Source organism: Nicotiana sylvestris, chromosome 4, assembly GCF_000393655.2.
Source record: "Nicotiana sylvestris chromosome 4, ASM39365v2, whole genome shotgun sequence".
In the NCBI taxonomy this organism is placed as follows: Eukaryota; Viridiplantae; Streptophyta; class Magnoliopsida; order Solanales; family Solanaceae; genus Nicotiana; species Nicotiana sylvestris.
The window spans coordinates 83728535-83797668 of record NC_091060.1 but is presented as its reverse complement, the minus strand read 5'-3'; the positions used below and the strand labels follow the sequence as shown (position 1 = coordinate 83797668).

The window sequence follows — 69134 nt, the reverse complement described above, 5'->3', positions numbered from 1 at the left end:
TTAAGATTACACACCGTAATTCCACCCCGTATTGGCCCAAGGCGAATGGAGCGGTTGAGGCAGCCAACAAAAACATAAAGAAGATATTGAGGAAAATGGTTGAAGGATCGAGACAATGGCATGAAAAGCTACCATTTTCATTGTTGGGATACCACACTACTGTTCGAACTTCAATAGGTGCAACTCCTTATTTGTTGGTATACGGAACTGAGGCAGTAATACCAGCAGAAGTTGAAATTCTATCCCTTCGAATTGTCGCTGAGGCCGGGATTGATGATGATGAATGGGTCAAAGCCCGACTAGAGCAGTTGAGCTTAATTGATGAAAAATGATTGGCAGCAGTATGACATAGCCAGTTATATCAGAAGAGAATGGCAAGAGCATACAATAAGAAGGTGCGCCCCAGGAAATTTGAAGTAGGGCAGCAAGTATTGAAACAGATCTCCCACATCAGATTGAGGCAAAAGGCAAGTTCGCCCCGAATTGGCAAGGGCCGTATGTTGTGACCAAAGTATTATCCAACAGCGCTTTATGTCTGACAGATGTCGAAGGAAGATGCATCGACATGGCTATCAATTCTGATGCAGTCAAGAGATATTACGTGTAATTTCTTTTGTTGTTTATTTGTTTGTTTGTATTTGGTGCTTATCGGATAATGAAATGACGGAGGCAATTCTTTCTTTCATCCAAACACTTTTAACCTTTGCTTTACCCCTTTGTGCCTTACTTATTCTTTCATACCCCTCTCTTGGAATCGTTAATGAAAACGAAAAATGAAAAAAAAGAGAAAAGAAGGAAAATAATAACAAAAACAAAAAGGGAAGGTCGCAAGAAAAACAAAGGAATCGAGTGAACTACGTTCGACCTGATTCCTCAAATAGGATACGTAGGCGCCTCACGGCTCGATCATAATGTAACAAACAAAAAAAAAAAAATCCCCAAGCAAGAAAACTGGGGCAGAAGTTATGTTTTTAAATTTTGAAAAAAAGGAGTTTGATTCCAAGAGTTGTAATATTTTACCCATCAAAGTTATTTTGAATTTTATATCCTTTTCTTCTAAAACCCATATTGATGTCCAAAAAAGACCTCCCGATCAGTATCCGAGGGGTGCCAAGACAGGAAAGTGAAAGCCGAGCATAACACGCCGGTCCCCGACTGAATGAGGATCATGAGATGAAAGAATTGACAGCCATAAGAATTCCCAGCAGAGAGGATCTTACCGGCAACACTCCAATCCCCAGCTGAGAAAAGCAAAATGAGAGAGTCTTATCGGTGAAAACCTTCACAGGCACCATAAGGCGACGTAAGCTGAGAGAAGCAAAATGAGAGAGTCTTATCGGTGAAAACCTTCACAGGCACCATAAGGCGATGGGAGTTGAGAGAAATGAGAGAGTCTTGTTAGTGAAAACCCCTCAAAGGGCACTATGAGGCGACAAGATAGATTGGCGGAAAGGATCCGCATTTTTGCAAAGAGATGGGCACCTATTTATCCCCAGCAAGTGAAGACATCAGAAAGATTGATCGACACAAATAGACTAGGTTGATTAATCCGGAATGCACAACATGATCGTTGGAATCGGTTATACCACACAGATAAGTTCATTTCTTTTCTTTTTCCCATCATTTGTTCAGAAAGATTTTCTCTTTTCCTATCTTTTCATTTCTTTGTTTAAAAGACTTTTTCCAGAAATTTATTTTTGAGAAAGGTCTTTCAGAGCTTACTACCAATTGCCAAAATGGTACAACGTAAAATATGAAGAAGGCATGCCAGAGACAAGGCAATAAGACAAAAGACATTGGTTGCCAGGCCGAATAATATTGGTCTAAAATGGCAAGGAAAGTACGGGGAAGAACCGGAAAAAAACATGTTGAGGAAATTGTGGGCAAAGTTCCAAGAAGATCCCCAGCAGGACTCCGACCGAATATCGAAACAAGTTCCGAGGTGGTCGGACAACGCAGAGTGGTAAAGGAAGAAAGGAAAATCCATCTTCAGCAAAATAACCCCCAGCAAGTTTTGAGATACAGAACGGGGAAGGGATAAATGGAAAACCATCCCTAGCAGAATGTTATCCCCAGCGAATAACATCATTACCAACAAGTTTTGGGAACGCCAAGCAGGAATAAGGGGAAGGGACCAATCATCCCCATCAGGAGTGACATGACCACTCGCCATATTGGTAAAAAAAACTAACTAAATTTTCTTTGATTTGAACAGGAAAATAAAGTGTTGATGATGGCCAAAAGACACGCCATAAGAAAGATCCCCAGAACTGGGTCAGAAAATTTTCCGCCACAAGTGAAAATTTTCTCGGAGAATCGAGGAAACAAATTCAAGTAATTCTTTACCATTAGGCGCCCACCTATATATTAACAAGGGAATACATTTCATGTCTTTACCATTAGGCGCCCACCTGTATAACAAGGGAATACATTTTTGTTTTCATTTCATGTCTTAGGCGCCCACCTGTATAACAAGGGAATACATTTCTGTTTTCAGTTTTTCATTTCTAGGTCGCCCACCAGTATAATGCGGGTATACATTTCAGTTTTTCATTTCTAGGCGCCCACCAGTATAATGCAGGAATACATTTATGTTTTTCATTTCATGTCCTAGGTCTCTCACCAGTATAATGCGGGTATACATTTCTGTTTTTCATTTCATGTCCTAGGTCGCCCACCAGTATAATGCGGGTATACATTTCAGTTTTTCATTTCTAGGTCGCCCACCAGTATAATGCGGGTATACATTTCTGTTTTTCATTTCATGTCCTAGGTCGCCCACCAGTATAATGCGGGTATACATTTCTGTTTTTCATTTCATGTCCTAGGCGCCCACCAGTATAATGCGGGAATACATTTCTGTTCTTTCATTTCCTAGGTCGCCCACCAGTATAATGCGGGTATACATTTCAGTTTTTCATTTCTAGGTCGCCCACCAGTATAATGCGGGTATACATTTCAGTTTTTCATTTCTAGGTCGCCCACCAGTATAATGCGGGTATACATTTCTGTTTTTCATTTCATGTCCTAGGTCGCCCACCAGTATAATGCGGGTATACATTTCTGTTTTTCATTTCATGTCCTAGGCGCCCACCAGTATAATGCGGGAATACATTTCTGTTCTTTCATTTTCTAGATCGCCCACCAGTATAATGCGGGTATACATTTCTGTTCTTTCATTTTCTAAGTCGCCCACCAGTATAATGCGGGCATACATTTCTGTTTTTTATTTCATGTCCTAGGTGGCCCACCAGTATAACGAGGGAATACATTTCATATTTTTTCATTCAGGCGCCCACCTGTATAACGAGAGGAATACTTTTCAGTCTTATATTGCAGATCTTGAAATCAGCAACCCACTGGAAAGTAGAAGGTTGCAACAAGAGGTCCCAGCACAAATTCAAGCGCATGAGTCAAAAGGAAGAAAAGACGCGTCTTGAAAGAAGAAGCCTGTGAACATTAAATTATGCCCAGCATAACAAAGCTTGATGAATGAAGCCATATCCCCAGCGGACCGAACAAAATAATGCAAACTGGTGATTTAGGAAAGCAAGAGGCCGGTTTCATCCCCGTCAATTCTCGGAAGAAAGAAGCACCGGAATCGATGCAAGCAGACAAGAAAACAAGGCATCAAGAACAAATGAAGAGATCTTGTAATCCGTAGTCTAGCCTAACTTCTTGATTTTTCTTTTAAGCATGGTGTAATAAGGAGGTCAGCAAGCAATAAAAGTAACATGCAACAACAGTAACATTGCAGTCCCATGGTAGTCCCAGCTACCAAAACTTCCCGAACTACATTGACCTGATTCCTGTTTAGCCCAGGATATGTAGGAAACCTCTGAAGCAAAGGTTCGGTCAAATCTTTTTCAAAAAAAAATGCTTCACACGGAGTACTCGAACGGGCAAAAATCGCTCGTATCCGCTCACTTTTTCTTTGCACGAAAACCCTTCGTGTTTTCGGACAAAGAGGGGCAGCTGTGAGCACGTGATTTTTGCCCTATATGAGAATCACTCCCAAAATTTCAAAATAAAATAATTTTCCTTTGTGTGCAATGTTTTTATTTTTGTGGTATTTTTGTATAATTATTTGTATTTTTGTCTATGCATGTTTATTCGTTTAAATTAATAAAAATATAAAATATGTCGCATTTTCATTTAGTATTTATTTAAGTTTGTTTTACAAAAATGAGAAAATCATAAAAAATAATGTACGTTGCATTTTTAGCATTTAACGTCTAAATTGTGCGATTTTATCGTTAATTGCTATTTAAATGTGCGATAATAGTTATTTGAAATTAATTAGTATTTTTTATAAGTTAATTTAGTTTATAAGTTAATTTAGAATTTTAGTTTTATTAATTAGGAAGTAAAAAAAAAAGAGCAAGAATATAAAAGAAAATCGGAATTAGGCCTTTTCTTCAATTGTGAACCACAAGCCCAAATATACCCAACCTTCCTCTACGACCCAGTCCATTCCAAACCGGGCCGACCCAGTCCATAACCCAACACCCCTATTTCCCTATCTTTCAAAAAAAAAACCTAAAATTGTATTTTCTCTTTCACGGTTGAAAATACCATCCGCCACCCCCTTACCTTCACCTTCTTCTTCTCCCTCACGACCACACACACACACACAACCATGGCTGCTTCTTCTTCTTCGCATAGCTACACAGCCATGTCAAGCTCCACAACCATCCACACTCGTCGACCACCAACAACCCCACCTCGTCGTCGAAACCATGAACGACCAACAACCCCGCTTCGACGAGCTCCAGCCATGGACGACGTGAAGCAGCCCCAAACAGCCCCGTCGCAACACAGCACCACCCCGCTACTTCATCTTCTTCGTCGACCACCATAAACGACCAGCCATGTCCGCCTATCGCAGCAGCACCCCACTGCTTCATCTTCTTCATCGCACCATGAACACCCAGCTCCAAACGACCATCGTCGTCATGCCCAAACCACCACAACTGCTGCCCGCTGCGTCCACCTGCTGCTGCTCCGACGTACCACTGCTTCCATGTCGGACGACCACTAGAACTTCCAGTTCATGCTGCTGTTAACTGCTTCGTTGCTGCTGCTGCTTCGCCCTTCATCGTTGTCAGTTTTCTTCGAGCTCGAGCTCGAGCTCTCATGGCTGCTGCCTTGTTGTTCTTCAGTTTCAATCCGTCGAGGTCGTCGTTTGTCGTTTTGAGTTCATCGAGTTTAAAAGGAAGGTGAGTTTCGTTGAAGTCGAGATCCGTTAGGTCATTGGCAGACTTGACTCGAGTTCATCGTCGTTCCGATCCGGTTAGTTGGTTTAAATTTCATTTCTGTCCGTATTTTGTTTTTATATTCTCGGATCTAAAATCGGTAAATGTTTGATTCTTGTTTTGTTCGTGTTCATCGTTTAATTAAATAGTTTTTTAGTTTGTTCATGTGTTTTTATTAAAAAAAATTGTTAGTTTAATTTTAATGTTATTAGATTCAAATTGAAATTTAATTAATTATTTTTTCAGTGTGTTTCATGTGTTTTTTTTTTAAAAAAATTTAGTTTAATTTTAATATTGTTAGATTCAAATTGAAATTTGATCAATTATTCCTTCAGTTTGTTTCATGTGTTTTTATGTATTTTTTTAGAAATTTAATGTTGTTAGATTCAAGTTAAAATTCAATTAATTATTTCTTCTTCGGTTTGTTTTTATTTCGTTTAAAAGAATTTAGTTGTAATATAGAAATATGTTTGTTTAATCGCTTGGATCATCCATCTTTGTTGATTAGCTTAGATTTAATTCGTGTTCATCTTTTGTTTGAAGTTCGTTCTTAATACGGTGATTTAATGTGAGTTTATGTTTTAATTCTTGATTTAATATGAATATTTATCTTGGTTGTAATGTTGTTGGATTTAGTTTAAAGTTCAAATGATTATTGAATTTAGAAATTCAAATCTACTTGTTTGTTATGTTCAATTTGTTAATGTTATTGAATCTGAAAATATATGTGTTGTTAAAAGATATTGTTCAGTCAAAATAATTCAAGTTTTCTTTGTTGTTCATCATTTAGTTTGAGTTTGTTCATAAAATCTGATTAGGAATTGGTTATAGCTGCTATATTTTGGTTAGAATTGATTAGTTGAACTTGTTATAGCTGACGGGGTAGATTGGTAAATTACAATATTTTCAGGGTCAAAAGGATAATTTCAGTAAGGTCAGAGGGGTATTTTTGAAATTAAAATTCTGAATAAATATTTATTTTGAGTGTTCTGTCCATTAAGATTAAGATAATATTAAAATAATCAATAATGGGGGGGCAAGATATAATGGTGGAGAATAATGCAATTGTTTAATATAAGCATGGAGGACAAGATATAATGGGGTATTTGTTTAATGTAGTGGGGGACAAGACATTAGGTAGTAGGATTAAAAGGGGGATGAGTGGGAAGTTAACGAGTTTTTATGTTTAAAAAATGTTGAAAGATGGGGATAAATAGAGGAACTTGATCAGATTTTTAAAAAAAAAAAAGGAGGAAGAAGAGAAAAGAGAGAGAGAAAAAAGGGCTGAAGATTGAAGAGAGAGAAAGAAAAATTACGAAAAATATTAAAATTTTCAAAAAAAAAGAAAGAAAAAGAAAAAATACAAATAAAAAAGGAGCTGGAAATTAAAAGAGAGAGTAGTATACACCTGATAAATATTCTGATATACGGGTTTAGAAATTAAGGATTAAACATTAATTAGTCTTTCAAATCTGAAAAGATTCCATTGGCTTCTGTCTGTCGTTTGTTGTCGGTGTTTCTGGATTTTATTTTGATTTTCAAATCTGTCACTGGATTTCTGTTGACTGGATTGCTGGTTATTATTGTTGTTGCTGTGTTACGTACTACGTGGCTGACTTTCTTCTTCTTATATTGACAATATCAGGTACACAACTGTAATTTTGGCATTTTCTAAGCTGAAATGAAGAATGAAATTTTAAAATTTTAATTTAGATTTTTCTTTTTTTATTAATTGTATTTAGGTTATTTCATGTATTATTATTCTGTAAATCTCCGTCGTTTTGCATAATTAGGCATATTGTAGCGATGTATTAAATAATGCTTTGCTTTAACCTGATTATTAGGTAGTATATATTTAAGCATGTTCATTACTGATTAAACTGTCTAATAATTAGAATAAGAATAAAATAACGAAAAAATGACTTTATTAAATCAGTTTCGGCAAAATTGACTAAGTTCACTATTTATAAGGGTTTTAGTATCGCCAACATTAAGTTAATTGAAATCATGTAGTTAAATTTAGTTAAAACATGAATTTAATTTAATTTTGCGAATCAAGTATTAGGACATGATTTGGATTAAAACAAGGTTAGTTAAGGTTAAATTAATTAAATTTTAAGAATACGCATTAGTAATCAAGATTGTTTCTAATTTTCAGTGGATGTAAATAATTAATTTCAATAGCTCAAGTCATCTAACAATATGATTTTAATCCGGTTATGGGATAATTAGTTTCTTTTAAAAAATTATTTGACAATTCCATATTGTATTTATAATTACAATTTTAGTAATATTTCTTTCCACTAATATTTGTTTTAAACTAGTATTTAATATGTTATTTTTAAGTATGTAAAGATTGATTTTATATTTATAGACAAAAAATAATAATAAAAAAATAAAAAAAATATAGTCATTTTAAGATATTCATAAAATAAGAGAGGATTTCGCTAAAAAAAATAATATAAACAATACAAAAAACAATTTGCCGGGTCCTCCAATCTTATTTATTTTTATTTTTTTTAAAAAAATACTTAGATTCTGGGATGGATCGTTTAGTAAATTTCACGGTCCTACCAAAAAGTATAACAACGCGTAGTCTTTAGGCGCGTATTTAATAAGGGTATTTTCTTAAACATGGGTGTGCATTTATGTAACCCAAATCCCAATCTTGGCGGAGTCAAAATGCGTCAACAAATCACGTGTACACTGGTTGTGATGTGATTCGAGATGCGTTTTCACGATGTTGCAATTCTTGTATAAAATAATAATAATAACAATAATGATAAAAGCGGGTCAAAGTTAAATCTGCACATAAGCTCATAATTGTATAAAAAAAATCAGATAAACAAGCCGAATATGACAGTTGAGCGACCGTGCTAGAACCACGGAACTCGGGAATGCCTAACACCTTCTCCCGGGTTAACAGAATTCCTTATCCGGATTTCTGGTTCGCGGACTGTAATACAGAGTCATTCTTTCCTCGATTCGGGATTCAACCGGTGACTTGGGACACCATAAATCTCCCCAGTGGCGACTCTGAAATAAATAAACAAATCCCGTTTCGATTGTCCTTTAATTGAAAAAAACTCCTTCACCCCTCGCGGGGTGGAAAAAAGAGGTGTGACAATGCCAAATCTTCAATGCAAAAACCACCGCCGCAAGCTCTAAATCATGTGTTGGATAGTTCTTTTCATGATTCTTGAGTTGTCTAGAAGCATAAGCTATGACCTTTCCATGTTGCATCAACACACACCCAAGCCCGATCCTTGAAGCATCATAATATACCACGAACCCATCTGTACCTTCTGGTAGGGTCAACACCATCGCAATAGTCAATCTTGATTTCAACTCCTAGAAGCTCCTTTCACAAGCATCAGACCATTGGAATTTGACTGATTTTTGCGTCAATTTAGTCAACGGAGAGGCAAGAGTAGAGAACCCCTCCACAAACTTCCTGTAATACCCAGCTAAGCCCAAGCAATTGCGAATCTCTATTAGAGTTGTAGGTCTAGGCCAATTCTTCACCGCCGCAATCTTTTGAGGATCAACCTTTATTCCTTCTCTGTAGATGACATGACCCAAGAATGTAACAGATTCAAACCAAAATTCACATTTCGAGAACTTCGCATACAATTGATGTTGATGAAGAGTCTACAGAACTGCCTTGAGATGACCGACATGGTCCTCTCGACTTCGTGAATATACAAGAATGTCGTCAATGAAAACTATCACAAAGGAGTCAAGAAAAGTCTTGAAGACTCTATTCATAAAATCCATGAAAGTTGTCGGGGCATTTGTTAGCCTAAAAGACATTACCAGAAACTCAAAGTGGCCATACCGGGTCCTGAAAGCTGCTTTTGAAATATCTTTCTCTCTTATCTTCAATTGGTGATACCCGGATCGTAAGTTAATCTTGGAGACGTACTTAGCACCTATTGATCAAACAAATCATCTATCCTTGGTAGAGGGTACTTATTCTTGATTGTGACTTTATTGAGCTACCAGTAGTCAATACACATCTGTAACGACCCATATTTCTTTCTTACAAAGAGAAACGGTGTGCCCCAAGGTGACACACTCGGTCGGATGAAACCCTTTTCTAACAAATCCTTCAATTGTTCCCTTAACCCCTTCAATTCTACCAGTGCCATTCTATAAGGAGGAATAAATATGGGATGTGTACCTGGCATCATGTCAATCCCAAAATCAATCTCCCTGTCTGGTGGAATCCCAGGGAGCTCATTTGGAAAGACATCCAAAAATTCATTGATCACTAGCACAGACTCAAGTGAAGGTGCCTCAGCATCAGTGTCCGTAACCCGGACCAAATGGTAGATACACCCCTTGCTAATCATCTTCGCGGCCTTAAGGTAAGAATAAACCTACCTTTTGGCACAACATTATCCCCCTCCCATTCAACAGATGGCTCATTAGGAAATTCAAGCCTCATAGTTCTAGTTCGGCAGTCGAGCTTGGCAAAACATGAATAAAGCCAATCCATCCCCATAATTACATCAAAATCGACCATCCCCAATTCAATGAGATCGTCCATGGTATCGTGACCACGTACCGTGACAACACAATCTCTATAGACCTGTGTGGCCATAATAGATTCACCAACCGAAATAGATACAGAGAAAGGCTCATGAAGCTGTTCCGGTTCTATCTCGAATTCCATAGCAACATAAGGAGTAATATTGGACAAAGTGGAACCAGGATAAATAAGGGAATACACATCATGAGATTAGACAGTCAATATACCTGTGACAACATTTGGAGAAGCTCTGCACTCTGGCGACCACTCATAGCATAAAAATGGCTAGATCCTCCTGTACTCTAAGCACCTCTCCTAGCTGCACCACGCCCTGCTAGTACTGGAGAGCCTCGAGCTGGAGGGGGTGCTGGAGATGTAGCAGCTGCAGAACTGGATGGGTGTGCTGTGCCCCTGCCCACACCCTGGCGGGATACATGACACTCCATCTGAATATGACCTCTTATCCCACACCCATAACATACTAGAAGGTCCATGTAGCAGATCCCTAAATGCATCCTCCCATACTTGGGGCATGGGGGCCTCCGCTGCTGCTGGAATCTCCCTCCTGATCGGCCCTGCAGGTGGGGTCCCCTGCTACCCTGATTGGGCCTGAAACAACTAGCCTGCTGCTGACTAGCCACTACTGGTGGGGAACTAGATGAAGACCGAGCATAGGACTGAGATGGCTCTGATGATCCTCCTGAAAGATTGATCCTCCCCCACTAAATGAATCTCCAGGATGGCCCGTGGATCGGTCCTTTCTGCTACCCTCTCTTTCCATCATGTTCTTCAACTTGCAGGTATTTGTATCTCGAGCAAATGGCACCATTTTTTTATAGTTCATATCAGAATTTAGAGCAGCTGTGGCAGCCTCATTAATAACCAAAGGGCTAAGGCCCTGCACGAATCGACGAGCTCTGGCCTCCATGGTGGGAATCATGTGAATGGCATATTTTGACAGGTGCACGAACTCCATGTGATACTCCCACACACTCCTACTACCCTGTTTGAGGTTCTCAAACTCTGCGACATGGGCTGCCTTAGTCTCGGTAGGCAAGAAATGGTCCATGAAAGCATCCACAAACTCACTCCACCTCTTCAGAGGGCTCCCCTCATTACGAGAATCCTCCCACATCTCAAACCATGAATATACCACCCCTTTCAAGCGATAGGAGGCCAACTCCACTCTCTCCGTCTCGGTAGCGCGTAGAACCCGGAGAGTCTTATGCATCTCATCAATGAAATCCTGAGGGTCCACCTCGGGATCAGTACCTGTGAACACTGGAGAATCTAACTAGAGAAAGTTCACCCTAGAACTCGTAGAATCCTCTTGTTGGCTAGAAGATGTGGGTGCAACATTCGACCTTTGGGACTGAGAAGCCACTAACTGTGTCAACATCTGGATAGCTCCCCTAAGATCTCCATCTGAAATTCCAGAACCGAAAGTTGGGGCTGGAGGTGGAACATGAATATTGGTGAGAGGGATCATTGCACCCTCAGTAGATGTAGGAGCTGGTGTAGTCTGTTCTGGTATAGAAGAATCAGGCAGTGTAATAGTCGGGGGAGGATACACCATCAAGTAGAGAATCAACAGCCACTCCTAGGGTGGTATTGGCTTCTTGACCAATTCTTGCTTTCTTCTTAGGTGCCATTTACTAAAAGTTAGAACAATGCACGAGTTAGAGGAGAACAACCTCGCATTCAGTTCTATCGCACGATATAGACCAACAATGAAGGGTATTATTCCTAAATGTCCAAGTAGCCCCTAATTGTAGATATGGTCGACAACACAGTGATAAGAAGGGCTCTACCAGACACGGCTCTGAGACATCCTAGGATACTTTAAAACCTTAGGCTCTAGTACCAAGTTTGTCACACTCCAAGCTTGGGGAGCACGACCGACGCTCAACCGAGTGAACCCGACTGAGCAAACCTGTTAGACACTTTCTACCCAACTCACTTACGATCAAGAGAAGACATGATTTCATTAATTAGATAATAGAAGATCATACAAGTACATTATGAAGCCATTTCATTAGCTACATCATTGTTAAGTTTCAAAATACACACACCTTATGATTTAGTGGAACAAGAATCCAAAACACAACATAATCCATTGACCTTCCCAACACCCATATACAACCCACATAATGTCTACGGAGCCTCTAAGTAGATACAAAAGAGAGTGCTATAAAAGTGCCGGCAACAAGGCCCTAGCTATACCTCAAAATATAATAAGAAAGTGAACAAAAGATACAAAAGATATATGACCCCGAAATGATGTGGGGCACATCAAGTCAACTGGAAAGAGGGTGTGCCACTAGCTGCGATCAACACTGTCTGCTATGGAACCACCTACATCCATTTAAAGATGTAGCGCCCCGACAAAAGGGACGTTAGTACTGTCAAATAATACTAGTATGTAAAGCTAAACATCTATCTTAATAGAATCAACAATGAAACAAAGAGAAAGCAGTCATGATGTACAATAAGAGCTTCAAACAAATACAAAAAATATCAAGTAAGATCACATAGTTCTCGATTCAATTTTCATCTTTATTAGGTTGATAAGCGTAGTGCCATGTGCCATAATTCACAATACCACCGTGTTTCTACACAAAGTACGACCTCAACCCGATCGGCTAGGTCATCTCATCAGAGACATCAACCATATCCACAATTTCCAGCACAGTTACTACCATGTGTGCGGCATGGTGTCCGATCACGGCCCGATTGGCTAGGCTATCTCACTTGAGACATCATCCTGTCAACCGTTCATCACAATTCACATTTCCTTCCCATCTTTCAATACATGGCACGAGTGCCCTCATTTATTACGTCGTTCTTGGCTCTTGGCCGTATCTTACAATCCAAGTTTTCCTTTTTATACATTCAAATAACATTATCATCAACATCAATAAAGCCTATCATATAAGGCATTGCACACATAAGAGAAAAGCTTGGAAAATCCTAATCACATGGAGGCTTTTCATACAATAGTATAGCAATCTTTATTCAATTCTTGACCTTTCTCGACACATATTCCACATTTTAAACACATTCTCAAATAGCATGATGCCATGGTAAACAATCTAGAGAAATTATTGAACACGAATCTTTCAACACAACACATTATAGCAGTCAATTCTTGTTTGATCAATTTAGGGACTTACACCAATTACCCGAATACCAGGGGTTCGATTCTAAGAAGAGGGGGGTTTAGCCATACATACCTGAAATTCGTCCTTTAATAATACTACAACGATCTACTACACTAAGCAACTTCAATCTATAATATCAACATCTAATGGAACCATCATTAGTAACAAATTCCATAGTTTAGGCCGTTTAGACACTTTATCAAATATATAGTAGGCATAAACCTCTACATCTCATAGCCATAGAATTAGTTCATCCAACTATCATCATTTACCAACAATTTATCCCCTCTCGCCATCATTCTTAAATATTTTATAACTTCCAACATCACATGCATGACCATCCATCCACACCCAACCAACAAAATTTCATCAAATAATGCCTTTCAATCTCTACAATGGTTAGGTATTTAAATTGGGAAACTATGGCTTCCAATCACCATCCCATGATTCCCAATACTTAATTTATACTCATATTCCCAAAATAAATTCATGCATGTAAGCCTAAGGGTGTAGGATTACCTTTTGGAAGATATCTTGCAAAACCCTCCTTTTGAGTTCTTGAAGAAATTTCTTGAAAATCTAAGGATTTTATGGAGGATTGAGTTAGTTTTAGGGTGGAATTGATGGATTGAAACACCAATTAGTAGGGATTACTCACCTTGAAGATGAAGGGAGTTGGAGGTCCCGAGAGAGTGAAGAAGAATCCCAAGGTTCGTCCAAATGAACTGGGAAAAAATGAACCCCGTATATAACTTAATATTGTAGCACCACAGGTGGCGTAGGGCTGCCTGTGGCAGTGGTTCCAGAATTTCAAAAATTTCCAGCGGCATGGCTAGCGCCCCACGTTACCCCGGACACTAGCGATGGGAAAGACACGAAAACTGGCATAACTTTCTCATACGATGTCCGAATTCGACGATTCTTTTTGCTATGGCTCCAAAATTTCAATAAGAATATAATGCTTCAATGAAAACTGAATTTGGAGCTCATTTGCTACTGTGATACCACTTATGCTTGAAGAAACGGCGTATTAACCCCGAAGTCGCACTTTAAAATCTTAAATCATTAGGATTTTTTATTTATTTATGGGGCCTTACACCTAAACCATGGAAAAAAAATCCCCTTTACCTTTAATTCACATAAATTAGGTGTAATAATCTATAGGTAAATGGTAATCAATATCTGTAACAATAATATCAAGTCAAATGCACGTACCCCTTCAATTATGATGAAAAGCCCTTCAAAAATCGCGTTCAACCAACTCCACAACTCCCAATTGATACAACAGACCTATCACTCCCATAACCACAATACGAACCTATATCATTAAAGTTGATTCCCGGTCAAACTTGTGAACTTTTCGAACCTTCAACTTTCTAACTTTCGCCAAGTACAACCAAATCAACCTACGGAACTCCAAATCCAAATGTAGATATACGCCTAAGTCCAAAATCACCATACAAACATATTGGAGCCACCAAAATACTATTTCGGGGTCGTCTACACAAAAGTCAAACTCCGATAAACTCTTACAACTTAAGCATCCAACCTTGAGACTAAGCGTTCCAAGTCAATCTAAAACTTCCCGAAACAAAGGCAACCACCCCCCGCAAGTCACATAACTACAAATACACACATATAAAACATCAAATAGGGAAAACGATACTAAAATACTCAAAATGACCGGTCAGATCGTTACGTCTGAAATACAAAATTTATTGCTTTGGCCGTAAAAATTATTTTTAGGGTTAAACAAATACGAATGTTAGATCTTTACACACATGCATACTCCAACTATGGCAATGTAGTATATTGTCAGATTTATATTTGAGAGACTACATAAAAGATTTTGTCTGTTCTTCCGGTTAAATTGACCCGAAAGAATGTGTCTAGAGTTTTTATTTTATTTTATCAAATTATCGGATTTTATATCTCAAAATTGTGAATATTTACAGCTCTAAATAACTACATAAGAAAATAGAAGTAGTCTGAGCATGCAAGCTCCAGAACTATCTGCCTCAAGTTCATCTAATTCCTTCAGCCTACATCAATTGAATTTCTGGTAAACACAGTCTATATAGGATAGTAATTCAACTTCCTTATGTAAGCTCCCACCTTAGTTGACAAACTTGCTGTAAAGCAGATGTCGTGCACTATCAGTCGAATTATAATCTCTGCTGGCCTCAATGTCTAGAGTTTTATATTATAAGATATTGATGAAAGCAAATGTGTCAAAGGAAAAAATTAAAAGAGAAACAAGTGATGAAAATCAAGAATAAAAAGCTGAACGCGAAGCTTTTACTACCCATTTAATTTTAAGGGTAAATTAGAACATTTTCATTTTTCATTCCCAAATGGAGAGACCACTCCTTGACTTTTACACAAAAAGTAGGTTACACATTTTTTTCATCAAGAACAATCGGCAACATTAGTGCATTGTTTCAAAGCAACACTTAGAAATTTAAACATTGCAACAAGTCAAAAATTAAAATTGCAAAGACAGCTTCATTTTTGGATGCTACAGCTCTTGCAAGATTGAAGCCTTCTTCTCAGCTGGAACCTTTGATTTCACAGTCGTAACATCATCACTAATATCGTCAACTATGGTTGACCTTTCTTTGATGTCCACAACTGGTAATTCTTGGTCTTTTCCTGTCTCATTTCCTTTACCCTCCTTACTCTTTCCCCACACCACAGAGTAAAGTCCCATGACTATGATAACTGCTCCAATGCAGCTGAAATTTTTGTCAAATGAATCAGGAAATCATTAGATTAATTAAATTGACAAAGCAACAACACTTCTTTTTTGTCCTTTAAATTTAAAAACTTCGTTTTTAATTACCTTCCAAGGTGGACTGACTCAGCCAAGATAATAGCAGCAAGAACAGAAGTGATGACCATACTCAAAGGGCTAAAGGCTGTCACGAACACTGGGCCTTTAACTTTATTAACTATACTTTGCACGTAATATGCAATTCCCGAGCAAACGATTCCCTGACCAAACACAAATTGCTTGCTCTAATTAGTCGCTAATAGTAGTAAAATTATATAATGATACTTCTTGGTGGTAAGAATTTAGTAAATAAGAGAATTGTACGTTTCACAATAATTTAGCAAATAAGGAAAAACTTACAGAATAAGCAGCAGCAAGGAGCCTAGCGTCGAAGCCAATTTTCCATGCATTCCAATCACGTTCCATTATAAGAGCAACAATTCCTCCTTCCACTATGCCCATCACACATACCCATGCTGCCAGAGATAGCTCTGCTGGGTACTCCTTCAATGTCATCGACTATGTATACATATGCAAAATTGCTCAATTATTATATAAATAAATGTAGTAATAATTTATATCAATATTTAAATGAGTAAAATATTCATTTTTCCTAATTCTGAAAATAGACAATACTAACTTACTTGAACAATAAAGAAACCGGACCAACCAACAATGCAAGAGATGAGCTCAATGGTTCCGGCGACCCAGTTCTCGGGGGTGGACGCGGCGGCTGCAGTGTGGCTGCCGCCGCGAGAGTGTGGGACCAGGTTGAACATTGGGCCTTTGTAAAGTGTCATCACCATTGCTCCCGCCACTGTTATTGCTGTTCCTATCACCTTTGCCATACTTGATTTCTTCTTCAGGTTTACTTTCTCAATTCTAGTCATAAAGAACCAGAAAAGATTATGTTAAATTAAAAGAGGAAGAAATTATGTTCATGAGTTTCTATTTCTTTTCTATAATATGGTTTTTCATTTTTTCGACAGTATTTTGTTCTATAGTAGCTATATATATATTGGACTATTAGATGATGAATTACTTTTTAGCTGTTTTTTTTTTTAAAATTTATTTATTTAATTTTTTTGGTGAAAATTATATCTCAGCCACTAATAAAAGCTAGCACAATAACAACTACGGAGTAATAATTAGGAGTTTAACTTATATGTCAATATTACAGGAGCAACCACTAACTTTTTTGAGATCATTGCTTTCCAAGTGGGAAGCAAGTCAGCAACTTTGTTTAGGTGAGATCATACTTTTATAATTTATTACTTGTGTAATGAACTAGTACTGTATCTTTTATGGGATAAAGAAAGGTGTCAAAATCCACCATGTCATTTTATTTGCTCTTTTTTGGTACTTTCTTGATTTTAATGGAGTAATAGTACTATTTTTACAAATTAAATTACGATAAAAGGAAAATAATGAGTACCTGAAAATAACTGCAAGAATAAAGGTGACGGCAGGGAGAAGATTGACAAAGGCAGATGCATAGGTTGCAGTTGTGCTCTTCAGTCCCACATAGTACAAGTTCTGATCAATAACTGGCCTGAAATTCCATATATTTAAAAGCTTTCGTTTAGAACAACAGTTATATATCATCAAACATATATAAGGATTAAAAATCTTTCGATTTAATTGTAAAACAAATAAATCTAAACTTCTTAAAATTTATTCCGTGAAATGATATCTCTTTGGAATCATTGTATGCTCCGATACTTTGATAGTACTAATATAGATGCCTTATTCTTGATCAATGTGTCGATTTCTCAAATAGAATCTATAACCCTGCACTCACTTATTTTAAAACATTTTTGTATATCTAGTAGCTTAAACTTTTCAAATAAATTAAACAGATAGAACAAATGAATTTGCTTTCTAATTTGGAATGAGGATTTTTTGACGTTCTTCATTGGATTTATTTGTCAGGTTTAACGTCAAAGAATAATATGATTAGTGATATTTCTAATATAGGAAGTTGCTTATTGTTTTCCTTCAACTAATTAAAGCTAACCTCAGAAGATGAATGAAAACTGTGGAAACACTATCATCCAAACATATTAAAATTTTAATAAAAGACGTACCTCTCTAAAGACCATAAAAACAACAGATTTTTAGAAAGGTACTTTGCAAGTGTGTATTTAATTTATTCAGTTGGATGTGATCATTAATTAATTGGTTAAATGCATCTTTTCTCTTGGCATAAAGCATGTAAGACAATATGGGCTCTAGCCAATACAGGTGGGTGAATGAAGGTAATAAAAAAGAATTAGTTTATAAAGTAGAAAACCCAGCAGGAATAGAGAAGAAGAAGTTTTTTAAGTCGGGTAGGAACATAGGTTAGGGTTTCGGTTGATATGAAGCTATAAAAGTTTTGCTACTATATGTAGTAGTATCATTTAACTAAACATTCGTTAATATTACTCTTAAAGCGTATTTCAAAGTAAATAAAGGAGGGTTTGAGAATCTTTCGGCACATGGAAAATTGAGAATCTTTTGGCACATGGAAAATATCTCAATTCCCAAAGTCATAGATTGTTAAATCTTGCATTTGTTAGAAAGAATTCAGGTAAAAATATATATAGATAATTGAGTAGGAGCTCAATATAGAGCTGCTAAATTATATTTTAAAGTTGGATTTTCATTATTTTTTTTAGTCGCCTTCCAAATGCTCTAAGGGGTCGTTTGGTACGCTTACGAAATTTATACCATATGGGAGGTGGGATAAAATAATCCCGAATTTGATGGGATAATGTGAGATAAGATGAAATATTCTGGATTAAGTCTGAGATTAAATTTATACCGTGTAAATTTATACCCGCCAGCCAAACGCGGTATAAATTTAATCCCACATTATCCCTGGTACCAAACGACTCCTAATAGTTGACAAAAATAAAAATAGTGAACATCTGACATTTAACTGTCGTATATAATCCCTTTCATGCAAGAGTAACCTTGTAGGAAAACGCCGGGCAACTTATAATGTTTCTGTATTCAGTTTTGATACATGATGTATGAAGGCTAAAACAGAAAAAGAAAACTATTAAATGAAGTAAAAGATAAATAAGAAAAAAGAGACATCAGAATCTCATACGTTTGGATGACTGAATAGACAACTAAATTTTATGAGAGAACAAACAGTTTGGAGTATATATTTATAGTAATTTGTTCACATGTAAATTGAGTAGAATATAAAAGTGTGTAAAAGAATCACATACTCTAGAAAACCAAGAGCCAATATTTTAATAAAGACCCTGAGTGTCATCTTTGGCCTTATTTTCCTGCAAAAGAAAAGAAAGCAAAAAGAAAAATATTCTGTAAGATACTTGTAGGCAACTTATATTCTATTGTGCGATTCAGATTATTCAGCAAGATGGAAAACGTCAAATTTTTTGATAAGTTCTCAAATTAGGATATAATTAGATAAACATTAGTGTACCACCCTCAAACAACTTAAGATTTTAAATTAAATTATCAAAATTTTCAACATGATACCATGGCAAAAAAGGGACAAAAATCCTGCATACCTAGAACTTAAACTTTTAAAAAAGATGGTTACACACTTCAACACTGAATATGGTTGAATATAAATGAGAACTAGGATCAAACAAGGTCATATGAAGTGATCATATATGCACTTCCAGAGGAAATGAAAGGGGGGAAAATCGTCCGATTTCTTGGTGACTGAATAAGAGAGGGTTCTACCAAGTAATTAAGGAACTACATGGAAAAGAGAATAGGAGAGAGATTTTACCTTTCAAGAACAATGGCAAAGGGTGCAACAGCAAGGGTGGCAAATGCATGGCGATAGACAACAAGAATCCAGTGACTCATTCCCCTTTTGAAGCACATCATTGTAACAATATACATCCCTGCGTAACCAAACTGCAAGGAAACCATAGCCAAGTAAGGCTTCACCTTGTTGAGGAATGGGCCAAATGCCCCACAAAACATTTGGTCTGCCATTTCTCTCCTTCTCTTCTTTCTACACACAAAGAATGAAGGGGTTAGTTTTAGGCTGGGGTATGCAAAATATAGGAAGTGTGCCCTTTTATACACAAAACAAAAGGTAAAAAGCTATACCAAGAATATTAATTAATAATAAGAGTTTAATTAAATTACATATGGAAACCAAAAAACAGTCTAGCTTATTCATGGTTGCACTAACTCTTGTTTCTCACTCAGATTCCCCTTATCCATTTTAAACAAATTATGTTATGTATATGCAATGTAGTACCTATTCTTCAAGCAACAAGAATCTTTGCTGTCATGAACTTAATAATTAAAGAGAGAGAAATAAGTGAGGGTTTTCTTTTTCTCTACGTAAAATCTTTTCTTGGAAAAAGAAAAAAACTCTTTATTTTTTATTTTTTTCATTTTGTATTTTATGGAGGTGGAGTTTGAACCATTGACCACCAAATGCTGCTAGGTTTAGTGGGAGATGATGTAGGTGTAAAAGATATGTGGTCTTTGAGAGAAAGTGGGTAATGAGTGGACACTTTTCTTGAAAATGGCTCGATTGATTATGTTGCAGTTGATTAGTATTGCCTCCGTCCCCCGTCTTCAATCTTTAACATAAAGGAGGAGATCATCAAAAACAAGCTATTACCGAGGATTAGTACAAGTGACATATTTTTTAAATGAATTACATGTACATTTGTATAATTGAATTCCATGTATGTTGATATACAAGTGGTTCTTCTTTGCTTTAGGTTTATGATAACTTACTCAAATTACTTTGTATCATAAAGTACAAGAAAATGACAACCCAATTGCCTTTCTTTAATTTTAAAGTTGAGAGCCTATTGATATTACATATGAAAATTAAAAACAATAGCAGCAAGCATCGATCGATTTGTTTAGGTGATCCTTTGATATGAAATCTCTAAACCCTAGTTAGTTTAACAAGTATGATGATATTAATATGCCACAGACCCAAAGGGTTGTTAACATACATTTAATGCATCGACCAACTTATCGAACTTATTTAATCGCAGTTATCTGGTGACAAGGTCAACGCATCACAATGACTGACCACAAGATGAACAAAAAAAAAAAAAACTTATATATTGAAAAAAATAATTAAGATAATCAACATTTGACTCTATGTTCTCAATTTATTCTTAATAAGCTAAAACTCAAATTATACTTTCAGTATTCCGTAGACACATGCCTATGTACTGCCTGTAAATTGTTAGAGGCGGATATAGGATTTGCAGTTTATAAATTACTACAATAATCTCAAGTTAATATATAATGATAATTGAGTTCATAATTAATTACTTATAGATATTTACTAAATTTCTTAAAAAATATATAGGAACTTCACAAAAACTAGTGGGTACATATTAACTCGTAACCAATGCATTAGATCCGCCTTGTACATCGTATCAAACTACTCAACATTGTATCATACAATTTGTATGCAATGAGGTTTTCAGTAAGACTGTACAGGCTCGATTATGGTACTGTAAATAAAGACTGTACAGCATATACAACTCGGTTGTAGGGCATTCGGCTTATATTAACATTGGCATGTGAAGTTTCTTTCAATTTTCTTATTCATCTTGTATTTGTTGTCCTTTAGCATATTGATAACAATCAGAGAATCTAGTTCAATGGTGAAATTTCTGTCCATTTTGAATACATTAGTTTCCTCCAAACCAGGCTGCATGAGCCTTTTTCGCAAAGTTGTTATTGACTTACTGCTATATTGAATTTGAAAGGAAAAGGTCATGATGAGATCTTTATTGTCATTTCTAAGAACTTCACCCATTCCACTATGCCAGTCTTTTCATTACCTCAGTAAAACTTCCATTTGTACCCAACTTAAATGAACCTACGTTTAATTTATGCTAATAGACGGTGATTATTATAGAAGTGATTTGTTGTACCAGCTTATGAATAGTATTAAGAGACTTCACTTGCCACCGAGTGTTAACCATGTATCTAACAAGGCTTTGCTGATATTTTATTCCCAACGGGAACCGATAAGTTTCCATATATCAGCTGCATTACCTTTCATATAAACATATTGCATGGTTTCATTTTTAGGGCTTGAGCAGCAGTTACATCTGGAAATCATATGTTTTCCAAACTTGATAATCACTTTATCAAAAGGAAGTTTCTCGTGGTGTCACGATCCAAAATTTCACGAAAGGTCGTGATGGCACCTAATCTCCAAGATTAGGTAAGTCAACATGCAAAATAGATCTAATCCAACGGAACATGATATAATATGACTGAAATGGTATAAATAGCCGAATAAATCTTCAACAACAAATAATATATGTAGAAACTAACATCAAATCCCCCAAAACCAGATAGGACCTCTAAAACTGAATACAAGAAAATATCCCAATAGTACAATATTGTCTGAATGTATAAATAATAGTATGAAAGATAGGGGAAGGGGGACTCCAAGGGTCTGCGACGATCATGCAGCACTACCTTGAATCCTCTCTGTCAGCTACGAGCCTCACTTATGAAGTCTGCTATTGCCAACAACTGGATCTGCACAAAATGTATAGAAGTGTAGTAGGAGTACGGGATAACGTGTACTCAATAAGTATCAAGATGAATTTTGGTGAAGTAATGACGGGGTTCAAGTCACGTGATACTCACTAATAAAACAAACATGTGCAATTTATAATAATTTGCAACAAGAATATAACAATAGATGCAATACCATTAAATTCCATATCAAGAGATACTCTCAACATGGATAATTAAATCTTGACTAACAACTCATCAACATATAACAACGACATCGAGCAACATGTTAGAATTCAACACAAAAACATACAGAATGCATAACAAGGCATAGAGGATTCACTTGCATGGTCAAAGCTTCCACCTTTATGCTCAAAACGCACTATCATCGGATTCTATATCAGAATTAACCAATCTATCATTTATCAGAATCCGTGTGTACGCCATCAAGAGAGAAATATGAGAGATCGACACAAGGGATGAATCCAAATTCACACACTGCACGGTATAATACTCGTGCAAATAACAGTAACAATATTATTATAACCACACTACAAAAACCCCATGCCACAACAATCACAATACCACAAAAACTGCACGGAAGAGACCTTGTGCCAATTCCAAATCAATGCTCAATATGTCCATATGTTCTATAATCATAACAATCCTAAATATTTTTGCATCATGAAAGAGACATTTGCTCACAATTAATCAATAAGCTGCACAAGGACATAATATAGAAAGTGCGGATTTGTGCTTAAGATGTGAAACATGACTACGACTATATCAGTTATAGCAACAATTTCACAAATAGCCCATCTTGTCTAATTAAGAGACAATAATCCTAAACATGATCACTAGCATGAAAAGATAAACTCGTGTAGTCATATAAATGATTAAACATGAATCATTAAAAGCGCACAATCCAAACAAGGCATAATAGAAGCCTAAAGTCTAATCCAGTCATGAATCATATATAACACTCGCATATATATATATATATATACGCTTGTCACCTCGCATATATGTCGCTTCCCACACATTCCAATTAGACATATAAGGTCAAATCCTAAGGGTTATTCCCTCACAACAAGATTAGGTAAGATACTTACCTTAACAAGCCCAATTCAACCTTCCAAAATTGTCTTTCCTTAAGAAATTACCTTCAACCGGCTCGAAACTAGCTAATAACACTTAATACCATAGGAATCAATTCCAAACAGTCTAGCTTCAATCTTTAAATAATTCTCAAAAAGTCAACCCCAAGTTCATATGGTCAAACCTGAGTCTAGGGGTAGATCCTGTTTACCCATGACCCCATGAGTCAAAATATATGTTTATTTCCCCAATTTAAGTCTAAATCATTGCTCAAAACCTCAATATTTACTCTCTTAGCTTGTAGGCAAATTCTCAAAGTTCATCTCAAAATTCTATGTTTTAGGTGTTAATAATCCATGTAGATTCTTAAATAATATCAAAAATAATTAAAAATCACTTATTCCTTGGTCTTGTATGAAAATTTTCGAGAAAAATCGCCCCTCTCCAAGTCTAGAGTTCAAAATAAGAGAGAATGGGCTAAAATCCCTAAATAATACTTAAAATAGTCTGCTTAGGGGTACTCTTTGTGAACACGATCCATGCCTCATGTTCGTAAAGCACAAAAATGCTTCTGCCAGAATTCATACTTCACGATCGCGGAAGACCCCTCGCGATCGCGATGCACTGCCGGACCAACCTACGCGAACACGACATAACACCCGCGAACGCGATGCCTTAGCTTCCAGCCTTCTCCACGAATTCGACCATGCCTTCGCAAACGCAAGGCTAAGCTCCCAGCTCCCAACTTCCTCTTTGCAAACGTGATCCCCCCAATGCGAACACGAAGTATCATTGCTAACAAGCTTTATGAACGTGACTCACCAAGCGCGAATGCGAAGAAAAAATGACCTCCAGCCTAAATCTTTCATTGCGAATGTGAGAGTGCCCTCGCGAACACGATGAAAACCAAACACATCATATTAGCCAACTCCAAACATGCTCTGGGTGGTTTGAAACTCACCCGAGCAACCCGGGACCCCGTCCAATTATACCAAAAAGTCCATAAATACTACCTGGACCTATCCAAAGTTTCCAAACACATACCAGATTATCACATCTATGAATCAAGGATCATACAACAGTTGCACTTCTCTTAAATTCAAGAACTTCTAAACTTTCAACCAAGCATCCGATTCAAGCCTAACTAATCTAGATTGCAATCAAACTTTGCACACAAGATCCATACAAAAACATAAAAATGTCTCAAGTTCCAGAATAACATTTGATTCCGATGATATCAAAGTCATCTATCGATCAAACTTAATAACTCCTCAACTCTTCAAATTGTCAACTTTAAGCAAATAGGCTCAAAATCTTCTAGGAACATTCAAAATCAAATCCCAATATCCAGCTAAGTTCAAAATTACCATGCAAACCTATTGAAACCATCTAAGCACCAATCCGAGGTCGGTTACATTCAAATCTTGGTCAACTCTTTTAACTAAAGGCTTTCAAAATGAAACTACGTGTCTTAATTCACCCCCAAACCCCATGAAAATCAAACTACTCATCCCTGCAAGTCACAAAACATCAAATACAAGTACAAAAAAATCCATTAGGTGGATGGGTTCAAATACACAAAATGATCGATTGGATCGTTACACTCTCCACCTCTTAAATATGTTTATCATCGAACATGTTTAGAAATGTACCCAAACTGCTAAAATGATATGGATATCTACTCTGTATATTTGACTCGGTCTACCAAGTAGCCTCCTCTCTCGGATTGCCTCTCCAGAGCACCTTTACCGGTACGATCTCCTTAGACTTGAGTTTCTGAACATGTCTATCTAATATCGCCACCGACTTATCTTCATATGCTGGATTCTCATCTAATTGCATTGTGATGATGTCCAAAACATGTGGCTTTCCTTTATGATACTTTCAAAGTATAAAAACATAAAACACCAGATGAACTCCCGAAAGACTAGGAGGGAAAGTATAACGACCTGATAATTGTTTTGTGTATTTGAGCTCCATTTTCCAATTTGATGCTTCTTGTATGCTTAGTTTTTGTTTTGTGACTCGGGGATGGTTGGTTTGGTTCCAGAAAGATTTTGGAGTGAACTAGAATACTTAGTTCCTTTGTTGGAAGCTTAAGTTATAAGAGTTGACCAAGGTTTGAATTTTGTGTAAACGACCTCGGATTCGTGTTTGATGGTTCCAATAGGTTTTATGGTGATTTTGGACTTAGGCATATGTTTGGAGGTTCCCAGAGTGTTTTGGCGCTATTTACCGAAATTTGGCAATTTAAAGTTATGGAGAGTTCCTAAGTTTGACCGGGGGTTTGTTGACGACCAATTTTGACCTTCCCTTTGAAATTAATTTATTTATACTTAAGAATTTGCAATAAATAATTTCAAAGTTTTTTCCAGTAATGAATATCTATTTTTCAAATTAACCAAGCATTAGTTTCAAAGTTAATTACGTAATATTGACATTATGTAGTCACAAATATATTTACTATTTTAGGTTATTAAAAATAATTTCTTTATGAAGGTTTTATAATTAATTCAACAAATTATTTCTTAAATTTTTAGTTAATTAGTTTACTATTTCAATAATTCAAAATTAATGTCATAATTAAGAATTTTTCTTACAAATAATTAATTAATTGCAGTAATTAGTAGTATTTATCAATTTTAATTTTTACTATATTTTATTGAAATATTTAAGTTTATTTAAATTAATTTTAACAGGAGAAAGACTAAAAGGCTATGAGTTCAATTTCTTAACTAATTACAAAGTGGCTATTAGTTAAATTATTTTAGTCCAAATACAAATCCCAATTCGAAATTATCCAAATCAAACACCCATCTAATATAAAGCCCAATCCGAAGAAGATATTGATGGCTTTCTTTTACCAGACAATGATGCTTTGGTAATATTGCTTAATGTTTTAGATTTTAAAATTAACCATGTGTTGGTTGATCCAGGTAGTTAAGCTAATATCATTCAATGGAGAGTGTTGGAATAAGTAAAGTTAACTGGAAGCATAGTTCTGGCAACAAAGCTTCTGGCCGAATTAACCTTAACAACTGTAACGACCCGAAGGGAGATTTTACTAACCCTGCATGCCGAAGGCTGACAAAGACTACTTTGTTCGAAGTGGTAGATGGCGATATGGGATACAACGTGATCCTTGGAAGACCATGGATTCATGAAATGAAGGTTGTGCCATTGACTTACCATCAGCTATTGATGTTCCCCACATCAGATGGAATCAAACAGATTAGAGGAGATCAACCAGCTATGAGAAAATGAATAGAGTTACCATGTCCTGTAGCAAGACATAAGGAACAAGAAAATAGCAACTATAGGGACTAGTGCACTCTTCCATCCAGATTGAAGGTAATGGGGAAGGAGTCATCAGATTTTTATCAGGTACCGAGGTCTTTCCAGGTACTAGAGAAAACATATGCAACAAAATCAATCATAGAGGAGCTCGAATAAGTTGTTTTGTTCATGGAATTCTCAAAAATAATGTTCCACTGGGAACGAGGTTGAGTCCCGAACTAAGACATACAAATTATTGATTTTCTTAAACCTAGCATTGATTATTTTGCATGGACTCACTCAGATATGACATGTGCTCCTTTGGAAGTGGCTGTCCACAAATTAAGTTTGGACCCTAACTTTCCTCCGGTAAGGCAGAAGAAACAACCGATAGCCGAGGTCAGAAACAGGTTTGTCAAAGAAGAGGGAACCCAATTACTGAATATAGGTTCAATTCTTGAGGTAAATTATCCCGATTGATTAGCTAAAGTAGTGGTTGTACCTATAAAGAATAATAAATTTAGAATGTATATAGATTATAAAGATTTGAATAGGGCATTCCCTAAGGACTCTTTCCCATTATCGAACATTGACCAAATGATTGATGTTATGACCAGGCATGAGTTAATGAGCTTCCTTGATGCGTATTCTGAGTATAATCAAATTATGATGTACCTAGAAGATCAAGGAAAAACCTCATTTATCACAAATTTGGCATATACTGCTATAATATGATACCTTTCGAGCTTAAGAATGCCGACGCCACTTATCAAAGACTCATTAATAGAATGTTTGAACAAAAAATTGGTAAAACTATGGAGGTTTATATTGATGATATGTTGGTTAAGTCTCTTAATGCATGAGACCATTTGGGCCATCTTCAAGAGATATTTACATTCTTAGAAAATATAACATGAAGCTTAATCCTGAAAAAATGTGCTTTTGGAGTTTGTTCCGGGAAGTTTCTTGGATTTTTGGTTTCACAACAAGGAATTGAAGTAAATATTGACAAGATTAAGGTCATAGAAGATATCCCTGATCAATTGACGAGTGTAAAAGAGATTCAGAGGTTGACTAGCCAGTTGGCGGCACTTAGTAGATTCATTTCGAGGTCTTCAGAGAAATGCCATCATTTCTTTTCACTCATGAAAAAGAAGAATGATTTTTCGTGGAATTCGGAATGCCAACAAGCATTGAGAGACCTAAAAAGGTACCTGTCTAGTCCTTCGCTATTGTCAAGACCGATGTAATGTGAGCAATTATTAATTTATTTAGCAGTTTCGAAAGTTACAGAAGTGTTGTTTTGATCTAAGAGGAGGAACGTACGCAATTTCATGTTTATTATGTTAGTAAAATTTTATCAGAAGCGGAGACACAATATCCGCAACTAAAAAAGTTAGCTCTAGCTCTCGTAGTCACCTCTCGAAAGCTTAGGCCTTATTTTCAGTGCTACCCAATAGCCGTTGTGACGACTTTTCCCTTCAAGAACATCCTTTATAAACCTAAAGTGTTAGGCCGATTGGCTAAATTAGCGGTAAAAAGTAGTGAATTTGATATAAGAATATAAACCTCGGACAACTATCAAGTCACAAGTTTTGGCTGACTTTATGGCTGACTTTAGTCCGAGAATGATGCCTTTAGCTACTAAAGAAGCAGTTCTAGTGTCGGAAACTATCTGTGGTGTTTGGACCTTGTTTACGGATGGAGCTTCCAACGTAAAATAGTCCAGTCTTGGGATAGTATTAATCATTCCTTTGGGAGAAAATATGATACATGCCATTAGAACTGTAACTTTAACTAATAATGAAGCCGAGTACGAGAATTTGTTTGCAGGACTTAAGTTAGCTCGAGGACTAGGCTCCGAGGTAATTGAAATACTGTGTGACACCCAGCAGGTAGTGAATTAGGTATATGGAATTTCTGACACCAACGAGGAGCGTATGCAACAATACTTGAATAAGGTTCAAGTATTGCTTTCCCGGTTCAAGGAGTGGTGATCATCCACATTCTAAGTGTCACGACCCAAACCGATGGGCCGCGACGGGTGCCTGAGTCCTACCTGTCAAATACTTCTAAGCATGCGTCTAAGATATGAACCTGAATAACATCTGCTGCATTACAAAAATAACATACGTGAAAGAAACCTGTCACCAAGGCATATGTACGTATACATACAGAATACAGTGGGCGCGCCGGCAAAACTGCTATAGACAACTATACATCCAAAACTGAAAGCCGACAATGCCACATATAACCCAACTAGACATACTATCCACAGACCTCTAACAGAAACATAACTGTTCAAAGACGGGACTGAGCACGTCATACCCATATACATATATATATATATACAAACGTATCGTACCAAAATCAAAAGCAGCTCCAGATCAAATGGAGCATGCCAACTCTCGCTAATTAGGGATCCTAAGAAGGGGGACCGTCAGCTTGCCTACCTGCAACTACGGGCATGAAACGCAGGCCCTGTGAAATAGGGCGTCAGTACGAAAAATGCACCGAGTATGTAAGGCATGAAAATTAGTACGTAAAAGACATAAATGAAACATAGAATACAGTAACACATCTTTAAATCTGAATAACTTTGTAAATTCTGAAACGTTTATAATGTCATGCACGTGCGTATAAATGTCATGCCATGCATAGGTATGGGTGTGCATAATATCATCAAGTCAGTGAGGGCATCCCATCATATTGTCTCGGCCACTGTGGGCAACATCATCAACATATACCAACTGATCAGGTGGTGGTACGTATACAACGCCGTAACCTTTTTCCGTATCCCATAGACATATATTTACATATATACACGTATATAACGCCATCTGGTCATGGGTCAATGTACATGAGTAAAATGCATGAAAAATACGTAATAATCTCAATATTTCTTCTGGATAAACTTTTCCAACTGCGTATTATTCTGAGACCCATGAACAGAAGATAATAATAATTCTCATGGGGAATCAAGAATATAGACACACCTACTATTTCTATGAGAGTAATTTATGGAAACTATGTGTTTGCTCGTTTCTTCAGTATAATTTGAACCATGCCAAAAGAAAAAAGAGAGGACATTAACATACCTGTTCCTTGAATTATTTGCATGAAATGAAGCTTCTGCTTCTTTGAACTTGAACAAAATTGACGCTTGCTACTGTTTGTATTTGGCAATGAAAGTGAAAATGGGACTTTGCTTTCAAGGTCATAAAGCAATGTTCTAAGCCTTTTAAAATGAAATGAAATGGATTTTTGGGATGCAGAAAGTAAAAGCAACGTTCTTGTTCTTCAGGCTTTAAATATAAAGTCTTCAAAATAATGATCACAAAGTCTTATTTGCTAAGACTCAAATCTTAGTCATTTTCATATTTAGCCATTTGGTAAAAGTGACTACTTAGTCACTTCCAATTTCGTAGCTTCTTGCCACGTGGGGTGGGGGTGGGATTAAATTTTTTTTATCCACTTATTAGCTAACTGGGCAATGTCCTGTTATCCGGTAATTAATCAATTACCTACATAATTTAAAAATTACAAAAAATTACTTAAATTTTTATTTTTTTAAATACTTCATATATACTTTATATATTATACTACCGTGGTCATATAGTACCTTGCATGGTACTAGTTCATAATTATCGGGTATTATTGCTCAACTCGTATTTTATTCTAAATTGTCCACTTTCAATGAAACTTGTTTTATTTAATCCATGTACCACTTTATCCTTCATAACATTTATTTATTGCTTGTTGTAAATAGCGTAAGTTCGTTAATGTCAAGATGATCTCATCCCCGAGTCCACATCGGTTAACTGAAAATGAAATTTTAACGTACGAAAATGCGAGATGTAACATCCTTCCCCTCCTAGAAACATTCGTCCTCGAATGTTCAACTCCCCGTGATCTATATAACTTCAGCAAGGTTATCTCTGTAACAACACCACTACCAACTCTCCCTATAGGATCTTAATAACCCAACGACACACAAGATCATAACTATGAATAACGACTGGCCTCACATGACCAACGACAATAACCAACACAAGAATTTATACACGTTCCTTATGATTATGACGTCTCAGTCAGACCCTTCTCTGGAGGAGAAAATAAGTAGGGATATCTAGACTTCATGTTTTCCTCGACCTCCCAAGTCATTTTTTCCATATGGTTGTTTTTCCATAGTACTTTCACAGAGGCTACCTCCTTATTCTGCAGCCTGCGGATTTGTCGGTCTAGGATGGCAACTAGAACTTCCTCGTATGATAAGTCTTCTGTAATCTATACATCATTCATGGGCACCACTCAGGTAGGATCGCCCAAATACGTGAAAAATCGGATGGACAGACTCTAATTCCGAGGCCAATTCTAACTCATAAACTACTTGGCCCACTCTCCGAATGATCCTATAAGGCCCAATATACCGCGGGATAAGTTTTCTTTTCTTGCCAAATCTCATCCCACCCTTCATCGGTGACACCTTTAAGAATACTCAGTTATCAACCTCGAACTCTAAGTCTCGCCACCGCAAGTCAGAATATGACTTCTGACGATTCTGAGCTATCAATAGTCGATCCCGAATCAACTTTACTTTTCTATGGCTCGCTGAACTAGGTCTGGCCCATGTAGTCCAGATTCTTCAACATCAAACCACCCTATAGGCAACTTACACTTCCATCCGTAAAGAGCTTCGTATAGAGCTATCCGAATACTGGAATGGTAGCTATTATTATATGCAAACTCAACAAGCGGCAGATGATCATCCTAACTACCTTTGAAGTCCATTATACAAGCTCGTAACATATCCTTCAGTGTCTGAATAGTACGCTCAGCCTGTCCATCTGTCTGGGGAAGAAATGCTGTACTAAGACTTCCTTGAGTCCACAATCCTTTTTGGAAGGACCTCTAGAAGTTAGCTGTAAATTGAGCTCGTCTATCTGAGATAATAGATACAAGGACACCATGCAGTCGTACTATTTCCTTAATATAAAGTCTTGCATAATCCTCTAAGGAATATGCAGTTCTAACGGGCAAAAAATGGGCTGACTTTGTAAGCCTATCAACAATTACCCATATCGAATCGAACTTGCATTGGGTACGAGGTAAACCTACGATGAAGTCTATATTGATCACTTCCCATTTCCAAGTCGGAATCTCCATAGCTTGTAATAACCTACCAGGTTTTTGATGCTCAATCTTAACCTGCTGACAGTTAGGACACTAGGCAACAAATTCTGCTATATCCTTTTTCATTCTGTCCCACCAATATACTTCCCTGATATCATGATACATCTTTGTTGCTCCTGGATGGGTAGAATAACGAGAATGGTGAGTTGCTACCATAACCTGCCAACATAGCCCTGCAATATTAGGGACACATAACCGTCCTTGATATATGAGGACCCTATCTTATGTAATTCCAAACGGTGTCTTCTCCTTCTGAAAGGTCGTATCCATATAATGAACTAACATAGGATCCTCGTACTGGCATTCCTTTACTTTAGTTACTAATGAGGATGTTGCCATATCCTGAAGAGTATTTCCAATATCACCAGAGTCCAGTAACTGAACTCCAAGACTAGCTAGCTGATGAGCCTAATGTGCTATTCCCCTCTTTTCTGGCTGTTAATACGACATAATACCCATAGATCTATGGCTGAGGGCGTCGGCTACTACGTTCCCCTTCCCCGGATGCTATAAAATATCAACATTATAGTCTTTAAGTAGTTCCAATCATCTCCTTTAACATAGATTCAATTCCTTTTTCTTGAAGATATACCGGAGGCTCTTATGATACGTATAGATATCAACATGAATGCCATACAAGTGGTTCCTCCACATCTTTAGTGCATAAATCACTGTAGCTAACTCTAAATCGTGGGTTGGGTAGTTCTTCTCATGATTTCTTAGTTGTCTATAAGCTACAAGCTTACCATGCTACATCAACACACAACCTAATCCAACGCCTGAAGCGTCACAGTAGATAACCTAACCATCGGTCCCTTCTGGGAGTGTTAGAACCGGTGCTGAAGTTAATCTGTCCTTTAAGGCCTGGAAACTCCGTTCGCAAGCATCGGTCCATTGAATCCTGGTTCCCTTCTGAATTAACTTACATGGCTATACTAATCTTGTACAATTCAGGAAATTTCCCTCTTCGGAGGCCCAAATTCATCTTTTATCCATCACAATTGCGCACTTATCCCACTATTAGGGCAACATTTCATCTATACTAAACGTTACTAGTCTTAGACTCCTTTGAGTTCATTCGGGCTATACTGAGCCTTCTATAACTTAGAGACACCATCAGCCCTCTTATGAACTTATTCCCAAGGACTTATCCATTCTTGTTACCTTTTTACTTATCTTTTCTTATCCTTCCTCCTGTCTTCCTTGAACCTTGTCGCTCTACCATACTTTAGCTTGCGACCTACACATATCTATTTATACTTATTTACAACCTTTCTTCAACTTACTTGCATCATAGATTTCCTTATGTTATTTCGGAATATTAAGCGAGACACCACATATCACTTTGGTCGAACATCCTTAGAAGAGAAGAAAATTCCGTTACAAGTTTCCTGTAATGACCTGCCAAACGGAGAAGCTATAAACCTTCGTCGGTGTTGTGGGTCTAAGCCAAGTCTTCAATGCCTTAACATTTTGTATATCCACCCGGGTGCCTTCACCCAAAATGATAGGCCCAAGGAAAGCTACAGAGTTCAACCAAAATTCATATTTAGAGAATTTTGCATACAACTTCCCTTTTTGTAGAACTCTGAGCACAGTACGCAAGTGATCTGCATGATCAGCCTCTGAACGAGAATGTACCAATATATATCGTCGATAAATATGATTACAAACAGGTCTAAAAAGGGCCTGAACATACGGTTTATCAAATTCATGAATACCACTGGGCATTGGTTAAACTGAATGTCATAACATGAAACTTGAAGTGCCCGTATCTGGTCCTGTATGTTGTCTTCGGAATATCTTCCTCCTTAACCCTTACCTGATGGTACCCAGACCTCAAGTATATCTTTGAAAAACACTTGGCACCTTGAAACTGATCAAATAAATTATCAATTCTCGAGAGCGGGTACTTATTCTTGATCGTCACATTATTCAGTTGCCTATAATCAATACACATTCGTAAGGAACCATCTTTCTTTCTCACAAACAACATAGGTGTTCCCCATGGTGACGTACCAGGTCTGATAAAACCTTTTTCAAGTAAGTCCCTTAGTTGTTCCTTTAACTCTTTCAGCTCTACAGGGGGCTATTCTATAGGGAGGAATAGATATTGGGTGAGTATTTTGTAGTAGGTCAATAGAAAACTCAATTTCTCGCTTGGCGGAAGACTTAGAAACTCATCGGGAAAAATATCAGGAAACTCATTAACTACAGGAAAGGATTGAATGGTTGGTAACTCTACTTCCACATCCAAACCCGAACTTAGTGATAAATATAGTCCTTTCTGATTATCTTCCTTGCCTTGAGATAGGAAATAAATTTACCTCTTGGCGATGCGGTATTACCTTTCCATTCTAAAACAGGCTCTCCTGGAAACTGAAATCAAACCACCTTTGATCTATACTTGATGTAAGCATAACAAAAGGCCAATCAATCCATACCTATTATAATATCAAGTTCTACCCAACCGAGCACCACGTACCTTATCCTTGGTTATTCTCAAATCTATCATGGGTCATTTCGGGCCACATCCATATATATAGGTATTAATATTAAAACATAACTTGCATAACTAATTTAGAAAAAGGGTTTATATATATAGGGGTCGACCAAGCCATAGAAATGTCATACCCAAAACTATATACAGGATAATGTCTACAAAACCTCTAGGTAGGCAAAACCATAATATATACAAGTCGAGACGGGGCTCCCTACATCCTCATAAAACAACCTAACACACTTAGAACCCTGATTTGGTAGTATTCCAAGAAGATTTGGAACTTACCAACCAAAACTAACACTTGGAGGAAGTCTATAGTAGAGGGTCCTTGCCTCGTCCTATATAGGAACCTCGATCGGACATACTTCGAAGCGGAATCTTCATGTCCTTATTAGTTACCTTCCTTATCTTGGCCCGACTACAATCTTCTTCCTCTGCGTATCCCATAACATACATCAATGAACCTTGATTGACGGACTCCCAAGATTGTGGACTATCCGGAACCTCAGAAGAGCTAGTGTCCTCAAATACCTTGACATAGTTTTGAGCCTGAGGGAATCCCGGCGGTGCCAACCCTGATCAACGGGTTGTAAAACTAAGGGCCTTGGTGAGCTCGTAACTCCTCTCACCCCATCTACTGTCGGAGTGGTCGAAGCAGCTCGAACGGATGACTCATATGGATCCTCGGATGGATCCTCCTCAATAGAACCCATGATCTCCGATGGGTATGAATCCATAGTATAACTTATCTCTCTTTCTAACACCTTCGTAGCCTTATGACCCGTGCTAACGGCTATAGTCTTCGGAGGCATCGCTGAAAATGTAACACATCGTTAGGAACATGAATGCTTATATCGCACGATCTAAGATAAGAAGAGATGATAACATCCTATATGTCCTGCAGCCTCCTGTCTATAAGTGTGGTGCACAACACACCCATAAACAAGACCCTACTAGACACAGTATATAGACAATACTAGGGCAGAATAGCTTTGATACCACATTTGTCATGACCCAAGCCGATGGGCCGCGACGGGTGCCTAAGTCCTACCTGTCAAATATCCCTAAGCATGCGTCTAAGATATGAACTTGAATAACATCTGTTGCATTACGAAAATAACATACGTGAAGGAAACCTGCCATCAAGGCATATGTACGTATACATGCAGAATATAGTGGGAGAGCCGGCAAGGTTGCTATAGACAACTATACATCCAAAACTGAAAGCCGACAAGGCCACATACAACCCAACTAGACATACTGTCTACAGACCTCTAACAGAAACATAACTGTACAAAGACGGGACTGAGACATGTCATACCCATATACATATATATATATATATATATATATACACACACAAATGTATCGTACCAAAATCAAAAGCAGCTCCGGATCAAATGGAGCACGCCAACTCTCGCTGATCAGGGATCCTAAGAAGGGGGACCGTCAGCTTGCCTACCTACACCTGTGGCCATGAAATGCAAGCCCCGTGAAATAGGGCGTCAGTACAAAAAATGTACTGAGTATGTAAGGCATGAAAATTAGTACGTAAAAGACATAGATGAAACATGAAATACAGAAACATATCTTTAAATCTGAATAACTTTGTAAATTCTAAAACGTTTATAATGTCATGCACGTGCGTATAAATGTCGTGCCATGCATAGGTATGGGTGTACATAATACCATCAAGCTACTGAGGGCATCCCATCATATTGTCTCGGCCACTGGGGGCAACATCATCAACATATACCAGCTGATCAGGTGGTGGTACATATATAACGCCGTAACCTTTTCCCGTATCCCATATACATATATTTACATATATACGCATATAGAACATCATCTGGTCATGGGTCAATGCACATGAGTGAAATGCATGAAAAATACGTAATAATCTCAATATTTCTTCTGGATAAACTTTTCTAACTGCGTATTATTCTGAGACCCATAAATAGAAGATAATAATAATTCTCATGAGGAGTCAAGAATATAGGCACCCCTACTATTTCTATGAATAGAGTAATTTATAAAAACTGTGTGTTTGCTCGTTTCTTCAGTATAATTTAGACCATGCCAAGAGAAAGAAGGGAGGGCCTTAACATACCTTTTCATTGAATTATTTGCACGAAACGAAGCTTCTACTTCTTTGAACTTTAACAAAATTGACGCTTGCTACTGTTTGTATTTGGCAATGGAAGTGAAAATGGGACTTTGCTTTCAAGGTCAGAAATGTCACGACCCAAACAGGAGGTCCATGACTAGCACCAGACCATACTTGCCGAGCACCAACGTATATTTTATCTAACCTTCTTTATTATCTCTTAGCGCCGACGAGATCAATATAATTGGTAGACATGGATCATGGACAACTAACAACAAAAGATGATGACATGAACATACATAACATGGGATGACTAGACAATCAAGAAACTATATATAAGGTACGAGCTACCACGCTACCGTAAAAGACTATACAAAAAAACTCAACCGACAAAGCATACAAACCTATACATGAGTCGACACCTGTCTATGAGCCTGTAAAGGAACATAAGTGCTGCAACACTGTTGGAATAGGGCCCCGACATACCCATAATGTCTATAACAAAAATGCATACCAAGACCACGACAAGTCCGAAGAAGAGATCTCGCCAATCACCGCTGAATTGGACCGCCTACTGTGGTGGGGGAGCTGTGCCTAGTTGTCTATCGGGACCTACGACATAACATACAACATCCACAAATAAAAGGACGTCAGTACAAATAAAGTACTGAGTATGTAAGGTAGGGAACCATAAGTACGAACAGTAATGTAAGCAGGGATAGAGAATATATAACCTGTAACGTCTGGGTACCTCTGAGAGCTACTGACATGCAATGCATGATACATATGTATATATGCATAAACTTTTAAAACATATGCCTCTGTGGGCATCATCATCATCATATCATACCCGGCCGTAATCGGCTCGGTAAAAACGTACCCGACCATCATAAGGCTAGGTAGAATCGTACCCGTCCATGTGGAGCTCGATAAAACCCAACCGATCTGTGGTTGCACAATAGGTGCCGTACCCAGCCGACTATAGCGCGTCTCGGTAGAGTAAAATAAATACATATATAATACTGCATGCTCGACTCATGGAATCACGTTCCAAACCTTTCGGAGTGACGTAAGGTTGGTATCCTCTGTACACGTTATTAGGACTAACTCTTCACTATGAACCTTATAAGAATTAGGAAGTACCAAAAGCCTTGATAATATAAGAATAAGAGAAGCAACATCAACATTAATCATTCCATAAGAGGGGAAACAATGTAAGTACTGCTAGCTTCTAAGAGTAGAGTATCTTTGGAAGCTCGTTCATTACATTATGTATAATCGGAGTCGTGCAAAAGAAGGAAAGGGATAGCCTCACTTATCTTTTATATACTTCCCAACCTCAAGCTATACAAATATCAAAGACTCCTTAGTCAACAATAGGAGAAATGACACTATCGTTAACGTTTAAGCGTCGTAACTATTATGTACCGACCACAACCTATTTTATGATGAAACAGACAGTACCTCCCCTATTTATATGACTTCCACCAGTGAAACAATCACCAAACAGCCCAAACAACATCAATGTTAATCATATTGAACCTCCCAAAATAGTCCACCAACCGATAACATTACTACCAAGCCTTTCGATATATATTCCACAAGTTCTAGCTTCAATGACTTAGCCACGACTTGGATAATCTTAAATACATATAGAGTAAGAGGTTTCTTATCTTTATACAGAAAGAACAACTCCAATTTGACCTTAATTTTCCATGAATATCCCTCCAATGCTGCCACAACAACAAGAAAGCGAAATAGCGCCACGGGATTCCCGACACTTGATTTGTATTGTTTGCCCTTTGTTTGGATGTCGAATATTGAGAGAACCTTGAGAGGGTGTTCCTAGGGTTCTAAGGTCTGAATATCGTGAAAAAATGACTTAAAACGGGTTGGAGGGATCATATATATACCCAAATGTCTTAAACCGCCTAAGTGGGCCCCATAGAGAGGTGCTTGGCGCGGTCTCACAAAAACACGAATATCTCTCTACTCCGAGATTGTATCGATGAACGGTTTAATGAATTGGAAACTAGACTCATAGATCTTCAAGTTTTTGGGTATATTACCCCATAATTCTAAGTAAATTAGGATAAAAACTTAGTAACATTTGATCTAATGTTTAAGTAAAATTATGAACCTAAGTTGTGACAACTTTTGTCTCATAACTCGTTTGACTTCAAGTCTTATAATACGGATATTATATGATTCAAATACCTTAAAACACTACCTCTTGAGTGTATTAAGCACCTCTAGGTTTATCCGAAAATACGGCTGACAACATCTTTGATTCGTTTAACTTCTAATACTTGTTAACCACCCTCATACACCTTTGTATCATTTAAGACCAATAGGATTAACTTCTTATCATCTCAAAGATAATCTCTTCATGGGTTTACGTTGACTACCTTATGGAATGATCTAACATATGTGAATATGTGTTGTAATACCCTCCCCCCCTTAGTAACATTCGTCCTCGAATGTAAGGGTCTATGGGGAGTCCAAATCATCGTGGATTCCAATGGAAATTTTTGATTAATTTTCCCCTATAAAATGGTTACTAGCAAAACTTGCAAGCAGTTAAACCCAACTTATGGCCTCACAAGGCTACACAAAGCATTATGGATATTTACTTTATCTGCATATCACCATTTTGTATTAAGGAGGAGTATTCTCAAGTTATTGCTTACCTAATAGAGCCATTTCACCTTCCAATGTATCCTCTGTTCCACCAACATCCTTTTTATCTTCATTCTGGAATAGGTACGGGTATTTAGACTTCATCTCCTCTTCTGCTTCCCATGTCATTTCTTCCATATTCTTGTTCCTCCACAATACTTTGACGGTAGCTACATCTTTTGTTCTCAGCTTGCGGACTTGTCGATCTAATATAGCCACTGACACTTCTTTATATGATAGGTCATCTGTAACTTGTACATCTTTGATAGGGATGACTCGAGAAGGGTCTCCAATACATTTCCTCAACATAGATACATGGAATACCGGGTGGACAAATTCCAATTCGGATGGCAATTCTAACTCATAAGCAACCTGTCCAATCCGTCGAAGAATTTTATACGGCCCGATATACCTTGGACTCAGCTTACCTTTCTTCCCAAAACGCATAATACCCTTCATTGGTGAGATCCTCAGGAAAACCCAATCACCAACCTCAAACTCTAGATCACGACGTCGGACATCAGAATAAGATTTTTGCCTGCTTTGTGCCGTCCTCAATCGCTCCTGTATCACTTTCACCTTCTCAATAGCTTGGTGAATCAAATCTGGCCCATATAATTCTGTTTCACCGACTTCGAACCATCCAACTGGTGATCTACATCTCCTCCCGTATAGTGCCTCGTATGGGGCCATTTTAATACTGGAATGGTAGCTATTGTTATAGGCGAATTCTATGAGTGGAAGATGATCATCCCAATTCCCCTTAAAATCTAGAACACATGCTCGTAGCATATCTTCCAGTGTCTGAATGGTACGTTCAACTTGTCCATCAGTCTACGCATGAAATGCAGTGCTAAGATTCACTTGTGTGCCTAAACCCTTTTGAAAAGACCTCCAAAAGTTAGCCGTAAGTTGAGCTCCTCGGTATGATATAATAGATACCGGCACACCATGAAGCCTAACAATCTCCTTGATATACAACTTCACATAATCTTCAGCCGTGTAAGTTGTCTTAACTGGCAGAAAATGGGCACATTTTGTAAGTCGATCAATTATCACCCAGATGGAGTCAAACTTATGATAAGAGCGAGGTAATCCAATAATGAAGTCCATATTAATCACCTCCCACTTCCAGGTTGGAATCTCTATATTTTGAAGCAATCCACCGGGTTTCTGATGTTCTATCTTTACTTGTTGACAATTGGGACACTGGGCTACAAATTCTGCAATAGACTTCTTCATGTTATCCCACCAATACTGCTCCTTGACATCATGATACATCTTTGTCGAACCGGGATAGATGGAATATTGGGATTGATGAATCTCATTCATAATCTTCTCTCGCAACCCTGCCACATTAGGCACACATAATTGGCCCTGATATCTCAGTGCCCCATCTCTTCCGATCTCAAAAGCCGTACTTTTACACTGTTGAATGCTCTCTCTTAATCGTACTAAGATAGGATCTTCATATTGCCGTGCTTTTACCTCGGCTACCAAAGATGATTCTGATGTATTCTGTACAGTAACACTTCCGTCATCAGAGTCTAACAATCTGATTCTCATATTGGCTAGCTGATGAAGCTCTTTAGTCAACTCCTATCTACCTGTCTCAATATGTACTAAGCTTCCCATTGACTTACGACTGAGAGCGTCTACCACAACATTGGCTTTACCGGGATGATACAATATCTCGACATCGTAGTCTTTCAGTAATTCAAGCCACCTATGCTACCTCAAATTCAACTCTTTCTGCTTGAAGATGTATTGTAAACTCTTGTGATCTGTGTAGATGTCAACATGGATGCTGTATAAGTAGTGCCGCCATATCTTCAAAGCATATATTACTGCAGCCAATTCCAAATCATGGGTTGGATAATTCTTTTCATGTTTCTTCAATTGTCTTGATGCATAAGCAATCACCTTACCACACTGCATCAATACGCACCCCAAACTTATACCTGAGGCATCACAATATACCATATAACCTTCTGTTCCTTCAGGGAGAGTGAGCACTGGTGCGGATGTCAATCGATTCTTCAGCTCCTAAAAACTACGCTCACAAGTTTCAGACCACTGGAACTTGGTAACTTTCTCTATTAACTTAATCAATGGTGCTGATATAGAGGAAAACCTTTCTACAAACCGCCTATAATATCCTGCTAGCCCTAGGAAGCTGGGGACTTCTGATGGTATTGTAGGTCACAACCAATTCCTTACTGCATCGATCTTCTGAGTGTCGACACTAATACCCTCGTCAGATATCACATGGCCAAGGAACGCTACTGAGTTCAGCCAAAATTCACATTTGGAGAGCTTAGCATATTACGTACGATCCTGAAGCATCTGTAATACTATCCGCAAGTGGCCCGCATGTCCCCCCTCCGAATGAGAATACACTAGAATGTCATCAATGAATAGAATCACGAACACATCAAGATAGGGCCTAAATACAGTATTCATGAGATCCATAAAAGCTGCTGGGGCATTTGTTAGCCCGAACGACATCACCAAGAACTCAAAGTGCCCATATCTTTTTCGGAAGGCTGTCTTTGGAATATCCTTCTCCTTAACCCTCACCTAATGATACCCTGAACATAAATCAATCTTGAAGAAATACTTGGCACCCTGGAGTTGGTCAAACAGGTCATCAATTTTTGGAAGTGGATACTTGTTCTTTATAGTAAACTTATTCAACTGTCGATAGTCGATACACATCCATAACGACCCGTTTTTCTTCCGCACGAATAGGACTGGTGCACCCCAAGGTGAAGTGCTAGGCTTAATGAAGCCCTTATCCAGCAAGTCCTTCAACTGCACCTTTAACTCTCGCAACTCTGCTAGTGCCATTCTATATGGAGGGATAGAGATCGGTTGAGCGTCAGGAAACACATCAATGCTAAACTCAATCTCCCCTTCAAGAGGAAGGCCTGGGAGTTCATCTGGGAAAACATCTGGAAATTCGTTGACCATGGGGATTGATTGTAGAGTAGGCGGCTTCGCCTCCGCATCCCTAACGCGAACGAGATGATAAATGTAACCTTTTGAGATCATTTTCCTTGCCTTAAGATAGGAAATAAACCTATCTTTCAGTGTAGCAATGTTCCCCTTCCATTCAATGACGGGTTCACCAGGAAATTGAAACCTAACCATCTTCGTACGACAATTAACATTTGCATAGCATGAGGCCAACTAGTCCATTCCCATTATCACATCAAAATCAACCATTTCTAACTCAAATAAATTTGCCGAGGTTTGACAACTATAAATCATCACAGTGCAACCTCTATATACCCTTCTAGCAATCACAGAATCTCCTATCGGAGTAGATACTACAAGGGGTTTAATTATCAATTCAGGTTCAATGCCAAACCTATTAGCCACAAAGGGTGTAACATATGATAATGTATATCCCGGATCAATCAACGCATATACATCATAAGAAAACACATACAATATACCTATAAAAACATCTGGAGATGACTCGAGATCCTGTTGACCTACTAGAGCATAGGTTCGATTTTGAGCACCACTCGAACTCGGCACTGCACCTCTACCTCTACCACGACCTGTCGAGTGCTAAAAACCCCGTGCTAGAGGTCAAAATGATGAGGAAGAACCAGACACAAATCTAGTCGGCTGAGCCATACCATCACCTCATCTATTAGGACAATCCCGCATCATATGGCCAGGCTTCCACAATAATAACACACATTAGAACCTCGATGGCACAGCCCAAAGTGGGCCTTCCCGCACTGATCACAATGTGGTGTTGGGGGTCTCGTCTGACTAGTATCCCTGTGATGTTGCGAGCCTGATGCCCGCGAACTCTGACCCGGACTAGAATAGGTAAATTGATCATATCGAGGCCTCTGAAACTGTGGAGGAGCACTAGCTACAGGTGGCACCGAAATCCTCGATGACTGGGGCCTAATGCTGCTTCTAAAGTCATTAGAATACCCTGCAAATCTCGCCCTCTTATACTGGCCCCTATCCTGCTCCCTATCAGCCCTCTACTGGCGCTTACGATCCTCTAGGGTCTGGGCATAAGCCTGAATACAGGAAATATCCATGCCCTCCACCAAGGAGGCTGTCGTACACTCATTTATCAGATGTGGTCCCAACCCGTTCACGAACAGATGCACCTTATCACTCATCTCGGCCACCATATGGGGAGCATACCTTGCCAAAGAATCAAACTGCATACTATACTCTTGCACACTCATATTACCTTGTTGAAGGTTCAAGAACTTATCAACTTTAGCTCGTCGTATCTCAACTGGCAAGTAGTGACGAAGAAAGGCCTCAGAAAATTCCTTCCACACAGTTGGAGGAGCGTTCGGACCCCTGGATCTCTCCCAACTATCATGCATAACATGCAGTGTACGATGATCTTGGTCAATAAAAGTCTACGGGTCCTCCTTGGGGTCTGATCCGGTAAACACTGGAGGATCTAAATTAATAAAATCACAAACTCTCGTACTAACTGGTTTATCAGCAACACCTATATTCTGCCTATGAGCCTGAGCAGCTACCAAGCTAGTCAACAACTGCAAAGCACTCTGTATATCCTGGTCTGTAGTGCCAGACGGAGGAACTGGAGGTGCTGGGTGCCTCCTAATATCCTCTGGAGGAGACAGAGTAGATGAGGTATGAGAGGGAATCTCACTCTGAGCCTCACTTTGTCCTGCTTTGGCTTGGGGCACCTGACTGGTACCCTATCCTACTGCTGTATCAAGCCGTCTACTAATCGTTTGCTTCCTAGTCGAAGGCATCACTAAAAGAAAACAAGGTGAATATTAGAGACGAATACTTACGACTCAACTCTATGCACGATCTAGATTCAGGAAGAAGGTAACAACCCTAGATGTCATGTAGCCTCCTGATTATAAATGTGGCGCGCTACATATCCATAATTAAGACTCTACTAGACACGGCTCATAGACAACCCCTAGGACAAACTTGCTCTGATACTAAGTTTGTCACGACCCAAACTGGAGGGCCATGACTAGCACCCGGCCATACTTGCGGAGCACCAACGTACATTTTATCTAACCTTCTTTATTATCTCTTAGGGCCGACGAGATCAATATAATTGGTAGGCATGGATAATGGACAACTAACAACAAAAGATGATGACATGAACATACATAACATGTGATGACCAGACAATCAAGAAACTACATATAAGGTACGAGCTACCACGCTACCATGAAAGACTATACAACAAAAATCAACCGACAAAGCATACCAAACTATACATGAGTCGACACTTATCTATGAGCCTCTAAAGGAATATAAGTGCTGCAATACTTTCGGAACAGGGCCCCTACATACCCATAATGTCTATAACAAAAATGCATACCAAGGCCACAGCAAGTCCGAAGAAGGGATCTCGCCAATCACCGCTGAATTGGACCGCCTACTATGTTGGGGGAGCTGCGCCAGGTTGTCTATCAGGACCTGCAGCACGACATGCAGCATCCACAAATAAAAGGACGTCAGTACGAATAAAGTACTGAGTATGTAAGGCACGGAATCATAAGTACAAACAGTAATGTAAGCAGGGATAGAGAATATACAACCTGTAACGTCTGGGTACCTCTGAAGGCTACTAACATGCAATGCATGATACATATGTATATATGCATAAACTTTTAAAACATACGCCTCTATGGGCATCATCATCATCATATCATACCCGACCGTAATAGGCTCGGTAAAAATGTACCCGGCCATCGTTAGGCTCAGTAGAATCGTACCCGGCCACGTGGAGCTCGGTAAAAACCAACTAATTAGTGGTTGCACAATAGGTGCCGTACCCGACCGACTATAGCGCGGCTCGTTAGAGTAAAATAAATACATATATAATGCTACATGCTCGACTCATGGAATCACGTTCTAAGCCTTTCGGAGTGACGTAAGGTCGATATCCTCTGTACACGTTATTAGGACTAACTCTTCACTATGAACCTTATAAGAATTAGGAAGTAACAACAACCTTGATAATATAAGAATAAGAGAAGCAACATCAACATTAATCGTTCCATAAGAGGGGAAACAATGTAAGTACTGCTAGCTTCTAAGAGTAGAGTATATTTGGATGCTCGTTCATTACATTATGTATAATCGGAGTCGTGCAAAAGAAGGAAAGGTATAGCCTCACATACCTTTTATATACTGCCCAACCTCAAGCTATAAAAATATCAAGACTCCTTAGTCTACAATAGGAGAAATGACACTATCATTAATGTTTAAGCGTCATAACTATTATGTACCGACCACAACCTATTTTATGATGAAACGGACAACACCTCTCCTATTTATATGACTTCCACCAATGAAACAATCACCAAACAAACCAAACAACATCAATGTTAATCATATTGAACCTCCCAAAACAGTCCACCAACCGATTACATTACTACCAAGCCTTTCGATATATATTCCACAAGTTCTAGCTTCAATGACTTAGCCGAAACTTGGATAATCTTAAATACATATAGATTAAGAGGTTCCTTACCTCTATACAGAAATAACAACTCCAATTTGACCTTAATCTTCCATGAAATATCCCTCCAATGCTGCCACAACAACAAGAAAGCAAAATAGCGCCACGGGATTCCCGACACTTGATTTGTGTTGTTTGCCCTTTGTTTGGGTCTTGAATATTGAGAGAATCTTGAGAGGGTGTTCCTAGGGTTCTAAGGTCTGAATCGTGAAACAAAATGACTTAAAACGGGTTGGAGGCATCATATATATACCCAAATGTCTTAAACCGCCTAAGTAGGCCCCATAGAGAGGTGCTTGGCGCAGTCTCACGAAAACGCGAATATCTCTCTACTTCGAGATCGTATCGATGAACAGTTTAATGTGTTGAAAACTACACTCATAGATATTCAATTTGATGGGTAGATTACCCCACAATTATAAGTAAATTGGGAATAAAGCTTAGTAACATTTGACCTAATATTTAAGTAAAATTATGAACCTAAGTTGTGACAACTTTTGTCGACTTTTGTCTCATAACTCATTTGACTTCAAGACTTATAATATGGATAATATATGATTCAAATACCTTAAAACACTACCTCTTGAGTGTATTAAGCACCTCTAGGTTTATCCAAAAATACGGCTGGCAACATCCTTGATTCGTTTAACTTCTAATACTTGTTAACCACCCTTATACACCTTTGTATCATTTAAGACCAATAAGATTAATTTCTTATCATCTCAAAGATAATCTCTTCATGGGTTTACGTTGACTACCTTATGGCATGAGCTAACATACGTGAATATGGGTTGTAACAAGAAAGCAACGTTCTATGCCTTTTAAAATGAAATGAAATAGAATTTTGGAATTCAGAAAGCTAAAGCAACGTTCTTGTTCTTCAGGATTTAAATATAAAGTCTTCAAAATAATGATCACAAATTCTTATTTGCTAAGACTCAAATCTTAGTCATTTTCATATTTAGCCATTTGGCAAAAGTGACTACTTAGTCACTTCCAATTTCATGGCTTCTTGCCACGTGGGGTGGGGGTGGTATTAAATTTTTTTTAATCCACTTATTAGTTGACTAGGTAATGTCCTGTTACCCGGTAATTAATTAGTTGCCCGCCTAATTTAAAAATTACCACAAATTACTTAAATTTTTTTTTAAAATACTTCATATATACTTTATATATTATACTACCACGGTCATATGGTACCTTGTATGGTACTAGTTTATAATTATCGTGTATTATCGCTCGACCCGGTATTTTATTCCAAATTGTCCACTTTCAACGAAACTTGTTTTCTTTAATTCGTGTACCCCTTTATCCTTCATAACACTTATTTATTGCTTGTTGTAAATAGCATAAGTACGTTAACATCAAGATGATCTCATCCCTGAGTCAAATTTTAGTAAAAGGATCAATTTCAAAAGCTGTCCCAGAAGAGAAAAATGAGGAGGTTTATATAGTAAAAAATTGGGCAAACATATAAGGAAACAAAGTAAAATAAAAAATAAACAAGGAAAGAAAACAAGGAAATCAATTTGAAATCGATTTAAGAGAGAAATTCGGTAAACCCTAATTTTTTAGGGAAAGTGTAAATCATAGAGATCCAAACGAAATCGGACTCACATAATACAGAATCAAATGCGCGTAGACGAAATATGATCCAAATTCAAGAAATAGAACTCATTCAGACAGAATCGGAGAGATAGTACTTGCCATGTTTAGGCAAGTACTAAGTAATACCATGGAGAAACACCAAGTAGCGGAAGGCACAGATATGGCAAGTAAATGAGAGGAGAATCCTATTAAGAGAGGGATTTAGGGAGTCACAATGATTTAGGGTTCTTCAGAGAAGGAGGAGGGTTCCAAGGCGGCAGGTGAGAGGGAGAATGAGGATTAGGGTTAGGGTGAAGGGACATAAGGAAAGGAGGTGGGGTTTTGTGAGCCGTTGATCATTTTTGATCAACGACTGTGGTTTTAAGGGGTCTAGGTCGGTTTTGGACTAGGTTGCGTGGGATAGGGCTTAGGGGTTATTGGGCTGAGGTCTGGGTAATTTAGGTACGAAAAAGGTAAAATTGGGCTATTATTTAAATACCCCAAAATTTATTAAAAAATAATTTATAAAAATATTTAATAAATAAAAATAAATTATTACTTATGCACTAAAATATTTTAAAATAATAACTTTGTATTATAAAAATATAAATATACTATTTTGGCACAAAATAATATAAAATAAAGAGCACTTGTACGAATATAGGCCATTATTGCAACATTATACAAATAGCTTAAAAATGCTAATTTAATTATACATAATGAAATAAAATGTTTGAAACATACATTATAGGTGAAAAATAATTATTTTAGGCAACTAAGTCATCACAAAATAATTTAAAGGATAATTACTGTATATTTAAATATAAGAAAATTAATTTAAAGCTCTAAACAAATGAAAAATGCTTGCATAAATTTTGTAAATTAAATAATGAGGAAAAATTGATGTTTTGAAAGTATATATACAATTTGAAAAAATATAAGGGAAAAATTGGGTATCAACACTTATTTCTTGTCCAAATGATAAGTTACATTCTTTTAAAGTCAGTTAAGCTTCAATGCTTGTGCCAGAATGAACCAGAGACATCCTCTTCAAAAGTACTGTAATTATAAGGGCCTCTCTTATGAAACCCGCATAGTTAAAGGGTAGATACTGGAAGATTGAATGCCCGATATTAAAAGTTATCGGATGTTAAAAATTCCCAAACTTGAACAAAAAATTTTAAAAAAATAAATTGCATGAAAAGTGATCAAGAGATGTCTTTATTAATTGAAATTTCAACTTATTAAAAGTTTTGGCATAATTACAAGAGAGTTATGTGTTACATCAAATGGCTCTGCCGACGGAGTCTGAAAGAAGAGGCTATCTTCGACATCTTTTTTAGACGAAGGATGTTCCATCTCCGATTCAGTACCTTCATCTTTACCTTCTTCTTCGGCTTCCTCTTCAACTCTCTAGTACTCTGAACTTGTGCTCGAAGAGCTTGAAGTAATGGGCCGAGCAGAAATATTGTTAAAGGCAGTTGTTTCTAACTTGAGAGCTTTTGCAATACAACCATCCATATTATCAATACCTTCTTTGGCTTCCTCCAAAGTCTTTATCCTCATATGATAATTGCATACATTTTCTCAAGGAGGATGGTGTCTTCTTGATCTTGGATTTTAGCTCAAAGCTTCTCAATTTTGGATTGTAGCTGTTCGTTTTCTGCTTTCACGATGCCATATGTTCAGTTAATATTTGTATCTTTCCTCACGTGCTCACAATTTTGTTACATAACCTTTTTGAACCTATATTGCATTTTGGCTCTCTTATCCTCGGCAGCAGTAGCCTACTTCTTTTTGGAACGTAAGCTTGCTTCTAGGTTGTTGATTTTCTCTATGAAAGAAGACTCACATTTGGTTGCGGTAGTTATATCATCTTGCAGTTTAGTCCATTTGGTATTTTCCTCTTTAAGATCTTCATGTAATTGAGCGTCCTCCTAGCAGTGGGCCACTTTATCTTGCTCGGATTGATCCAATCGGGCTTCGAGCTTGCCTATTTGAGCAACTTTTCTTCCAAAACCGTGAGGTGCTCGACAAGTTGGTTTCATTCGGCAACAAGCTGATTCCATTCAGCAGTAAGCTCCTCTTTGTGCAAGATCAACTTTTATAAACCCTCAGAGGCAAGAAGGTTAGCCTAAAAAGGTTAAAAATAAAAATTATGAAGACAGGTTTTAATAAGAAAAAATGAAAGAAAATAAAGATTAAATTGGTACTGAGCCGAAAGATGCATGTTGTTATTGATATGGCTTTCAACAGAAAGAGCATCCATCTTTCTCCAATATTTGTTCGAAGCCAGAGGTTTCAAGTAGTTGGTGATCCCCACAGGCTTAGAGAGTAAGTGGCACTCATTCGAAACCATAAGAATGACACTATGCTTCTACTGGGGTTTTGGATGGGTGTCAGGTAAGTGTTCTCAAAATTCCCATGGTCGGGTGATTGTGGGGAACAAACATCTTCTGTTTGTTTAGCTGGGACCGGTGGGGAGGTCACATTTGGTGGTGTTGTGGTTGGTGAAAAAGTCGAGCTCAACTTTGCCTTCTTCCCAAACCGCACTACACCCTTCATAGGCCAAACTCGGAGAAGAACCTTCTCACCCACCATGTAAGCTACATCTCGAACATTCCGATTTGCATAACTCTTCTTCCTGGAAAGAGTTGTACGAAGTCGTTCCTGAATTACCTTAACCTTCTCAATAGCATCACAGACTAAATCAGTGCCAATAATCTAGCCTCTCTAGGCTCAAACTAACCAATTGGCGAACGACATCGCCTCCCATATAAGGCCTCATACAAAGCCATTTGGATGTTCGATTGGTATTTGTTGTTGTATGAGAACTCTGTTAGTGGTAGAAACTAATCCCATGAACCTATAAAATCTATAACATAGGTGGGTAACATGTCCTCTAAGATCTGAATAGTGTGCTCGGACTGTCCGTCCGTTTGAGGATGAAATGCGGTACTCAACTCGACCCACGTGCCCAACTCACACTGCATGGCTCTCCAAAAATGCAGTGTGAATTACGTGCCTCAATCAGAAATGATAGAGATGGGCAATCTGTATAGGCGGATAATCTCCTGGATATAAATCTGAGTCAACCGCTCTGAAGAATAGGAAGTCGCCACTAGAATGAACTGTGTGGACTTAGTCAACAGGTCCACAATAACCCAGATTGCGTCATACTTCCTTAAGGTCTGTGGTAAGCCTACTACAAAATTCATAGTGATGTGCTCCCACTTTCATTCCGGTATCTCCATTCTCGAAATCAATCCACCCGGTTTCTAATGCTCATACTTCGCTTGCTGACAATTTATACACCGAGATACATAAGCAATGATGTCTTTCTGAATTCTTTGCCACCAATAGTGTTGTTTCAAGTCACGGTACATCTTCGTGACACCTGGGTGAATGGAATAGCGCAACCTATAAGCCTCTTCAAGGATCAACTTACTCAACCCATCAACATTTGGAACACAAATCCAGCCTTGAAGCTGCATAACACCATCATCTACAATCACAACCTCCCTAGCACCACCCCGCTGCACCGTGTCTTTTTATACCAACAAGTGAGGATCATCCAACTGGCGAGCCTTGATATGGTCTAACAACAAAGACTGTACTACAACACAAGCAAGAACCCGACTAGGCTCCTAAATGTCCAATCTCACAAATCGATTGGCCAAGGCTTGAACATTTGTAGCTAGTGGCCTCTCCACTACCAATAAATATGCCAAATTGCCCATGCTCTCAGCCTTCCTACTCAATGCACCATCCACTACATTGGCCTTCCCTGGATGATATAATATGGTAATATCATAGTCTTTCAACAACTCTAACCATCTCCGTTGCCTCAAATTAAGGTCTTTCTGCTTGAAAAGGTGTTGGCGACTCTGATGGTTGGTATAGATCTCACATGGAATGCCATATAGATAGTGCCTCCAAATCTTCAGTGCATGAACAATGGCTGCTAACTCTAAATCATGCACAGGGTAATTCTTCTCATGAACCTTCAACAGCCGAGATGCGTAGCCAATCACCCTACCTTCATACATCAATATCACGCCAAGCCCAATACGCAATGCATCATAGTACACGATCTATGATCCTGAACCAGCAGTTAACACCTACATTGGGGTTGTAATCAATGTAGTCTTGAGCTTTTGAAATCTCAACTGACACTAGTTGGAACATATGAAAAGAGCACCTTTCTGGGTCAACTTGGTCAATAGGGATAAGATAGATGAGAACCCCTCCACAAACCGGTGATAATACCCTTCCAAACCCAAGAAGCTCCGAATCCTGTAGCTGAAGTAGGTCTAGGATAGTTTTTAACTAATTCAATCTTCTTGGGATCCACCTTAATACCCTCGAAAGATACCACATGGCCTAAAAAGGCAACCAAGCCTAACCAGAACTCACACTTTGAAAATTTGGCATAAAACTAATGATCCATCAGTGTCTGAAGTACGATCTAAAGATGCTTCTCATGCTCCTCTCGACTGCGGGAGTAGACCCAATATAATTAATGAAGATTATCACAAAAGAATCCAGACAGAGCTTGAACACCCGGGTCATCAAATCCATAAAGGTTGCTGGGGTATTAGTCAAGACAAATGACATCACTAAAAACTCGTAGTAACCACACCGAGTCCAAAAAGCTATCTTAGGGACATCTGATGCCCTAATCTTCAACTGATGGTAGCCGTATCTCAAATAAATATTGGAATACACCTTGGCACCTTGAAGCTGGTCAAAAAAGTGATCAATACTTGACAACGGATACTTGTTCTTGACAACGACTTTGTTCAACTGCATATAATCTACACACATCCTCATTGTTCTATCCTTTTTCTTCACAAAAATCATCGGTGCACCCCAAGGTGAGACACTATGCCAAATGAATCCCTTATCAAGCAAATCCTGCAACTGCTCCTTCAATTGTTTCAACTCAATTGAGGCCATACTGTATGGTGCAGTGGAAATGGGCTGGTACTGAATCCTTTGAAGGAAACTCCACACTAGGATCATGTATATAGGCCAAATATGCTAGACACCCCTTCTCAACCATACATCGAACCTTCACATATGAAATGACCCTTCTAGTAGAATGTTCGGGAGTCCCTCTCCACTCCAATTGAGGTAACCCCGACATGGCTAATGTCACAATTTTGGCGTGATAGTCCAAAAATAGTGTGATATTGTGATAATTATTCCATGCCTAAGATCACATCAAAATCCACCATATCAAGAAGTAGAAGGTCTACCCTAGTATCATAGCTCTCGATAGTGACCAAACAAGCACGATATACCTGGACTACCACAATAAAATATCTGACAGGCATAGACACATAAATAGGAGCACTCAAAGAATCATGAGACATATCCAAATATGAAGAAAAATATGATGACACATATGAATAAGCAGAACGAAGATCAAATAGAACGAATGCATCTCTATGGAAAACTGGAATAATACATGTGATGACCGCATCCGATGACTCTACCTTAGGTCTAGTTAGGAATGCATAGAAAAGGGGATGAGTCCCACCACTCTGACCTCTACCTCTCAAACGACCTCTAACTTGCTAGCCTCCACCTCTAATGGCCTGACCACCACCTCTAGCTGCTTGATCCCCGCCTCAGGCTGGCTGATAAGTGGGGATTTTGACTACTTATTAGTGCCTTTTAGCTTTCATTTTAGTCCAAAAGCATTTAATAGTGTTCCCAAAAACTAATGAAATATGCTTAATTGCAGGAATATTGGAAAATGATCCCCCAAGATAAAATCCAACTCACAAAGGAGTGATCTAAACTCAAGGAAAAAAACAGGCACATAAGCTCAAAGTGCGGACTATAGATTATCATCTACGGTCACAGATTATGAAGAAACTCATAGAAGAGACATGTGTAAAGTGCGGTCCGCACATGACATGTACACCATAGAAACTGGGCAAGAGTAAAAGTTCAGAGAACTTGCATCTCAGTTCAACAGAAGTGCGGACCGCACAATTATTGCACGAACATAGAAGAGCTATGCTGCCGCAATCACATTTTTGCGGTCCGTAGAAGAGCAATGTGCGGCCGCATTTAGAAATGAGCAGACCGTAGAAAGAGAGAAGTGCGGTCGGAGTTCAGAATTATGCGTCCGCAAGTTTCCAATCCTATCAGGCTGAAGAAATATACGGACTGGACATGGAATTATGCGGTCGCAAAACCTCCGAAAAGGTATTTTTGTCCGAAAATTCTAGCCTTGTATAAATAAAAGAGTTTCACTTTTTATGGTTAAGTTTAGACATCAACGTAGACAGTTTTATTTACTCTCTTTTGTAGTACTTACTATTTTGAGCTTTTTGAATATAGATTTCATCATTTTAATTATTAATATGGGTTTAGTTATCATTTCTTCTTCTATTTCTTCTATCTTAAGCATGAGTATCTAGATTTTTACTAGGATTGTCACCTAACCTTAGAGTGTAATCATAATGGGTGTTTGATTTATTGCTTGTTTATGGTTGGATGTTTATTATTTAGCCTTGTTCTTACTTTTAATTATAGAATTAATGGTTGCAAATATTAGTCCATGCCTATTTGACTTGGTCTCTACTTGAGAAAGAGAGATTTAGTCTAGAAAAACTTCGCTGACAAGAAATTGGATAACTCAAGAGATTTATAGTACCAATTAAAGGGTTGAACCTAGAGATAGTAAAACTCGACTTGAGCTTCGTATCAACCGTTTTTCTCAATACCCAGTTGGACTTGAGAAAACCAAAATGGGCAAAATCACTCTCTGACTGAGAGGTATTGAGTGGGTACTCAAGTGTTGATAGCTATAATACACCCCGACCAATAAAACAAGCTTTAATGTTTACAACCCGTTAGGCAAACACGTAGGTGAAGGTCATAGCCCTAGGCCTTTTGTATCATTTGAAAACAACTACAAAAACAATTTCTTAGTTTCAATTCTTAATCTTGAAATCTTAGATTAAAATAGACATAGAACAAACACAAATTTGTGGAAGTGTAAATTGAGATAGTTCATACTCATACACTGTAATCTATACTCCTAAATCCCACGTATAGCTCCATGTGGAATTCGACCCTGACTCCTTGTTGGGTATTACTATTGCAAGCAACCATTTCATAACCTTGAATTAGGGTGTGAACTTGGATGATATCAATTTTTGGCGCCATTGCCGGGGAGGAAAAAATGAATTTAACTATATATTTGGTTTTTCATGTGAATTGTCTTCTTTTTTTTCCGTGTTACTGATTTTTGTGAATCAATTGTAGATGCAACAATAGCCCTCAACAATGATCAAATTGGAAACATGCCTTTGGGGAATGTGGACGCTGAAGATGACCAAGTTGAAGAGGTTCCTCATGAACCTCAAGCAAATAGAAGAAACCAAACGCCTCAAGACAACATTCCAGTTCCACCCCCACCTCCACCAAGAGCGGTTCCACATCGGGTGTTGCCGAATGAAGGGTATAAAAGTGCCATAGTCCTGCCCCGCATTAGGGCAGGCAACTTTCAAATCACGAATGTAATGCTTACATTGCTAGAGCAATGGGGATTCTTCACCGGGGCTCCGAGTCAAAATGCATACAAACACTTGAAGGGGTTTGTGGACACTTGTTGGGGGAGTAAACAAACAAATGTCTTCGAGGATACTTTAAGATTGAGGCTATTTCCTTTCTCTCTACGCGTGAAACACTTGGATTGGTTAGAGATATTGCCAAACCATTCCGTTCATACATAGGATGAGTTGGCGGAGAAATTTATTTCCAAGTTATATTCTCCCGGGCATATGGATACTCTTAGAGATGAGATTCTAGCATTCAAACAAGAGTCCAATGAGCTGTTGCACGAAATATGGGAGAGGTACCGAACAATGGTCAAAAAGTGCCCCAATAATGACATGATGGAGGCTATGATTCATCAAACTTTCTATCGGGGGATCAATACTACCAATCAGTGCGTGATCAATCAATTTTCTAGTGGAAATTTCATGACAACACCGTATGCAAAAGCTTTTGAGATTTTAGATGAAATGGCGGATACTTCATCATCATGGCAAAGCAGGGTAAATGTTCCTCAAGGTGATCTGAATGTGATTCACCTATATAAAGAACTGCATGATCATGTGCAAGCCATTTTTGAGTTGACCACCACAATGAATCAATTACCTAAGGCTCAACTTCAACAAGTGCAAAGTCCTAAGAAAGTAAATTCCATGGAGGTAGTAAGTATTATGGTGAACAAAAGAAGGCCCAAGGGTCCACAAGTGCAAAACCGTATGGAGAATTATGGCAAGAAGATAATGGGTTTGACCAAGATGAATCTTATAATGAACAAGAGGAGGAAGTGCAATACGTGAACAAATTTTAAGGGAAAAGAAACAACTCTCAAGTCCTGAATCAACAACAATGGCGACCTCAAGGTAATCAAGGTAATTGGAATTTTAACAACCAAGGTAATTGGAGTAGTGGCAACAATAAATGGAATTGGAGTAATAACAACAATCAAGGAAATTGGAGTGGTGGAAATAACCAAGGCAATTGGAGTAGCAACAACTAAGGATTGGGGAGGCAACAACCAAGGGGGATGGAACAATAATCAAGGCAATTGAGTGTCGGGCTTTCAAAGGCCCCTGATATATCAACAACCAAGCAACCTGCCTCCTTATCCTTCCCATGGTCCAAGTTCTTCCAACAATGAGATGGAATGAATTGAGAATATGTTCAAACAAATGATGGAGAAGAATAACGACTCCAAGCCGAAATAGCCTCACACAACACATCAATTCGCAACTTGGAAGTTCAAATGGGGCAAATCTCTCAAGTTTTAAACGCTCGTCCTAAGGGTGCACTACCAAGTGACATGGTGGTGAACCCAACGGATGGGAAAAACATGGTACATGATGTCGCCATTACTAAAAGGAGTGGAAAAGGTGGGGATGCATCCACCTCAAGTCAAATAAAACTTGTGGATGATGAGCAAGTGGTACAAGAAGATGAGACCCCAAACAATGTGGTGCAAGCAAATGATGAAATGCGGATTGATATTGATGACAATTTGGAAGAGACTCAAGTGGAAGTGAACCCATCTAAGGATCACATTGTTGACATACCAGAACCGGTAATGCAAAAGGCTAAGGCACCAATGCCTAGGCCTCCTTCTCCATATCCTCAAAGGCTTGCCAAACAAAATGGCGAGAACCAATTCAAAAAGTTCATTGACATGATGAAGAGTCTATCAATCAATGTGCCATTAGTTGAAGCCTTGGAGAAAATGCCCGGTTATGCAAAGTTTATGAAGGATTTGGTGATAAAAAAGAAGTCAATGAATTGTGAAACTACAAAAACGACTCATCAAGTTAGTGAAATTGTCCATTCAAGGGCTCCCAAATTGGAAGATCCCGGTGCTTTCATAATCCCTTGTACCATTGGAAGTGCCGAGTTTGCTAAAGCTCTTTGTGATCTTGGGGAAAGTATAAATTTGATGCCCTATTCGGTTTTCAAGACTTTGAGAATTGGGCAACCAAGACCCACATCTATGACACTACAAATGGCCGATCGTACCATGAAGAGACCATTGGGAGTGAATGAGGATGTATTGGTTCGTGTTGATAAATTCATTCTTCCAGCGAATTTTGTCATTCTTGATTGTGAGGTTGACTATGAGGTACCCATTATTTTAGGGAGACCTTTCCTTTCTACGGGAAAGGCTCTAGTTGATGTTGAAGCCGGAGAACTTACCTTCTATGTTGGTGATTAAAAAGTGGTTTTCCATATGTGTAAGTCTATGAGGCAACCCAATAGCAAGATGTGTGCTCTTTCATGGACTTGGTGACCGATGTGAATGTGGATGAAACAAGTGTTGTGATAAATGTTGATGATACATTGGAGGCCGTCTTGCTCAACTTTGATGATGAAGCAATGGAGGGATTTGTGGAATGTATGAACTCTTTGTAAGGAATGACATCGTACACTTATGAGCCCCGCAAATTGTCCTTGGATCTTGAAAATTGAACAACTTCTCCAACAAAGCCTTTAGTTGAGGAGCCTCATATCTTGGAGTTGAAGCCATTGACTCCACATCTTCGATATGAATTTCTTGGCCCTTCTTCTACTTTACCAGTTATTCTTTCCTCTTGTTTGACTAACGTGCAGGTAAAATCCATATTGGCGGTGCTACAAATGAGGAATAAGGCTATTCGATGGACATTGGTGGATATTTTGGGGATAAGCCTTGCATTTTGTATGCAAAAGATTAACTTGGAGGAATGTGAAAAACCATATATTGAATATAAAAGGAGACTCAATAAATCCACACAACAGGTTGTCAAAAAGAAGATCATCAAGTGGTTGGATGTCGGGGTTGTCTACCGTATTTCTGATAGTTCATGAACTTCTCCTGTTCAATGTGTTCCAAAGAAAGGAGGCATGACGGTGGTCACCGATGATAAGAATGAGTTGATTCTTACTAGAACGGTAACCGGGTGGAGAGTGTGTATGGACTATCATAAGCTCAACAAAGTCACAAGGAAGGACCATTTTCCACTTCCCATCCTAGAACAAATGCTTGATAGATTGGTCGATCGTGCTTTCTATTATTTTATTGATGGGTATTCTGGCTACAACCCAATTCTTATTGCTCTGGAGGATCAAGAGAAAACTATTTTGACATGTCCTTATGGTACTTTTTCCTTCAAGCGGATGCCATTTGGGTTGTGCAATGAACCAGTAACTTTTCAAAGGTGTATGATGGCGATCTTCACGGACATAGTGGAGGATTACCTTGAAGTCTTCATGGATGACTTCTCGGTGGTCGGGCATTCTTTTGATGATTGTCTCACAAACTTGGATAAAGTGTTGGCAAGATATGAAGAAACAAACTTTGTGCTCAATTGGGAGATATGTCATTTTATGGTCGAGGAAGGCATTGTCCTTGGCCACAATATCTCGAAGAATGGCATTGAAGTCAACAAGGCAAATATTGAGGTGATTTCTAAACTTCTGCCTCCAACTTCGGTGAAAGTCGTGCGGAGTTTTTTAGGCCGCGTAGGACTTTACCGGCATTTCATCAAGGATATCTATAAAGTGGTGAACCCATTGTGCAAGTTTTTGGAGAAAGATGCTAGGTTTCACTTCAATGATGATTGAATCAGATTTTTTAAATTTCTAAAGTTCATGTTGAATACTACTCCCATTATCACCGCTCCAAATTAGAGTGTTTCTTTTGAGCTCATGTGCGATGCAATTGATGTAGCGGTATGGGCTGTTTTGGGGCAACACATAAACAAGATTTTTCATCCTGTCTACTATGCTAGTAAGACCATGAATAGTTCCCAAGTCAACTACACCGTTATGGAGAAAGAACTCATTTCCATTGTGTTTGCTATTGAGAAGTTCCACCCGTATTTGATGGGTGCAAAAGTAATTGTCCATACGGATCATGTGACACTTTGTTATCTTATGAGCAAGAAATATTCCAAAGCCCAATTGATGAGATGGGTGCTTTTGTCGCAAGAGTTTGATATAGACATCCAAGATCGTAAAGAAAGTGAAAACCAAGTGGCAGATCACTTGTCTCATTTGGAGGAGGAGGGGAGGCCACATGAAGGCCTTGACTCAATAACTCCTTCCTCGATGAGAAACTCTTAGCTATTTCAATGAAAGAGGTGCCATGGTTTGCGGTTCTAGCAAATGTTCTTGTAAGTGGTATCATCCCGGATGAGTTCTCTTCAAACAAAAGGAAGAAGCTCAAACGGGATTGTCAAGACTATTATTGGGATGAACTGTACCTTTTCTGGATTTGTACGGATGGAGTGATTAGAAAATGTGTACCGGAGGAGGAACAATGTGAAATTCTTGGGAATTTTCATTCTTTGCTGTATGGTGGCCACCATAGTGGAGCAAGAACGATAGCCAAAGTGCTTTATTGCGGTTTCTATTGGCCCACTCTTTACGAGGATGCAAGTGATCTAGTCAAGCATTGTGATGAATTTCAAAGGGCTGGTAGAATTTCAAAGAAAAATTAAATGCCCCTCACCACCATTTTAGAGCTTGATATTTTTGATGTGTGGGGTATTGAATTCATAGGTCCTTTTGTGAGTTCTTTTGGAAACACCTACATCTTGGTTGCGGTTGATTATGTTTCCAAATGGGTTGAGGCCGTTGCTCTACCCAACAATGAAGCGAGAAGTGTTATGGCATTTTTGATGAAGAATATTTTCACAAGGTTTGGTACTCCGCGGGCTATCATGAGCGATGGGGGTTTGTATATTTGCAACAAAGCTTTCGATACCTTACTCACCAAGTATGACGTCACTCATAAAGTCACGACTCCCTATAATCCAAAAGCAAGCGGTCAAGTGAAAGTCTCCAACCGGGAGATAAAAAGTATTTTGTCCAAAACAGTGAATGCTAACTGGATGGATTGATCCAAGAAACTTGATGATGCTTTATGGGCTTATAGGACGGCTTATAGGACGACTTACAAAACACCTATAAAAATGTCTCTATTCCAGTTGGTGTTCGGAAAAGCTTGTCATCTTCTAGTGGCACTTGAGCACAAAGCCATGTGGGCTTTAAAGAAGTTGAATCTTGAGTGGGATGTTGCCGCCATCTTAAGGATGCCACTTTTGAATGAGTTGGATGAGTTCCGGTACCATGCATACACAAGTTCATCCTTATACAAATAAAAGATGAAATATCTTCATGACAAGTACATTTGGAACATGCATTGGAGTGGCCAATTCACGGTTATAGATGTTTCCCAAAAAGTTAAGTCTAAATGGAGTGGCCAGTTTGAGGTTATGGGTATGACACCTTTGGTGCATTGGACTTGAAGAATAAAAATGATGAGGTGTTTAGAGTCAATGGACACCGGGTGAAGCATTATTTGGAAAAAGTTGGTGATGGCCACGTCATGGCGGTAATTCATTTCAATTAATGGTAATCTGCGTCGTGCCGCGACGTTAAATCAAGCGCTTCTTGGGAGGCAACCCATGTTTCTTTTTCTTTTTTTCTTTTCTTCTTCTTTAGATAGGTCTTGTCACGCCCCAAACCTGGGGAGGCGTGTATGGCGTTTGGTGTCGTACTGGCCCGAGCGAACCACTCCGCAACTCATTTTTTTCTTCTAACTATCATGGGCCAACATGGACACAACTTGTAATGTACAACTATAAGTTGGCAAATGTTGTATCAATATATCATCGTTCTGAAAACATGAATACATATGGGCCGTCAAGGCCTCTAACATACTGTACAAAATGAACCTCTGTCTATAAAGCCTATAAGATTATTTGACACCAAATGGGACAGGGTACTGGCCTACCCATAAGTCTGTAGTAAAACACTGACATGATGACTTAAATACTCGGTTGCACTTCAAATGAGGTAGAGTCTTACCGATCCTTCGCTTAATGCCAATATCGTCTACTATGAGGGCTCGTCAAATTGATTATCTATACTTGCAGGCATGAATGCATCGCCCCCAACAAAAGGACATCAGTACGAATAATGTACTGAGTATGTAAGGCAGAACTGAAACATAACAATAAGTCAATATTAATTAAAGACATATAAGAATCAACCTGAATCTCTGAAGTTCCACCATATATGAATACTTATTATAGTTATATATATAATGCTTCTCTTTTAGACTATCTTCCATATCTTATGATGCATAACTGCCTAATTGATCAGTGGTAACTGCACGACTGCCGTAGCGCGTTGGTAAATGAATGAGTGCCCGACCAGTAGTAGCTCGGCGGTAAATGTATAACTTCCCAATCGACCGTAGCTCGGTAGTAAATACATGACTGCTCGACCGGCCGTAGCTCGGTGGTAAATGAATATGCATAACTGCCTAACTGGTGGCAAATAATGATATACAATTTCCCAACCGGTGGTAACTGCCCGACTGGCTGTAGCACAGTGGTAAATGCATGAAGATGCATGTATCACTATATTATAAACATTAACATCTCTATCATATACCTCAATAGGGACTTAGGGACATACTTAGACATGCTTGAATATCATTTTACAGGAATAAATAACATAGACATCCTTAACTGCTAAGAGTAGAAACACTTATAAATAGCGTTATGTTTATGTATTATTACTTGGATAACGCCAAAAGAAGAAAGGATTAGCCTTAACATACCTGAGCCAGTTCTCTTAACAATTCCTCTAATACTCATCTTTTGTGATAAAACATGTAACGACGGATTGAATTAGGAAAAAATTCGTATGATATTCTTGAGAAAGATTGTACCGTGCTCTTTTAGAATTTGCAATTCACGCTTTATCCCATTGGCATGGAATCCACAAACAACGTCATTTATTTTGTAGCAAAAATTCAATCGTTTCCATGTAACGCCACCTCCAGAATACAACTTTGCAATATCAAATCATGACCAGAGCATTGACAACTGCAATCTTACGACATGTATATAGTGAAACAAGTATTCCTCAATGCATATTTGTTTCGATTTAAATTACTTGTAGCATTCCCCAAAGAAATTCAAGAGGAAACCTAATAATTGGATTTTGAGGAAAATCTCTCATGAATTCATCCCTGGATTCTTGATCTTAGTTATTAAAAAAATGAAACACCTTACTAGTGTAGGAAAGCTCTAAGTAGGTGTAACCCATTTATTAGATGACTAATCCACCTAATCCTCTAAGTGTGACACCTATGTAAGAACTTTAACAGTCACTAAATGGAAATGGGGTGCTGCCACGTTGAGGGAGGGGGTTAATCTTATCCAACAATTTGTTAATTAATTAGGTAATCTCCCATTATCCAATAATTAACCAATTACCCATATAATTAAGAATTATCTTAAATTGCTTAAAATACTACTCACCTTTAACACACTTTATATAACTTACTATAGTATACTTTACTATCATGGTCATATGGTATATTACTAGTCCATAAATACGAGGTATTATAGCTTGGACCGTATTTGATCTCCAAATGTCAAACATCGACCAACCTCATTTTCTTCAACTTGTTTACCATCTCACCTTCACGACTTTACTTATCGCTTATTATAAATATCATAAGCACCTATAACCTCAAAAATAGTCTTGTCCTCATCCCAAAGTACTATTATTAAAGTATTAAAATATTAATAAAGCATGATACCATATAAAATTAATACATACACTATTATTTCATGAAAACGTCCATGTAAAAATGCATATATTTTCTCAACTTCTAATTTTTCTAATCTCATATAAAGAGTACAAATTTTTGTATGCTTAATTCTTAAAATGGTAAAAAAATAACCTTATTTTCTTGTGAAAAAATAATTTCTATTTTTACAATAAAGAAAATCTCATATATTTTCTCATATTCTGTGTATAATTTAAAGCAGATTCGAAAGTAGTAATATTAATAACTATATAAAATCATATTTTTCAAACTCTTTTTTTTACAAAAATGTTTCATTCAGAATACCATATCAAATGTATATAACGGTATCAAGGTTGTTGAACTTGCGGGAACTTTTTATAACCTAGTCACAAATCCTCTATAATCTCATAAATGGTCTTAATCCCTTCAAGCTCATATGGATTACTACGGCTCATCTTAATATTAAAGTACGGGATGTAACAGGTCTTATTTTTTGCTAACTGGATTTGAAGTATGTTGCAGGAATGAGTGTGCTTTACAGGAACCGTGCTCAGAAAAATTGGCTAAGTATGAAAAAAGTGTGGACCGCACATGTATTGTGCGGAACACACAATTTTGAACGCTACAGGAGAAGGAAACTACAGTCGCACAATTCTTGTACGGACCGCACTACTTGAGATGGAAAAATGCAAATTCTCTGAAGTTTATTTGTCATAAAAATAGCTGTGAGCACGTGATTTTTACCCTATGTGAATTACTCCCATAAATTCAAGAAAAATAAATTTTTTCCATTATTTGCAATTCCGTAGATTTTTGTAGCATTTTTCATTATTTGCTTGCATTTGTATGCGCACGTTTATTTTTTTTAAGTCATGAAAAATACAAAAAATACATTGCATTTGCATTTGAGATTTAATTTGTTTTGAATTAATTAGTAATTTAGTTGCTTTACAAAAATGGAAAAATCACAAAATAACTCATTTTTACGCTTTTTAATTTGAGTTTCGAATTTTGGGAGTGTTCCTTTCAATTTGGTATTCAATTATTTGTGGTAATTGTTAGTTAGAGTTAATTAATTTATTGTGGTAGGATTATTTGATTTAGGAATTAATTTAGGTTTTTATTTTTAGTTTTAATTTAAAGGAAAATTGGAAATTAAAAAAAGAGGAAAAGAATGAAAAAGAAATCTGATTTAGCCCAAGCAATTTTTCACCCAACACCCGGCCCAACCCACACCTGACCCGGTTCGGATCCCCCCTCAAACGAAATGACGTTGTTTCGATCAGTGTCGATCTGAGCCATTGATCTCCACTTGATCGAACGGCTCGGAACTAAAGCCTGGGGAGTATATATATGTCCGAACACCCCCCCTCAGTTCATCGTCCCAACACCCCCGACTTCAGAAACCTGCCCCCCAAACCCTAGTAGCCGCCCCAGAATTCCCCACTGTCCGGTGGCGGCGCCGACGTCCAATCGCCACCGAATTAACACCATAAATCTCCCAAGTGGCGACTCTGAATCTTTAAATAAATAAATCCCATTTCGATTGTCCTGTAATTGGAAAAACTCCTTTATACTATGTCCCTTTACGAGGTGTAGGTAAAAAGGAGGTGTGATAGCTCTGGCGACTCTGCTGGGGAACGAACCCAGAATCTCTAGTTCAGGGTTCAGAATTCGAGCTTATTAATATGATTTTGCTTGGCTTCATTTATTGTTGATACTACTTTATTCTGTGAACCTTTTTGTGCTAAGTACTATCTGTTTATCGCTTTAATATTGTCTGGATTGTATATAACTGTCTTCTTACGCTACCCATCTGATCTTCTGAAAATGGTGCATACGTTCGCGTAGCCCGCTTTTTTTGTAGAAATTATAACAAGTAGAACGAGGCTGGTCAAGCGACAAGGCCGGGTAGACTTCAGTGCTCCCGGTACGTCGCCCCCTTATCGGCCCCAGTTGTCCGCTCGGGTACCCCAAGTCTAGACCAAAACCCCAGGATTTAAACCTAGAAAAACACAGCTCCATGCTGGTTCCCTAGTAGGAACGTTTGTTTACATCATGTGCATTTGACTTAGGGGACTCAACACAGGGGTTGGGTCCATCTAGGATAGGTGTGCCCAAAATAACGGACCATCCTGATGCATCCTATGTGCTATGTGAACATTGATGTGTTTTGGCTTGCATGCTGATCGGCTAGGGAAAATAAAGCAAAAAAAAGAAGGGAGGAAAACCAAGAGTGGTATAGGGAAGGAAATAAAACTTGGTTCTAAAACATCCCGGTATTTGAAAAGCGTCCTGAAACCCTGCCCAAAATTTTTCAAAAAAAAGGGTTATTTTTAAAAGAGTCAAACACTGTGTTCTTTCAAATGTGTCAAAACTGACCGAAATACGAAGGTCTGATTCTCACCGGATGTGGGATATGTAGGCAACCTACATAAGGTTTGGCCTTATTTTTGAAAATAAGAGAAAAGAAAAACAAGAAAAGAGAGTTGGTGGTCGAATGAATGCAATCTTGATTTTGGTCAAAATAAGCCGATCCAGCTTCGGTTATGTCTTAAACCGTTCTTGCCGAGGTAGCCTCAGAGTACTTTTCAGTTGTCGAAAGGCTATTTTCGTAAAAGAATGGACAAGCTTGTGAGGGGTCATAAAATAATTCTCCCGGCCTCAAAATTCGCGTGAAATTGGGAAGGGGCCGCATTTGCGAAAACAACCATTTGGCTAAAGTTGGCATACAGGGGAAGAGATTATTGTTCTTTTCTTCTTTTATTTGTTCTTTTCTCTTTGCTTCTTCGAAAAACTGTTTACAAAAGGGTCAACTTGAGTCAAACCCTAACCTTAATCCTCCACAGGAACAATGAGTACCATCCAAGAACCGCCATAAATGGTTAGGGAATAGGCTCGGCTACACTTGCATATGTGGTGGAATGATCTAGACGAAGATGGTCAGAAATGGGTGAAAAAGCACTTGGGTGCTCTTATAGACATCTTTGAAATACCACGGGAAGATCCGATCAAAGCTTTGGTAACGTTCTGGGATCCTGTCCACAATGTCTTTTGTTTCTCAGATTTCGAGATCACCCCTACTTTGGAGGAGATAGCCGGGTACATTTAATTCGGACGGGACTTGAGGAAGCAACAACTCATATTTCCAAGGGCTCCATCGGTGCACAAGTTCTTTGACCTCTTGAATATTAGTAAACAGACAAATAAGGAACGTGTGAGCAACGGGTGTTGTGCTTTCCATTTCTTATACTTCTGGTTCGGGCATTCCTCTGGTTTTGAAACGCATGAAAAGGGCCTAAGCAACAAACAAAACAAGGGACTTTGGCAAATTCATCGTCGGTTCGCATTTATTATGGCATTCTTGGGGATCATGGTTTTTCCAAATAAGAAAGGAACGGTGGATATTCGTATGGCTAGAATTGCACAAATCCTCACTACCAAGGAAGATCATACACTTGTCCCGTTGGTGCTAGGAGATATCTATCGCGCTTTGACTGTATGAAAAGTAGGGGCTCAGTTTTTTGAGGGTTGCAGTATCATTCTGCAAATGTGGTTGATCGAGCATCTTCCCCATCATTCCAGATTCATGAGCTACGGTTAGAGCCCAAACAACTTCATCATTAGTTACGAGGAGAGATAAAAGATTACAACACACCAGAAGGATTTGAAGCATGGGTTTCTCATTTGAAAGCTCTTGACGCAGGTCAGGTTGAGTGGACTATAGGATGGCTCCCGAGGACAGAAGCCATCTATATGACTGCTACCAAAGGATATCTGAGGATAATGGGCGTTAGAAGTATTCAGCCATATGCACAGCAGAGGGTCTTGAGGCAATTGGGGAGGTATCAGATTGTTCCTGAAGTTGAAGATCTAAGCATCCAGGTCATAGAGTTGCATCCAGAAGCCGCATTGCCTGAGGCTGTAGTTCAGTAGGATTGGAATAGCTGCCGATATCTAAAAAATGGCACCCAGGTTCCAGACGTCGCCAAGGGGGAAGTAGATCCAAATTATGCTGTTTGGTTTGAGGAAATGTCTTATGTAAACAACGAGCCAAAGCCCGAGAGGCCCACCAAAAGGCCTCATGTTCAAGCCTTTGATGATAAAATTCAAGAGAGGTTAGCTTGGGGGGAGAAGGAGAAGGAATATAAGGCCATTATCCATGGTCTATGAGAAGAATTGAGAAATGTCACCTTCAACAATGATTTACAGGCACAAGAGGCCGAAGGTGAAAGAAGAAGATTGGTGCGAGAAAACGAGACCCTCAGAGCTCAGGTTCGACCGTTGAAAATTGAAGCCGAGAACCCAGGCTGAAGCAGGAAAAATGAGAGGTTCATTTACAACCTCACTCAAAAGGTACGTGACTACGAAGATGACCTACAGAAATCTGAGTCTGAACTAGCAAAAGCACGAGCAAGGTCGGCCAAAAGCACCAAAGGGCGTGCAACTTTCGTTCAACAGATGAAAGAAAGATATGAAAGAGGGGTCACAGGTTGGGAAAAGGCAATTGGCAACCTCGAGGGTGAAATGGCTAAACAAACCAAAGATTTTAAGGCTGAAAGAGAACATTGTTACGCCTTAATGGAACGGCTAGAAAGGGACTTGCAACAACTCCAAGAGCAGAACCAGGTAGCCGAACGAACTTTGGAAGCCAGAACCGAACAAATTGGGTGTTTGTTGCAAGAGAAGGGCGTCATAAGAGAGTGAGTCAAAAGGGTTGCCAGCTATATCGCAATGAAGTGCAGTAGTTGTGAGGATATGGCGAGATCTATGTTCTTCGCCACTATGATGATTTTTGTTCGCCGGGTAATGGAAGATCTCTACCACCTTCAGGAGGATTTAGCAAGTCGGCCCGCAGCAAGGCCGAATGATGCCCCGCGGGTCCCAGGGACAATTGAGGCATTGATGTATTCGTGATTTCTTGAGTCTGTGTTTTCTTTCTGTTAAAGTCTGCCAGTTGTTTTGGAGTCTGCATTTCTGTTATCAAAGCATGCGGGTTGTTTGTTTTTGAGTCTGTATCTTGAGTCTATTAGTTTCTTTCGAGTCTGTTAGTTTCAGTCTTTGTAATAGCGTTTTATATGAAAATTGAAAATCCCAAATGTTTTTACTTTATTTTACACTTATCCACAAGAAATACGGTTGGTCTGATTCATGCGGGGTCATGATACGTAGGCAATATCCATAGGATTCGATCGCAACCAAAAAAAAAAGAGTGGAAAAGAGGGAAAGAAAATAAGAGGAAAAACAAGAGAGTAAAGAAAAGGAAAGAGCGGAAAAACAAGAAAGAAAAAGAGAAAATAAGAGAGAGTAAAAGCAAAGAGAGAATAGAGGCCAGAATGGAAGGAAAGAAAAGAAAAGAAATGAAAAGGGGATGTTTGCAATTAAAATAAAGAAAAGGCCGGGATGACGCATGCAACCGATCAAATACATAATAGAGACGGTTAACTGTTTAGGTGCATTCATGCCCAATGTGCGGTTGCCAATCTGTTAAAGCCTAATCACTAACAAGGTTGTTTGTTTGATGTATTAAGTTCAGGCAGGTGGTTAGTTGACTTGCATTCTGGCAACTCACTCCTACAACACTCGATCGAAAGACAGGCTGAATATGGTCGACCAGGAACCGAAAACCAGTATTGTCGATCCATTGAAAGAGATGGAATAAATGGACGTTAATGCAATGAGGGAAGAAATGTATAAGCTGAAACAGCAGATGGTTGAAATGTACCAAACTTGGGAGAAAGGGCATCCACCACCGGTTTATCCCACCAATCCTGCTTATATCCCACCATCAGCCCAACCTCCGGAGCCTCCCACTGTGAACTCATCTCCAGCCTTCCCCCTCAACCAACAATGTCAAGGCACCACTTCCCATACTTCTCAAGCTCCACCACTTAAACAAGTCCTGTACCCCCCACCAATTACACCTGTTTTTGTGGCACCCCCACCTGCTACATTACATAGATCTTCTAGTGAACCCCTGTTTCAAACTCATGACAACTAATACTATCCCCCTGAACCAACCTTCAAAGTTCTAGAACCATATCCTTACACTCCTCATCTTGATATCCCGGCAGAGACCGAGAAACCGCCCAAAAATCCCGAGCATAAAGAGATGATCAGAAAGGTCAAAAGCTTAGAGCAATTATTCCGAGATATGAAGGGGTTGGGAGGCCAAGTGAGTGTGGCCTATAAGGATTTGTGTCTGTTCCCAGATGTTCAGTTGCCAGCACGGTTCAAAATGCCCAAGTTTGATCTGTATGATGGGCATGGCGACCCGGTAGCACACTTAATAGGATTCTGTAGCAAGATGAGAGGGGGAGGTGGAAGAGACGAATTGCTGATGGCATATTTCAGCCAAAGTTTGAGAAGGTTGGCGCTAGAATGGTACACCAGATAAGATCATAGCAGGTGGTACACATGAGACGATTTGGCACAAGCATTCGCCTGTCATTTTCAGTATAATCTCGAAATCATCCCAGATCATCTGTCATTGACGAGGATTGAGAAGAAGCCCAGTGAGAGTTTCCGAGAATATGGGTTCCGTTGGAGAGAGCAAGCAATGAGGGTTGACCCCCCGATGAAAGAAGACGAGATGATTGATTATTTCTTGCAGGCTTTGGAGCCCACTTATTTTGGTCATTTGGTGTCAGCAGTGGGCAAGTCCTTTAATGAAGTTGTGAAAATGGGAGGCATGGTTGAGGAGGGACTTAAGTCCAATAAGATTATGAGTTATTCAGCAATCAAAGCAACCACTCAGGCTATTCAAAACGGTACTGGGGGTGTGCTCGGAAAGAAGAAGAAAGAGGAT

General features: G+C 38.5%; 3 protein-coding genes across 3 annotated transcripts; 1 reads left to right on the top strand and 2 right to left on the bottom strand.

Moving 5' to 3' along the window:
- Positions 1-10091: 10091 nt before the first annotated feature.
- On the bottom strand, positions 10092-11365 carry LOC138889779 (uncharacterized). Its single transcript, XM_070173114.1, has 3 exons — positions 11107-11365; positions 10558-11061; positions 10092-10489 (listed from the first exon to the last, which is right to left on the bottom strand). The coding sequence occupies exons 1-3, from the start codon at positions 11363-11365 to the stop codon at positions 10092-10094; spliced, it is 1161 nt and encodes a 386-aa protein (XP_070029215.1).
- A 3907-nt stretch (positions 11366-15272) lies between these two features.
- LOC104218545 (WAT1-related protein At4g08300-like) lies at positions 15273-19761 on the bottom strand. The gene is made up of 7 exons (XM_009769072.2): positions 19481-19761; positions 18945-19007; positions 17159-17275; positions 16368-16605; positions 16084-16242; positions 15793-15944; positions 15273-15685 (listed from the first exon to the last, which is right to left on the bottom strand). Exons 1-7 carry the CDS (start codon positions 19690-19692, stop codon positions 15469-15471), a joined length of 1158 nt encoding a protein of 385 aa, XP_009767374.1. The 5' UTR covers positions 19693-19761; the 3' UTR covers positions 15273-15468.
- A 36232-nt stretch (positions 19762-55993) lies between these two features.
- Positions 55994-56947, top strand: LOC138889778 (uncharacterized). Its single transcript, XM_070173113.1, has one exon. The coding sequence runs from the start codon at positions 55994-55996 to the stop codon at positions 56945-56947; it is 954 nt and encodes a 317-aa protein (XP_070029214.1).
- The last annotated feature ends 12187 nt before the right edge of the window (positions 56948-69134 follow it).

Coding starts and splice junctions, on each gene's coding strand:
- LOC138889779 (XM_070173114.1), bottom strand. CDS start 11,365: ATGGTGTATCCTCCCCCGACTATTACACTGCCTGATTCTTCTATACCA. Junction 11,062..11,106: donor CCAACAAGAGGATTCTACGA/GTTCTAGGGTGA, acceptor CAGTGTTCACAG/GTACTGATCCCGAGGTGGAC. Junction 10,490..10,557: donor GAACATGATGGAAAGAGAGG/GTAGCAGAAAGG, acceptor TCAATCTTTCAG/GAGGATCATCAGAGCCATCT.
- LOC104218545 (XM_009769072.2), bottom strand. CDS start 19,692: ATGGCAGACCAAATGTTTTGTGGGGCATTTGGCCCATTCCTCAACAAG. Junction 19,008..19,480: donor TTTGCCATTGTTCTTGAAAG/GTAAAATCTCTC, acceptor TTTCTTTTGCAG/GAAAATAAGGCCAAAGATGA. Junction 15,686..15,792: donor GAGTCAGTCCACCTTGGAAG/GTAATTAAAAAC, acceptor CAAAAATTTCAG/CTGCATTGGAGCAGTTATCA.
- LOC138889778 (XM_070173113.1), top strand. CDS start 55,994: ATGGGGCAAATCTCTCAAGTTTTAAACGCTCGTCCTAAGGGTGCACTA.